This window comes from Columba livia, chromosome 23 (genome assembly GCF_036013475.1).
Source record: "Columba livia isolate bColLiv1 breed racing homer chromosome 23, bColLiv1.pat.W.v2, whole genome shotgun sequence".
Taxonomy (NCBI): domain Eukaryota; kingdom Metazoa; phylum Chordata; class Aves; order Columbiformes; family Columbidae; genus Columba; species Columba livia.
In genome coordinates this window covers 5,666,874-5,737,009 of record NC_088624.1, presented here as the reverse complement: position 1 = coordinate 5,737,009, position 70,136 = coordinate 5,666,874, and the positions used below count along the sequence as shown (strand labels likewise).

The 70,136-nt window shown below is 50.3% G+C and overlaps 1 protein-coding gene, 2 long non-coding RNA genes and 4 gene segments (V, D, J or C); 3 read left to right on the top strand and 4 right to left on the bottom strand.

The window, feature by feature from the left end:
* Positions 1–408: 408 nt before the first annotated feature.
* Positions 409–1,534, top strand: LOC135576218 (feather keratin Cos2-3-like). Its single transcript, XM_065039964.1, has 3 exons — positions 409–502; positions 593–624; positions 857–1,534. Exons 1-3 carry the CDS (start codon positions 424–426, stop codon positions 1,178–1,180), a joined length of 435 nt encoding a protein of 144 aa, XP_064896036.1. The 5' UTR covers positions 409–423; the 3' UTR covers positions 1,181–1,534.
* Positions 1,535–12,398: 10,864 nt separating this feature from the next.
* On the bottom strand, positions 12,399–14,863 carry LOC135576128 (T cell receptor alpha variable 4-like). The segment is given in 2 exon segments: positions 12,399–13,357; positions 13,848–14,863. Coding segments are annotated over 2 exon segments (564 nt in total).
* Positions 14,864–34,896: 20,033 nt separating this feature from the next.
* On the top strand, positions 34,897–35,327 carry LOC135576216 (uncharacterized). Its single transcript, XR_010467829.1, has 2 exons — positions 34,897–35,118; positions 35,246–35,327. It is a non-coding gene; the product is annotated as an uncharacterized LOC135576216 (long non-coding RNA).
* Positions 35,328–35,904: 577 nt separating this feature from the next.
* On the top strand, positions 35,905–37,311 carry LOC135576217 (uncharacterized). The gene is made up of 2 exons (XR_010467830.1): positions 35,905–36,003; positions 36,192–37,311. It is a non-coding gene; the product is annotated as an uncharacterized LOC135576217 (long non-coding RNA).
* Positions 37,312–47,909: 10,598 nt separating this feature from the next.
* LOC135576214 (T cell receptor alpha variable 4-like) lies at positions 47,910–50,103 on the bottom strand. The segment is given in 2 exon segments: positions 47,910–49,499; positions 49,993–50,103. Coding segments are annotated over 2 exon segments (561 nt in total).
* A 4,054-nt stretch (positions 50,104–54,157) lies between these two features.
* On the bottom strand, positions 54,158–58,694 carry LOC135576215 (T cell receptor alpha variable 4-like). The segment is given in 2 exon segments: positions 54,158–57,821; positions 58,520–58,694. Coding segments are annotated over 2 exon segments (537 nt in total).
* Positions 58,695–69,021: 10,327 nt separating this feature from the next.
* LOC110356622 (T cell receptor alpha variable 4-like) overlaps positions 69,022–70,136 on the bottom strand; it is a 1,733-nt gene continuing 618 nt past the window's right edge. Inside the window, 1 exon segment of the V gene segment in view lies at positions 69,022–69,866. Within this exon segment, the coding sequence occupies positions 69,376–69,866 (491 nt within the window).

Here is a 70,136-nt window from a genome sequence, read left to right as displayed (position 1 = left end):
CAAATTCAAGCAACACAACACTCACAAAAACCATCAGGGTGAGCTGAGAAGTTAAGGAAAGATGAGGACTTGTCACATCCTCATGCATGAGAGCCCCTGGGCATGCAGTCGATTATGGTTGCAGCTTCTTCCTGAGACTGGTATATCAGCAACAGAGAGTGACCCAGAATGACATCATTTGCCTTCTCTTACACCCATCCAGCACCTGAACTGAGTCTTCTGTCTGCATTCCTGCCTGAGAAATCCAGGGGCCTTTAATCCCATAGATCAGACAAAGCCTTCACTGGAGAATGAGCATGGCACAAGCCTGGAAATGAAAAGGCAGCACTGTTGGAAGCTAAAGCACAGCCCATATGTTTGCATTCAAGATGGGCTTGTCCGAAAATTATTACCTCTGCCAAGCGTGCCTCTGGTCCTGCGGCAATGAAGGGCAGGTATAAAAGGCAGCCCAAGTCCGTGCTCTCTCATCCACTTCTCTTGCCTTCTTCCTCCTGGGAACCAGGTAAGTATGAAGTCCCTTCTGATTGTCTTCCAACTTAACGTCTGTCACTGACGGACATCTCTGCTCATATTGGCTATGTCCTTTCCTCAGTTTGCAACTCCTTGTCGTGGGATATGGAAGGGGTGAGAAGTTCTGCTTGGAGAGAGGCTGGGAGGCTGCAGAGGGCTGTTTTGGTTTTTCACTAAGAGAGCCACCCTGTGCTGTGAGGCTCCTTGTAGGACAGTGAAGGTGGTGTGCCTCCTGGCATGTCTTCAAGCTCCCCACTCAGTAGTGGCCTTGGCTGCTTTTGGAGAGGGTAACCAGGCTACTTCTTATCCGCTTTTATGCCCTGCCTTCTCCTGCCCTCTCTCCCAGGTGAACCTCTGCTCTCAAGACATGTCCTGCTATGACCAGTGCCTGCCCTGCCAGCCCTGTGGCCCGACCCCACTGGCCAACAGCTGCAATGAGTCCTGTGTGAGACAGTGCCAGGACTCCAGAGTTGTCATTGAGCCCTCGCCTGTTGTGGTGACCCTGCCTGGCCCCATCCTCAGCTCCTTCCCACAGAACACTGTTGTGGGCTCCTCCACCTCTGCTGCTGTTGGCAGAATCCTCAGCTGTGATGGAGTGCCCATCAACTCTGGCTGCTGTGACCTGTCTGGCATTTCCAGCCGCTACTTTGGCAGAAGGTACCTACGCTGATAAAGACTCTGTGAAAGGCCCAGGGAGACACCTTGAGGAACTCAAAACATGGTGCTGGGCAAAGGACTGAGATATTGGCTGTGTTTTCAGTAGAGCTGAATGGCTTTACCTTTTTTACCTTTTTCTTTGTTTCCTCTGGTTCCTCTTGGCAACAAGGGTTCCCCAGGTCCAGCCTGGTGGGGATCAGCTGTCTTTTCTCCCTCTGTGGGGTAGGCAAATGAACATCATGCACAAACTTCTTCATGACCATGGACTGCAGACCTTGGGATTCCTCTTTGGATTCCTGCACTGCTGTCCTTCACTTGCAGTGACTTTGTTTCCCTCTTGTATGCATTAAAGTTCTGCTGCATTCAAGCCTGGTCTCTATGTGGTCCTTCCCCGTGTGGAAACTCCCCAAGCTGCCAAAGAAGAAGCATGTTACTTTGGAGTGGAAGCAGGTGAGGGCTCAAGATGATCCTTCTCCACTGACAAAAGAATGGGAAGTTGGGACACTCTGCAGTGGCTCCTAATTTGGGCACCATCCCTTGGAGTTGAGAAAGGGTATTTTTAAATGTACATCTCAGCCTCTTTGTTTGGTGGAAATGTCGCTTGGTAGCCACTACAGTCTCATATATTTTTTTTCCAGGTGGAATGATGGAAATCTGTACACTCATGTCCTCCAAGCAAAGGGCATTATGGCTGACGAAGCATATCTCAGAATGACTGAAAGCCAAAAGTTTCACAAGGGCACTTCACTTGCACGTCTGATATCTTTCCTCACTAGTTGTGCTCTTAATATATGTCTTTAAAAGCAGAATAGCTGCACTTCCTAACCTTGTTGCACTAAACCTTGCAACAACTGCAACGTACCTCAGGTCTGTCACATTGATGATACCATCTGTAATTGTCCTTGATGAAGAGGGAGGAATGACATTATTCCTGACAGACGAGCAAGCCCTTCTGCAAAGCACTGCTAGAGGGCTGCCACAGGCTCTTAGCATGACTCCCGGCTTGGCTGCACAACTGAGGAGGCGTTGGATCGGTAGGAAAGGGACACAGGATCCAGGCAGGTTTTACACTTCAAACTGTTGGCATTGTTGCCTGAGGTTGTTTTATTTAATGGTGATTTAAATTACTCTGTGGCTCTGCTTTTCAGAATTTAGGCACTGAGCTGTCTCATCCTGTGCTTCTCATTTCCTTGCTGTGGCCTGGTTCTATGGCCCATATTTCTTCACCTACATGGGAGCTGCCTTCAACCAGGCAGAGCAGTGGTCGTTCTTTACATGGTTCTTAATTCCCTGCCCAACCCCTTGATGTAGATCCCAAGAAACAAGGATGTGAAAGCTGCTCTGAGCAGGTTCAAGAGCTGGTATTCGTCCTCATGATGTAAACAAGTGGCAGGGTGCCATCACCCTCAGCCAAAGATCCCCATACATCAAGGAGTTAATGATCCATGTGACAGATTACTGAGGAGGCTTTGTCCTCTGCTGTGCTATATGCAGAGTTTGCTCTTCAGGGCAATGTTGCACTGCACAGATCCCTTGGCCAGAGGCAAAATTCATCCAGTTGATTGTAACTGATGAGCCTGGAGGCAGCTCCTGCTCGGTGCCTGTGGTTACATTCTCTGGGTGTCCTTCACTGTGTCTCAAATGCAGTAAGAAGTTCTCATGCAAACACTTTTCCTGTTTCATAGCAGAAATTATAAATAGTAATATTTTATTTTATAAAAATCTTCTAAAAGCTTGATGGACCAAAAGACACACTTCCATGAGCAGTGTATATGTGTTGTGGTGTGTCCTGATTGGAGCTGCCTGTTTGACAGTACATGTTATAGCTTGGGACTCCTGCATCTGAAGGATATCGGATCATCTCTACTCCCTCCTCTTTCTTCATAGGTGTGCTGATTTGACTGAAAATAAGTTAATTTTCTCCATGTAGTTAGAAAGCTTCATTTTTCATAGTTAGTACATTCATTATTTGGACTCCATTTGAGAACAAGAGATAACACCCCAGCACAGAGTTAACATTTTTAATTGCTCTTGTCTGAGAGCCAAGGACATTGTGAGTGCTCTGCCCACAGGTGTGAGGCATCAGGGAAGGGGGTCATAGATGGGACAGATCTTGACTGACATCCAAACTGATCAACAAGAGTATTCCATCCCATGAACATCGTGCTTCATATTTAAGGGGAGTCAGGGAATCTAAACAAAGCAGCAGCTCCTGGTGCAAAACACTTGGTGTAGTCAGCAGGTCCTAGTGGGAAATGCCTTTGTAGAGAAAGGATAGTGAAGAAGAGAGACACCAAATGCCTGCCTGGCCCCACACACAGGCATGGGGGGCTGTCATAGGACACTTGGCCAGGTGATTCTCCTGGTGAATTGAGAAAGTAAGGAGGAATTAGCTGAATGTCCCAGGCCACCTGAAGAATTAACTTATTTCAGGAAAGACAGGGTAGAACAAAAAAAAGTAAGGAAAACTCATGGTATGTTAATGCTGTTACTATTGTGTTTGTAGTGAACATGGGGATGTTTGGAGCTGAAGCATCCAGCCCTGTGTGAGATGCAGACTCAGCATCTCAAAGGGGTCTGGGCACAAAATGGTGAGGTGGAGCCGTGGGGCAGGGGGTGCACAGAGTGGCATCCTCCCTTCCCTGCAAACAAGCCCAGGGAAGGGTTGTCCCCTCTTCAGCATGGGGAGAGGGACGGGTACAGGCACAGGCATGGGTGGAAATAAACACGATCCTTATGTTCTGCTTGTAACCCTGTGGGCCCAGCACAATAAACAACAGGTTATGTCTCTGCTGGATACCAGGGCAGAAGTAACCCTAATTCATGGAAATCTGCCCCACTACCCCAAGAATAAAGTGATGAGTATCTACAAAGTAAGAGTGAGGGAAAGGTGAAAAAATTGTCTTCCTTGCAGCCAGGAAGGTACTAACTGCTTACAGATTGGGATGGGCTCCAAGAACACCCTGATATGCCACAGGCCATGATCTATTTGAGGAAAAGACTTAATATCCAGTTGGGGAAAATATTCCTCTCATATCTGCTCAGCTTGCAGTAGGGAGGATTGTGCCCGTAGGTTACTGGGTTTTGGAGATGTGTGTCCCCATGGGGCTGTGGTTGCGCCCCACAGTGTCACCCTGCTGCCACATTGCAGAGGACCATTCTTGTGCTCTGAAGAGGATGTTCTTGATGGGTATCCAGCTCTCCTGATGCCCTCTGCTCTACAGCACAGTTTCTCATGGCACCCTGCCAAGCAGGTAGGTCCCTGACAAGACTGACATGGGCTCTTCTATAGTCTGGGGCAGTAGTCATCCTGTTTGTCCTGGTCAGTCCTTTCAGGATCTGGAGCTCCACAGCCTTTTGGCCAATGCAGGCAAGGCTGCCCTTGAACTCTACATCATCCAACTGTTCTTCTTCATTTGTGAGTAGCATGTCCAATGCAGCCTCTCCTCTGTTCCATTAATGGATTGCCTGCATCATAAATTTGCCCTCCATACACCCCATCCATGTCCTGCTTTGCTCGTGCCCCTCCATTTTTGTCCTGCAGCAGAGAATGAGGTCAGAAAAGTTGCCCATGGGATCCTGCACCCTGCTAGTGTGGACACTGACTGACCAGGGCTGGGGTCTGGGATATACTCACTCCTGACTCCCGCTCTTCTTTTCTCGGTCTAGCCTATACAAGTTATACCTGAAATTTAGAAACTCAGGGGCTCCTGCCATGGTTTCAGGTCACCGGCTGCCTGGTGTTTCCTTCCTGGGGACTGGGGTGTGCAGCTCCCAAGAGGACTGAGAATGGTTACACGTTAAAAGCATAGAATGTCACAGCTGCTTTGGGCAATCTTGACACTTTTCAAAGCTGGTGTGACATTTGCTCCTGTTGGCCAATGGCAATGCAGCTTTTTTCTGGGCTGTGCTGTTGTGCTGGGGTAGGCCATGTGTTTGCCCAGGGGTGTGGGGCCCAGGCTGGTACAGGCATTCAGAGGTCACACATGTGACCAGGAGAAGCTTGGAGAGGTATTGTCTGTAAAGCAGCGGCTGTGCTGCATCTGTCCTCCCTGACCAAGCAGAGTGAGGGACACTGACTGGCCCTGTATGTGGAGTTTCTGCAGCAGCTGCTGTTTGTGGAGCTGTTTCTGTTGAGGAGCCACCTCTGTGCTCAGGAAAAACAAACAAACAAACAACAAACAAACAAACAAAAGATACAAACAATCAAACAAACAAAAACCAAACCAAACCAAAGACCCATTAGGGAAAGATAACTGTGAAGTTCATTCCTGATGAAGCAGACACAGGACACTTGCTGTCACAAGTGCCAGTTCATAGCACAATATGAGCAGAAGCAACTGACCAGCTCCCACTAGAAAACTGAATGTCTACATGGATTCCTTGGGGTGATGATCATAGAATCACAGAATGGCTGGGGTTGCAGGGATGCCTGGAGATCATCTAGTCCAACCCACCTGCTAAAGCATGGTCACCAGAGCAGACCACGCAGGATTGTGTCCAAACAGGTTTTGAATGTCTCCAGAGAAGGAGACTCCACACCCACTCTGGGCAGCCTGTTCCTGGGCTCTGTCACCCTCAAAGTAAAGAAGTTTCTGCATGTTTAGATGGAACCTCCTGTGTTTTAGTCTTTGCCCATTGCCTCTCATCATTGGGCACCACTGAAAAGTGTCTGGTCCAATCACCTTGACAACCAAGCTTGAGATATTTATAAGCATGAATAAGATCCCCTCTCAACCTTCTTTTCTCCAGGATGAACAGACACAGCTCTCTCAGTCTCTCCTCATAAGAAAGATGCTCCAGCCCCCTCATCATCTTTGTTCCCCTCCGCTGAACTTTCTCCAGTAATTCCTTGTCCTTCTTAAATTGGGGAACCCAGAACTGGACACATTACTCCAGGTGCGGACCCACCAGGGCAGAGTGAAGGGGGAGGAAACCTTCCCTCAACCTACTGTTCTGGTGGCAAAGACGAGACACCTGCTGAAATGAGGCTGAGCCTTTTGCTACCTCCCCAGGGAGAACAGGGGAATGAAGACCCATGGATGTCTCATGCTGGGAGCTGCACTTTTCTTTCTCTGTATTTGTTTTGGTTTATTATCATACCAATGGATAGATGTCACAGGGGAGTGATTTAGGGCTCTGCTTACTGCAGAACAATGTTAAAGTTTCTCAAAGAAAAGTGCGCCTTAAAAGATTTTGGTGACAGGTTCACTCTATTATTTACTGCATGGAGGAAATATGGCAAGCCGAATGCTGCTTCCCTTCTCCACAGGAGCCTGATACCCATTTGTGGAGCAAAATTTCAGGCATCTTTCCTCCCTGATAACCATTCGCTCCCCAGTCTGTGTTTTAGACATCCAGAGCCAGACTTTCAGGGGAGGCCTGATGTCAATTCATGGAGGAAACTTTCAGGAAACAAAATTCTAATAAATAAATAAATAGGTACATAAATAAATAAATAAATACATAAAAATTTTAAGAAAAGGAGTAGAATAGCAGGAGGGCTGACTCAATCTGGGTACCTGCTCAGAGTTCCAACCTGAACACAGAAAACCATAGACTTTCATATCTTTACGGACCATTCATACCATGATTCAGTCCAATTGCAATATTTTAGTTTGGGGTCTTCTTGCTTCTCATTGGATCTTTTTCACTGATCTCACATGTGCCTTTGTTTTCTTTAGTTATAAATATTGTTCATAGTCCATAGCATTGCAGGTACTCTTTTGTTTGAATAAATACTTTTCTTCTCAGTGGAGTGCAAAACAGGCCCCGTTTTACAGATGTCTGTAATGTCTTTGTGTTACTTTTGGGATCATTATTTTTTCCTCATTCAATTTAGTTCTTTCCAGCAAAGTGCAAACTAGACCTTGGAGGTGCTCAGTGTAGTTTGTAGTCGCTTTTGGTAAATATAAGCAGAACTATACAGCTTAGGAATAGCAGCAAATTCAGCTTACTAAGTAACATGAAGCAGGGAATGTATCAAAAATAACACAAGTGTATACTCCTAGTTGATTCATTATATTCAGTGTGCATTTACTTCAGGTAAATGATTAATCAGAAATTTAAATTGTGATCATCCACTGACCTGTGAGCAGTAAAACCTTTGCTGTACAGCCAGCTTGTTTAGCAGAGAGAGCTCAAAGTGGGCTCAGTCAGGCTGTCATATTTATAGAATGAGGTGGTTGACTCCTAGTCAAATTGCAGACAGTGGGAAAGGTCTGTATGAGATTCGTGCACCCACAATTTGTCAGTGTTCGTTTGCTATTCTGCTTCCTTGTGGGTTTCCTAAAAGGATTTATTGGCCTGGCTGCAGCTCAGGCCTTTACCTCCTTTGGAGCCTGGGCCAAAGTGCTGCTGGTTTGGCTGGGCGGGGGGTGGAGTGAATCTGGCACAAGAGGGGACAGAAAAGTTACAGCGCCTCTTAATATCAACTGCAATGGCTGAAGACCAAGAGGGGAATAATACAATGAAACCAGTTTGAAGGTGTCTCCATCTCAAGACAAGAGTAAACCAGATATTGTTGCAGATGACAGATGTTCCTGTGGTTATTACTATTGGTCAAGATGAACAAACTTAATATGTCAATAGAAATGTTCATGTGTGCTGCTTATACTTTATCAGAAACCGGAGCTTTCCATGCATTGACAAGAGGAGGATACTGCCTTCACCTACTGTGGTATGAGAATATTGAATACCATGTGTGCATAAATGGTGTCTGGAATGGGCAGAAAACATTATATTAGAGAATCTTCCCCTGCAGATCCCTGGGGGCACAGGGGAAGCAGCAGTGCCAGGGCACAGCTCAGGGCCCCATCCCACAAGCTCAGCCTTGCACAGACACATCCCCTCCCTCCCCGGGGTTCTTGCACAGCCAAGGAAGATCCCTGCACCAGGGTGTCTTGCACAGCACAGAGGTACAAGGCACTGTCAGACACCTCGACTTCCTCCACGTACAGGACGCTGTATTTCCCCGTGGTGTTCAGAGTTGTGCTGACACGGTTGCTGCGCTTGAGGCCAGATCTTGCATGATATGAGACCAGCTGGGGAGCCTGGCCTTTCCTCTGCTGGTACCAGAGCAAGCCATTAAAGTTGGAAGTCTGGTATGTGCAGGTAGTTTGGAAGGTGTCTTTCTGCTTCACTGTGACTTGTCCTTCTTGCTGGGTGACAGTGACCTGCCCCATGGTGCCTGGAAGACAGTGAAGGTCAGCAGCTCTGCAGGGAAGGGCCCTGGGAAGCAAAACAGGAATGGATGGAAAACCCTCCTGTAGAAGGTTCCTTGTACCTTGCCCTACAGGACAATTCTTATGCCTGATGACAGGGAGGTAGACAGTAGTTCTGGGCAGGCGGGTGGAGATCACAAGGAAATGTGGATTCTGAGGAGAGCTGTGCTGTGTCCCTGCTCCTGCTCCTAGTGCCCAGAGGACCAGGGAACAGCCTGTCATGCCTGACCTTCATGTCTGGGGACCAGCACCCCTCCAGCAGGCTGAGCCATCCATGGAGCTATAAAAAAAAAATAATATTTCTTCCCCATATTTCTCTGAGAGGGTTCGTGGCTCCCTGAGTGTACAGAATGCTGAGCCTGAAATAAGGGAACCCTGGCTATGACAACAACAAACAGGAGAAAACTGGAAGCCATGGCTGATGTGCCAGCCAGGAGGCAGAATGGAACGCCTATTAATGTCAATCGCATGAGAGCTTTATAGTCCCTGGGGCAGCTTTGACAAGCTCTGCTAATTTCTGTTGAAAAGGAAGAAATGTGAGAGTGTAGACACAGCTGGGATCTCCCATGAAGACAGCCTGTGGATCAGAGAAGAGAGACAGAGAAAGAAGGATTGAAGGCAAGAGAAAAGCAGGAGAAGAGGTCTGAGATGTCCTCTCCCCTTTTGAACAGTAAAAACACCTTGAGAGAGCCAAACGCAAAAACACAAATGTGAGCTAATCTTCCCAATGTTCTCCTACAATTCAATAATATTTTCCCATATGGACCTGATAAGGCTGGTGAGGGTTTCTACAGAGGAAGAAAGACTGTGTTGAGGAAAATCCAAGACTTACCCAGCAGTTGCCCCAGAAAGGCAGTGAGGACGAGATACTCGAGGTGCATGACAAGACCGACCTGCCTGTTGAGTGAGAGAGTCAGAAAAGCACCTCCCAGCCCTGAGATACCAGAGCTACAGGAAACCACTCTGGTGGGGGAGCAAATGTAGAAGTGGGGAAGACAACTGATCTGTTCTTCCTGTGCCTCAAATGCTCCTTCTGGGTTTCTCCCTCCTCCAGCAGCAACACCTGTGGCTCCCTCAGAATTTGGCAATGTTGCCACAAACACGTCCTTGTGTTGATCTGGGAGTGAAGCACTGGTCTTTCATATAAATGTCCTTTCACTCAACACTAGGAATTAGGAGTGGTGTATTTCCAAAAATGTCCCATGAAAACTGAAAAGATGACAATACCAGCAAATCTCTGCATGGCTGGGATTTGCACTATGTGCTAAAACCCAATTGGAGATCCACATCATGCTCCATAACTCAGGGTTCCCACGATTGAAAGGGCATCACATCACCTGTGCCATCCCCTTTTACACTCTTGTTTTATCTCCAGTATTTTAATCAACGTTCTGTGGAGTCAGAGTCTCATTCTAACTGAGATCCATCTCCACCCATGCTCCACCTTTATCATTAAAAAAACACAATTCCAAGTTTCCAGGAGGAATTTTTCCTTTCCGCAACCAGGTCCATTGCCTTTTGCAATGTGCTCAAGCAGAGTTTGGCTCCATCTGGCTCCTCAACCTGCAGTCAAGTGTTAGAAGCATCAAAAATCTTTCTCTTCACAGCTTCTCTTTGGGATACTGAAGAAGGCAAGTTCTCCAAGGATGGAGACTCCACAACCACTCTGGACATCCTGTGCCAGAGCTCACTCACCCTCACAGTGAAAGAGTGTTTCCTGGTGTTCAGAGAGGATCTCCACTGTTTCCGTTTGTGCCAAGTGCCTCTTGTCCTGTCACTGGACACCATGGGGAAGAGCCTGGCTTCATGTTCTTCACAACCTCCCTTCAGATAATTGCAGACACTTATGAGACCTCCCTAAGACTTCTCTGTGCTGAGCAGTCCCAGGCTTCTCGGTCTATCACAATGTCAGAGATGCTCCAGTCTCTTCATGATCTAAGTGTCCCTTTATTGGACTGTCTCCATTATGCCTGGGTCATACATTTCCATAGTGCAAACACACCCCACCTCACCCTCTGGAGTCACCAGCACACCCGCATTCCTGCACCCCTCAAATATCAGCATGGGTCCTCAGCCCATCTCATAGCCCTGCCTGGAGCCAGGGCCCTCTGACCCAGCACCTGGGGCTCCTCCTTCTCCCTGCCATGGCCAGTCTGATGTTGACTGACAAAGAGATGCACAAAATCACCTACTCGTCTCACACTTATCTCCAAACTCTTGGATCCCTCAAACATTACCACAGCTTGGTAGTATCAGTCTGTTGAGCAGTCATGTGCTGGCCTTGGGCCACCTTACCCACCACTGGCTTTGGCTTTAGATACAACTTTTCCATCCACTCACAGGGCAAGCAAGTTTGCAATATGCCAAAAAATTCCACAAACACACGTGAGCATCAACTTAAATTCAGAAAGAACACCAACAAACACTGATATCCCTCCAATGACTTCTCACACGTGCATGTGCGATGTTGTTCCTCCAGCTACTGACACAGAGACTGACAGACCCTGGGAGCAGACGTCTCTTCTCCAGATGCTGGCTGGAGGTCTTGCTGCACACAGCACAGTCCATCCAGTTACTGGCACCCCGTTCTCTCTTTCACACCACTCTCCCCAACTACTGGCACTCAAACATGGGACGTTACACAGAAGGATGGTTAAGAAAGGATTTAATAAGAAGGCTGGGGGGACTGTAGTGGTCAGGCATAGGGATCTTCCCAAGAAATGCACTGACCAGTCCTGCCTCAGCTGTCGGTACTGCCTTCTATTTTCTCCCTCCTTTCTGTTCAGTCCCCTTGCGCCTCCCCAGTCTCCCCTTTTCCCCGTTCCTTTGACCCCTCCCCTACACATGCCTTCAGAAGTGTTCTCTAGTCCTGCAAAAACCCCTCATACATCCAGAATCCTTATGTTGCTCCTCTCACTCCCTGTCACTTACACAGCTCAGCCTGTCCCACTTCAAATCTACACCTGCAGTTTACCAATGGCTCATCAATTAGAGGCTGCAGAGCTCTGGTCTCCTTCCCTGCATCCCTTATCACTTACTGAGAGACTGGTGTCATTGTATGCTTTGTTAATCACTTTCCCTTTTCCTTGTTCTTCCCTTTGAAAGGAAAAGGGACTTTATCAGCCAGCATTAGTGAACCAGCTGCTCTCACATTCCACACACCCTTACAGGGGCCTCTGCTGAACTTGCTCAGGTGAGTGAGTTCCTCAAAATGCTGAGTTTCCTGTTCCTGGACTAAACAAGATCCCAGAAAGACACATCCTAGAAGTACAGCCATCAGCATTTTTCTGTTGGGCAGAGAACCCACGGGGACACAGGGACTCCACCCCAGCCCCAGAAAAGCACTGGTCAGTCCCTAAGCTGGAGGCGACATGTGAGGAACAGGGAAACAATTCAAGGCGTTCAACAGAAACTCTTGTCCAGTACCTGGCTGACGGGTCTTGCTCACATGTTGAGGTCTGGCCATGTCTGTTGCTCTGCCTTATTTGTCCTGGGAACACAGTTAGAAAGTCCAGCTGTGACAGAGAGCAGGGCTGATCCTTCACTCTGTGCCTCTGTAACCTCTGACCATGGGCTGTGAAGAGCTCTGTCAGCTACTCGAGCCATACAGATGCCCCTGGGGACTGGCTGGAGCCCACAGTCTCTTCCCAGAGGCCTCCTGCCAGCTCTCACTCACCTCAGACCTACACTCGCTCAGGGCAACTTAGCGGATGTCTTTCTGTCTCACTCTTCAAGTAGAAACCTGGCATCACTTGGGGCTGCGGTCAGTGGGACCAGTGCAAGCTTTGTGCTGTCTCCTGGGCCTCAGCTGCCAAGCTTCTGACTCCTAACACACAAGCTCATGGTCTCAATAATGAGCCACTGTGGGGAGTGTTTGAAGGCGCCTGTGACCTTGACATCCGCTGTTCCTGGTTGATGTGGAGCTTGAGCTCCTAACTCCATGCAATGACTTTGTAACACTGACAGGAAGTGTATGAAATCTCCCTGAAAGTGTGTAGCTGGAGGACACAGTTTTAAATTGCATATCTGAGATTTAACAAAGTAGCAACACATGAAACCCCTTCTGGTTCTTGTTTTCTAAGTCAAGTTTTGCATTAGCACTTTAGCACAGGAGTCCCTGTGTTTACAAAGCAGAGGAAAGCACCTGCTCAGGGGTCCCTTGGCTGTGCTGCTGGGGAAAACCAAAAGCCCAAGAAGAGCTCCCGTGTGTTCCATGGGAGGGTCATTGCAGCAGGAGCAAGGGCTGTGCAGCTGCCCGTGGGCAGGAGGATCTCTCTGCCCGCCCCACTCTGCAGAGCAGAATGTCGCTGCTCCTCGCCGGGAGCCGGCGGGGCCGGCGACTGCAGTCGCTCTTTCCCGGCCACCACCGGACACCGACACTGCTCCGGTCACGATTCCACCGTGATGTGACGGGGTATGTCTGTCTCCGTCCCGCTGGGGGTGACAACGGAAATGTCAATGGCGATGCCGATGTTGATGCTGAAGCTGGTGCCGGTGCCGCTCGGGCAACGGAACCGCCCCGGAGCCCGCGGGACAAGGCGGCAGCGGCGGGTGGAGCGGCAGCGCCCCCTGGCGGATCCGACCGGTGTTGTTCACCCGCTCCCCCCCAAACACACCCGACCCCGCCCGCGGCGGTTCGTGTCCGGCCGCAGCCCCGGCTCCTCTCCCCGTGTCTCCCACGGCGCAGTAATACACCGCCGCGTCCCCGCGCCGGGGCCTTTCGAGCCGCAGGGCGCTGGACCGGCGGTCTGCCGCCACCGACAACCGTCCTGGCGGGTCCGACAGAGGTCTGGAGCCTTTAGTACCCCACAAGAGGAGTTCGGGACCTCGGTCCAGGAGCTGACGATACCAGTAGATGTAGTCGCTTGTCTTTATGTTGGGATGTGAGCAGTTGATGCTGATGGCGATGCCCTCGATGGTCTCTGCCGAAGGGTCCTGCTGCACCTGCGCTCTGCCCACAGCCACTGCTGGGGAGAAAAATAAGAAATAGACCTGATAAACTGCACAGTCCTGCCTGCTGTTTCCCAGGACAAATCCCACAGGAGAAGTCAGGAACATAGAGAGATTATGAGGAGAAGAGTTTACAGAAGCTGTCAACATGTGCTGTAACAGAAATGCCCTTTAATAGTTGGTGGAGAGATGAATGCATGAATGGTGGAAGAGCAGAATAATTTAAAAAGCAAAAAGGAGGGTCAAAGGAATGATAAAAATAAAGTGTCATGGTGAATGAATGACTTAATGAGTTATAAGGAAAGACTAGGAGGAAAGAGGGGAAACAGGGAGTGCTGGACAAAGAATATAGCAATTAGTTTTCTAGAGAGAATGTGGGATGGAAGAGAGGCTGGTTGGGGCCAGATATCCGTGAAAAAGCCAGAGGAGACGACAGCATCGAGGGACCTGCATGAGCCACCCCAGCCTCAGCCTCGGCCCCCTTTCAGCCCTGCCATCCCCACGCACCCAGGAGCACCGTGGCCAGTCCCGCCAGCCTTGCGCCCCGACACCGACACATCCCGTCACTCTGCAGCCCGCGCCTAGCCAGCACTGGCTCTCTGCTACGGCACCGCCTCCTCCTCTCCTTCTCCTTCTCCTTCTCCTTCTCCTTCTCCTTCTCCTTCTCCTTCTCCTTCTCCTTCTCCTTCTCCTTCTCCTTCTCCTTCTCCTTCTCCTTCTCCTTCTCCTTCTCCTTCTCCTTCTCCTTCTCCTTCTCCTTCTCCTTCTCCTTCTCCTTCTCCTTCTTTCTCCTTCTCCTTCTCCTTCTCCTTCTCCTTCTCCTTCTCCTTCTCCTTCTCCTTCTCCTTCTCCTTCTCCTTCTCCTTCTCCTTCTCCTTCCTCTCCCTCTCCTCTCTCTTCTCTCCCCTCCCCTCTACCTCCGACAGCTCCGCCCCGGACCTGAGTCCTGCCCCAGAGCCGCTCGGTGTGTCGCCCGGGCTCGCAGGTCTCCCAGGCTCTGCACAGCCACAACTGCGGCTCCTGGGAAAAGGACTTTGCCTGTCCTCCAGCAAGAAGAAACCCGCACGGCACTGCAGAGCCCTGACCCAGGTGACGGACCAGCTTCCCAGAGCTTTCCCCTAGCTCAGGGGTGCAAACAGCAGCCACTGATTTCCTGCGGTTGGCAGTGAGGAGGCTGAGAGCCTCCCTTCAGCTGCCTCTGTGTACTTCCAACACTATAAGTGAAAGTTGGTTTGTGGCAGAGGGGATGTGAGGTCCTGTATGCCCATGGTTGTGCAGACGTCAGGGAGGGCAGGACGGGGGGACCCAGATTCAGAATGTATGTGAGAAGTGACCTGCAGAGGTCATCTACAACACATCCCGTTACTGGATATTTCCCCTGCTTCCTGGACAGTTCCATGGACTAGGTTCATCTTCTTGTTTTCCTCTGAACAAGTCATTGTGGAAAGCAGGAAATTCGCCCCTGAGACATCACTAAGGTGAACAGATCCAATTCTCTCAGCTTCTCATGACCCCTAATTTATACGGTGGACTTTGTTGAACTCCCTTCAGGATGTCAACATTCCTCTTGGACCACAGACCACCAACCTGGACGCAGTACCCCAGATGTGACCTGTAATGGGACAGAGGGGCAGGATCATTTTCCAACACATGCTGTCAACAATTTGGATAATACAGCTCAGGATACAGTTGGTCCTAATTACTGCAAGGGCACACTGCTGTCTTATGTTCAGCTAAGTGTGTCCTAAAACCCCACCTCATTTTCTCTTGATCTGTTTCCTGTCAGCCAGCCCCAGCCTGCGTGACTGCAGGGACTGATCTCTCTGTCATATGCAAAGCCTTGCCCTTTCTCTTTTTGGCATTCATGAGGCTCCAGTCAGCCCATTTCTTCAGCCTGTCCAGGTTCTTTGAACAAAAGCCATGTCTCACAGTTACTTCCCATTCCCCTTGCTGGTTGTTATCCACAGACTTCCTGTCACTCATGGCATTCATGAAAACCTCAGACAGTATTGGTGTTACTACTGATCCCTAATATTAGACCTCACTGATGTGTGTCAGCCAGCTGGGCTTTGCGCTGTGGTCACACCTCTCTGAGCCTGGTAGTCCAGGCAATTTTTTACCCTACTTATCCTCCTTTCTCTGAACCCATTCATCTCATCTTTTGTAATGACAATAGAGAAGCTGCCAAAGGTCTTGTTGTGCTCTAGATACACACATCCACTCTCCTTCCTGTGTCCACAGAGCCTGTTACCTCATGAGAAAGCAGTGAGATTGGCCACCCTCAGATGCACTAGGGCATCAGCTCAGAAGAAGCTTCATGAAGAGGGGAATCAGCCCTGGCCGAGCACTCCCAGCAGAGCTCCCTGGCACTGATCTCACTGAGGTCACAGAAGGGAAGGGGGAAAGCCCTCAACTGCACTGCCTGCAAGTTGGATCTGAGCTCCAAATAACAGACGTTCAGTGTGGTTTTGCCTGTGAGTGTTCAGATCTCTGTGTGCTTATAGGTGTGCGTGTGTGTGCACCCATGAAGGTATGTCAAAAGTCTTGCGAAAGTCAAGGTATGCCACAGCTGGTGCCCCTCCCCTTCCATATAGCACCAGTCACCGCCTCATAGAAAGTATTGAGGGTGGTGAGGCATGATTTACCCTCAGAAATCCCATGTGAGCTGCTTCCAGTTCCCTTCTGGCCCTTAATGAGTATAGATGAGATTTCTGAGTGTATTTGCTCCATCTGCCTTTCAGGGACTGAGTCCAGTCAGCTCCTTGAACACACTTGGATGGCTCTGAAAGTGAGCCCTTGAACATGGGCATGTACGATTGGTAGTAAGAGCTTCTCTGTCCCTTCTTCTACTGTGGGTACTGCTTTATTCCCAGAGCATCTGTGGGAGGTTCAGGGGCGTGATAGGCCTGAGGAGATGCCATATGAGAAAAAACTGAGGGGAATAAGGCATTGAGGACATCAGCCTTTTTCCTACCATTTGTCACCAGGTGTCTTTCCGCACTAAGCAATGAGCCTTAATTGGCTGACCCTTCCTTTTTCTGCTAATAGGCTCAAAGATTCTTTTCTTGGTTCCCTTCACCCTCCTTGCAGCTTTCCCCTCCAGTTGTGCTTTTTCCTCCACATGGCAGAGGACCATCTTTGTGCTCTGCTGGGGCTCTGTCACGGAGGTACCCTGACGTTAGTTTAAGGGACAACAGGGTCCAAAACAACTTTTATTAAACCGGTGAGGAACAGGGTTTTAGCACTCCAAAGTGACTTAAATAAAGGTTCGGATATCAGTTGAGGAAAATTAATAAGGGGCAGCAAGTAATACAACAGGCAGTTCACAGTTTGCATGCACGTGGCTTCACTCAAAACAATGTCGGAGCCATCCCTGAGTCCCGGAGAAGTACACACTTGCCTAAACATGGTGTGGGATTATTTTTAAAGAGATACATGTACTAGTAGTAAGTACGGGAAGTGTACACTCGCGATTCTGCGAGGGTAAATTTATAATACACTCGCAGTCCTGCGAGGGTTAATTTACTTACACGTGCAAATGTACACGGAATATTACACGTGCTTATGTGGAAGCACGGTAGGAAAATACACTCGCGATTGTGTGAGGAAATAATTTATACACGTGCTAATGCATTGCACACGGAAAGTTACACGTGCAAATGTGCACGGAAAGTACACGTGCTCGTATTAAGCACAGAAAGTATGTGTGCAAATGTGTATGGAAGGAAAATACAACTGTGATTCTGCAAGGATTAATTTTAAATGTGCTCGTATTGAGCACAGAAAGTTACAAGTGCATATGTGCACGAAAAGTGTAAATATATTCGCAATCCTGCGAGAAGTTTTACTCACACTCGTGGCGGCAAGGCAAGCGCAGTCTCCATCCCAGGGAGGGGGGCTCTCGGCGGCAGCATCTTGCTCGTGCTCCGAGAGTCCCACGACAATGGGCGGAGTCTCGATGAGAATCCCGTTTTTATATTGGCTGATCAGATCTGACTGTAGGCATTCTAGAAGCTTTTCTGCACCCCCACATTGGCTGTGGGTGCCCCTGAAGCCTCCAAACATCCCCCACACTGGCCGCAGGTGCCCAGCGGCTCAGTGGCGCCTCGGCACTCCTCGGCACTCCCTTCTCCTAATGGCTGTAGCCAGGGTGCTCTGGGGCCAAACAAAAGAAGCTGTCAGCCTCAAGCAACAGAGAGAGAGGGAGATGTGCCTACTCCTTCCATACTGAAGGAGGGTGGGGGAGAGAGGGGGGTTTGCATTCTGCCACAGGCTGTCCTTGAAGGGCAGCCAGCTCTGCTGGGACCCTGTGAGCTCTGGGACAGTTTCTCATGGCACCCTGCCAAGCAGGTAGGGCCCTGATGAGACTAAGACGTGCTCCCCTGGAGTGGGGGAAGTAGTAGTACTGTTTGACTTGGTCAGTCCTCTGTAGATCTTGAGCTCCACAGTCTCCTGGTCACTGCAGGCAAGGCTACCCTTGAACTCTACATCATCCAATAGTTCTTCCTCATTTGTGAGTAGCAGGCCCAACAGAGCCTCTCCCCATGTCCATTCACGGAATGTCTGAATCAGAAAGTTGTCTTTGATACACCCCATCCATGTTCTGGTTTGCTCGTGCCCATCCATTTTGGTCCTGCAGCAGAGACAGAGAGAGTAATAGTCACCCATGGGCACCCGCACCCTTGCACCCTGCTAGTGTGGGCACTGTCTGACCTGGGCTGGAGTCTGGGGTCTGGCTCATCCTCACTCCTGCCTCCTGCTCTTGCTTTCTTGGTCTAGCCTACTCAGCTGCACCTGAAATTTAGAAATTCAGGGGCTCCTGCTATGGGTTCAGGTCACTGGCTGCCTGGTGTTTCCTTCCTGGTGACCGGGGTGTGCAGCTCCCAAGGGAACTGAGGATGGTTACACGTCAAGGGCACACAATTTAACAGCTGCTTTGGATAATCTTGACACTTTTCAAAGCTGGTGTGACATTTATTCCTTCTGGTCAATGGCAATGCAGCCTTTCTCTGGGCTGTGCTGTTGTGCTGGGGTAGGCTTTGTGTTTGCCCAGGGGACAGGGTGTGGGGCCCAGGCTGGTACAGGCATTCAGAGGTCACACATGTGACTATGTGAAGCTTGGAGAGGGACTGTCTGCAGAGCCGAGGCTGTGCTGCATGTGTCCCCCTGAGCCAGCAGAATCTGGGACAGTGCATGGTCCTGCACTGGGAGTTTCTGCAACCGCTGCTGTTCATGGAGATGTTTCTCTTGAGGAGACACCTGTGGGCCCAAAATAAAAAAAGGACAGAAAATCCCATTAGGGAAAGAGAGCAGTGCTCATCATTCCTGATCCAGCAGATATAGGACACTTGCAACCAGAATTGCCAGTTCGTAATACAACATGAGCAGAAGGAACTGACGAGCTCCCATGAGAATTTCTAATATCCCCAGAGACACCTTGGGTCCATGTTCCAGTGGCAGAGATGAGACATTTGCTGATATGTGGCTGAGCTTTTTGCTGCCTCCCCAGCGAGAACAAGGGAATGAAGATCCATGGATTCCCCAAGCTGGGAGCTGCTTGGGAGGAGCTTTTCTTTGTGTTTGTTTTGGTTTATTGTCATAGTAAGAGAGATTAGAAGGAAAAGGTAAAACACCTCAAAATCAACTGTCGTGGCTGAAGTTCAAGAGGGAAAGAACATAATGCAGTCAGGTTCAAGTTGTATCCATCTTGAGATAAGACAAAAGCAAATACTGCTGCAGGGAACAGGTGTGCCTGTGGGTATTGATAGTGGTCAAGATGAACAAATCACTAACATGTCAATGCAATGGCTTGTGTGCTGCTTGCACTTTGTCAAAAAGTGGAGCTTCCCATGCATTGGCAAGAAGAAGATACTGCCTTGACTTAGTATAGTAAGAGAATACTGAATACCATGTGTGCATAAATGGTGTCTGGAATGGACAGAAAATGTTACACCACAGGATCTTCCCCTGCAGATGCCTGGGGGCACAGGGGAAGCAGCGCTGCCAGGGCACAGCTCAGGGCCCCTTCCCACAAGCTCAGCCTTGCACAGACACATCCCCTCCCTCCCTGGGGTTCTTGCACAGCCAAGGAAGCTCCCTGCACCAGGGCGTCTTGCACAGCACAGAGGTACAAGGCACTGTCAGAGACCTCAACTTCCTCCACCTGCAGGACGCTGTATTTCCCCGTGGTGTTCAGAGTCGTGCTGAAACGGTCACTGCGCTTGAGGCCAGGTCCTGTGTGATATGAGACCAGCTGGGGAGCCTGGCCTTTCCTCTGCTGGTACCAGAGTAAGCTTTTGAAGTACGAGGTCTGGTATGTGCAGGTTGTTTGGAAGGTGTCTTTCTGCTTCACTGTGACTTGTTCTTCTTGCTGGGTGACAGTGACCTGCCCCATGGTGCCTGGAAGAAAGTGAAGGTCAGCAGCTCTGCAGGGAAGGGCTCTGGAAAGCAAACTAGGAATTAATGCAAAACTCTCCAGGAGAAGTCTCCTTGTCCCTTGCCCTGCAGGAGAATCGTGATGCTTGGGGACAGCAAGGTGGAGAGTAGTTCTGGCCAGGAGATTAGAGCTGAACTCTGAGGAGAGCTGTGCTGTGTCCCTGCTCCTGCTCCTACTGCCCAGAGGACCAGGGAACAGCCTGTCATACCTGACCTTCATGTGCTGGGGCCTGCAGCCCTTCAGGAGGTTGAGGGGCCTGCAGAGGTATGACAAAAAGATTCATCCTGCTTCCCTGTCATCTCATATGTTCCTGGCTCCCTGAGTCAACACACAGCTGAGTTGAATGTTGGAAAGAGGGAGCCCTGTCTGTGTCAACAACTAGGAGCAAACTGGAGGTCATGACAGACATGTACCAGCCCAGAGGTAGAATGGGACACCCTGTTAATGTCAATTGGATGAGAGCTTTAAATTCCATGTAATGATTTTGACAGGATCGCTGTTAATAATTGAGATGGTAAAGGGAGAAATGTGGGAGTGCAGAGAGATGTGAGATCGCCTGTGGGGACAGCATGTAGGTCAGCAGAGAAACGCGGAGAGAGATCGGTTAAAGGGCAGAGAAAAGGCAGAGAAAGGATCTGAGGTATCTTTCCCTTCTCATTTCCAACAGTAATAGAGAGAACCAGTGAACAAACAGAAATATGAGGTGATATTTCCCAGCAGTTTGCTTTTATTCGTGAGTAGTTGTCTGCATGACCTTGATAAGGTTCATGGGGGTTTCCTTGGGAAAAGAATAAGAATGATGCATTTATAGAAAACCAGGACTTACCCAACAGTTGTCCCAGGAAGGCAGTGAGGACGAGATACCCCAGGTGCATGCCAAGACCAATCTGCTTGTTTACTGAGTGAGAGTAGAAAAGCACCTCCCAGCCCTGAGATACCAGAGCTATGGGAAACCACTCTGGTGGGGGAGCAAATGTAGAAGTGGGGAAGGGGAGTGATGTGTTGTTCTTGTGCCTGAAATGCTCCTTCTGGGTTTCTCCGTCCTCCAGCAGCAACACCTGTGGCTCCCTCAGCATTCTGGACATTTCAAAAATGAGATGCCCTGTGCCCTCTGGGGGCCCCATCATGGGAAGGGGCTGCTCCTGGTCTGCTCCCAGTGGAGTCCTCAACTCAGGGATGTGCTGGACCTACTCATAACTTAAAGAAAGGTTCCCAGAGATGTAGAGGGTCTCCAGGCTGACACAGCCTTTCTCTTTCTTGCTTAAAAAGGATTTAATAAGAAGGCAGGGGGGGATTGTAGTGGTCAGGCACAGGGCTCACCCCTAGAAGTTCACTGACCAGTCCCTGCTTCAGTGCTAGCTCTCACCTCAGACATCCAGCCCCTTAGGGTAGCTTAACAATCTCTTTCTGTCTACTCTTCAAGTAGGAACCCGGCATCCCTTAGGGCTGTGGTCAGTGTGACCATTCCAAGCTTTTACCCTGTCTCCTGGGCCACAGCTACAGAGCTGCTGAATTCTGTCACACAAGCTCATGGTCTCAACACTCAGCCACAGTTGGGAGTGCTTGAAGGTGCCCGTGACCTTGACATCCCCTGTTCCTGGTTTGTGTGGAGTTTGAACTCCTAAACTGCATGCGTGCAGTGACTTTGGAACACTAGCAGGAACATTTTGAAATCTCCCTGAAAGCTTGTATCTGGAGGACACAGTTTTAAACTACATACCCAAGCTCCAACAAAGTAACAAAATGGGAAACCCCTTCTGGTTGTTGTTTTCTAAGTCAAATTTTGCATTAGCATCGTAGCATTGGGGTCCTTCTGTTTACAGACCAGTGGAAAACACCTGCTCAGGGATCTCTTGGCTGTGCTGGTGGGGAAAGGAAAAAGCCGGAGAACAGACCCCTTCTGTTCCATGGGAGCAGTGGCCGGTCGGTGCAGTGGGAGCAAGGGCTGTGTGGCTGCCCATGGGCAGAAGGATCACTGTTGCCTGCCTCCCTGTGCAGAGTAGAAACTTGCTGCTCCTCGCCATGAGCCAGCAGGGCAGCAGCTGCAATCACTCCTTCCTGGGCACCACAGGACACTGGCACCGCTCCGTCACAATTCCTCACCGCTGTCACTGGGTCTTTCTGTCTGTATCCTGGTGGGAGTGGGAGGGGGATGAGAGGTAAGAGAATTTTTTGCCCAGTACAAGAGTCTGGAGACTTGTCTGTGGACGACTCCCAGGCCTACGGGGCATGGGGGCAGCTGTGACACCCTGGCATTTCTGATGCTGGTGCTAGTCAGACAACTGATGAAGTTTAACATGGGTAAGTGTAGGGTCATGCCCCTGGGAAGGAATAACCCCAGGTACCAGTACAGCTTAGAGGTGAACCTGCTGGAAAGCAGCTGTGCAGAGAAGGACTTGGGAGTTCTAAATTACAACAGGTTGACCATGAGTCAACAATGTGCCCTTGAGGCTAAGAAAGCCAACAGTATCCTGGGGTACATAAAGAGTGTGACCAGCAGGTCAAGGGAGGTTGTCGTCCCCCTCTACTCTGCCACGGTGAGGTTGAATCTGCACTACTGCTTCCATTTCAGGGCTCCCCATTTGAAGAGGGATAAGGAATTACTGGAGGAAGTCCAGAAAGTCCATCTATGAAGATGATTAGGGGCCTAGAGCACCTTTCTTATGAAGAGAAACTGAGGGAGCGGTGTCTATTCAGCCTGGAGAGGAGAAGGTTGAGAGGGAATCTCATCAGTGTTTATGATTATCTCATGCATGCATGTCAAGAGGATGAAACCAGGCTCTTTTCAGAGGTGCCCAGAGACAGGATGAGGGGCAACGAGCACAGGCTGAAGCACAGGAGATTCCATCTGAATATGAGGAGAAACTTCTTTACTTTGAGGGTGACAGAGCCCAGGAACAGACTGCTCAGAGAGGTTGTGGAGTCTCCTTCTCCAGAGCCATTCAAGACCCACCTGGATGCATTCCTGTGTGATCTGCTCTGGTGAGCCTGCTTTAGCAGGTGGGTTGGACTAGATGATCTCCAGAGGTCCCTTCCAACTCCGACCATTCTGTGATTTTTGTGTGGCGAGGTGGCCCCGGCGGGCGGAGCGGCAGCGCCCCCTGGCGGGCTCATCAGGGACTGTCTCCCCGCCCCCGCCACACCCGCCCGCGGCGGTTCGTGTCCGGCCGTAGCCCCGGCTCCTCTCCCCGTGTCTCCCACGGCGCAGTAATACACCGCCGCGTCCCCGCGCCGGGGCCGTTCGAGCCACAGGGCGCTGGACCGGCGGTCTGCCGCCACCGACAACCAACCCGGCGGGTCCGACAGCGCTTTCATTCCTTTGTGACCGAGTGTGAGGAATGCGGGGCCTCGGCCTGGGAGCTGACGGTACCAGACGATGACCTCGCTTGACTGTATGTTGGGGTGTGAGCAGTTGATGCTGATGCCGGTGCCCTCGGTGGTCTCTGCCGACAGGTCTTGCTGCACCTGGGCTCTGCCTCTGGCCACTGCAGAGAAAGGAGAAGGAAAGACCAAAGATCACTGAAGATCACCCAGGTCTGATGGCACTTGCCCCTGAGAAATATTTAGGAACAGTGTCAGAAAGAGAGAGACGGGAACAATTGGGGAAATTGTACTCATTGATATGGTTGGCAGTTTATACTGGTATGGGTCTGTTGAGGAAGGGCAGAATGCTGGCATGGAATCTGAAAATGATGCATCGAGAGACAAAAAGAAAGTCAGGTGCAGAGATGGGTGAATGATGACAGAGGAAGGCAATGGGAGATTTTGGTGCATTGCAGTGAAACATCGAGGGCTGAATTCAGAAGAATAATTGCTGAATTAACAGAGGAATAACATGATGTGTGGTGCAGTGCAGGAAAGCAAACATGCCTACAGATACAAAGAAAGAAGAGGGAGAGATGAGAGAGGAATTTCAGAGAGTATGACGTCGGGTTAGAGATAGTGGATGCATGGAGAAAGGGGTCCAAAGATGAGTGGGTCAATGGATGAAGACAGGAAGAGTAGACAAGGAGAATAGGAAGAGGGGACATGGAGGGGTGGGAAAGGATCGTAAAAGATGTCAGGGATGTAGGGAGGGGGAAAGGAAGGACACGATGAAGGAGACGGAAGTGTTAGTGCTGAGGTCCCCTGGGAACTCTCCAGGCTGAGACTCGGCTCCCACCCAGCGCCGCCAGCCCTGCTCACCCAGGAGCACCGCGGCCAGTCCCGCCAGCCCTGCGCCCCGGCACCGCCACATCCCGCCGCTCCGCCGTCCGCGCCTCGCTGCCCCCGCCAGCCCCGGCTCTCTGCTCCAGCTGCGCCGCGTCCTCTCCCTCTCCCTCTCCCTCTCCCTCTCCCTCTCCCTCTCCCTCTCCCCTCTGCCACCAGCTCCGCCCCGGGGCTGAGTCCTGCACAGCGACGCTCGGGGTCTCGCCCGGGCTCACAGGGCTCTGGGCACGCCCGTAAGATTGGCTTCTGGGTAAAGGACTCTGCCCCTCCTCCAGCAAGAAAAAGCCCGCACAGCGCCAGCTGTAGCCTGGGGCAGCTGAGCCCTAACCCAACAAAAATGATCTGGGGGAAGAATCTTTTCCTAATACGCAACCTAAACCTCCTCTGGCACGTCTTCCTGCCATTCGCATGGGTCCAGTCGTTGGTCACCAGAGAGAAGAACTCAGCCTCTGTCCCTCGTCTTCCCCTTGTGAGGAAGCTATAGACCACCATGAATTCTCCCCTCAGTCTCCTCTTCTCCAGGATGAACAAACCAAGTGACTTTAGCCCCTTCTTATGCAGCTTCCCCTCCAAACCCATCATCAACTTTGTAGCCCTCTTCTGGACACTCTCCAGTAGCTTCATAACCTTTTTATCCTGTGGTGTCCAGAACTGTACCCACTGCCTCAGGTGAGCCTGCCCCAGCACAGAGCAGAGCTGGACAATGCCCTCCGTGCCTGACTGGCCATGCTGTGCTGGATGTACCCAGGACATGGGTCCTTCTTGGCTCCAGGGACACTGTTGGCTCATGTTCAATTTGCTGTCAACCAGAACCCCCAGAACCCTTCTCAGCAGAGCTGCTCTCCAGCATCTTGTCCCTCAGTCTGTACATACAGCCAGGGTTGCGGTGTCCCAGGTGCAAAATCCGGCACTTGCTCTTGTGGAACTTCATGTGGTTGGTGACTGTCCAGTTCTCCGATTCATCCAGATACCTCTGCAGGGCCTCTATGCCCTCAAGAGTGTCGACAGCTCCGCCTGACTTTGTGTCATCAGCAAACTTACTAAGAAATCCCTCAAGTCCTGAGTCGAAGTCGTTTCTAAAGACATGGAAGAGGACTGGCCCTAAGATGGATCCCTGCAGAACTCCACTAGTGGCTGGTCACCAGCCCAGCATAATTGCATTTACTAGAACCTTTTGAGCCCGGCCCATCATCCAATTGCTCACCCACTGCATTGTGTGATTATGTTGGACACTTTGTACAGGAGGATACTGTGAGAGACAGTATCAAAGGCTTTACTGTAACCCAAAAAGATCACATTAACAGGCTTCCCTTGGTCAACTAAGTGGGTAACCTTGTAGAAACAAAGTAAGCCAGTCAAGCAGGACTTTCCACCCAGGAACCCATGCTGGCTGTGACAAATGACTGCATTGTCATTCAGATGTTCTTCAATAAGTCCCAGAATAACCTTCTCCATAATTTTGCCAGGCACATAGATTTGCTGAAGTACAGAATGGCTACAGCTGGAAGGTATTTCTGGAGATCTAGTCCAAACCGCACGCTTAAGCAGTTTCACCTAAAAGAGATCGCACAAGATTGCATCCAGGGAAGTTTTGAAAGTCTTCAGAGAAGGAAACTCGACAATCTCTCTGGGCAGCCTGGTCCAGGGCTCTGTCACCCTCAAAGTAAAGAAGTTTCTCCTCATGTTTAGATGGAACCTCCTGTGTTGCAGTCTGTACCTACTGCCCCTCATGCTATCATTGGGCATGACTGAAAAGTGTCTGGACAATCCTCTTGACACCACCCTGAGATATTTATAAGCATAAATAAGATCCCCCCTCAGTCTTCTTTTCTGCAGAATGAACAGACACAGCTCTTACAGTGTTTCCTCATAAAAAGATGCTACAGACCCCTCACTATCTTTGTGTCCCTCTGCTGAAGTCTCTCCAGCAATTCCTTGTCCTTCTTAAACTGGGGAACCCAATACTGGACACATTACTCCAGGTGCGGCCTCACCAGGGTACAGTAAATGGGGAGAAAAACTTCCCGCAACCGACTGTTCCAGTGGCAGAGACCAGACACCTGCTGAAATGAGGCTGAGGCTTTTGCTGCCTCCCCAGGGAGAACAGGCGATCGATGGCCCATGGATGGCCCATGCTGGGACCTACCTCACTTGCACTTTCCTTTGTCAGTATGTGGCGTGGTTTATTGGCATATCAATAGGAGAAAGAAGAGGTCCAACACCTCTTAAAAACACCTGCCATGAACAATGGAAATAGTAATATGGTGTTTCCTCAAGACAAGACAAACCCTACTACTGCCAGGGAGGACAGATGTGCATGTGGCTATTGCTAGTGGTCAAGATGAACAAAGAACTAATATGTCAATGCAATGGCTATTGTGTGTGCTGCTTGCACTTTGTCAAAAAGTGGAGCTTCCCATGCATTGGCAAGAGGAAGATATTGCCTTGACTTAGAGTGGTATGGGAATATTGAAGATCATATCACCATAAATGGTGTCTGGAATGGACAGAAAACATTATATTAAAGGATTTTCCCCTGCAGATCCCTGGGGGCACAGGGGAAGCAGCACTGCCAGGGCACAGCTCAGGGCCCCTTCCCACAAGCTCAGCCTTGCACAGACACATCCCCTCCCTCCCCGGGGTTCTTGCACAGCCAAGGAAGCTCACTGCACCAGGGTGTCTTGCACAGCACAGAGGTACAAGGCACTGTCAGACACCTCGACTTCCTCCACCTGCAGGACGCTGTATTTCCCCGTGGTGTTCAGAGTTGTGCTGAGACGGTCACCAGAAAACTGGTGCAAATCCTCAAATGTGAGGTGACATTACCTTGTGTTTTCCCTTTAATCATGAGTAGTTCCCTGCATGGTCCTGAAAAGGTTGGTGGGAGTTTCCTTGGGAGAAGAAGAAGAAGGATGAATTTATAGAAAGCAAAGACTTACCCAGCAGTTGCCCCAGGAAGGCAGTGAGGACCAGATACCCAAGGTGCATGCCGAGAACAGCCTGCTTGTTTGTTGAGTGAGAGACTGACAAAAGCACCTCCCAGCCCCAAGATACCAGAGCTGCCGGAAACCACTCTGGTGGGGGAGCAAATGTACAAGTGGGGAAGAGAAGCGATCTGTTCTTCCTGTGCTGAAATTCTCACTCTGGGTTTCTCCCTCGTCCAGCAAGAACATGTGTGGCTCACTCAGCATTCTAAACAGTTACAAAATGAGATGCTCTGGTAACTGAGGAAACCTCATCATGGGAAGGGGCTGTTCCTGGTCTGCTCACAGTGGAGTCCTCACCTCATGTCCTCACAGATGATGTGCTGGACCTCATGATGTCAAAGGATGTTCCTAGAGATGTAGAGGATCTCCAGTTTGACACAGCCTTTCCCTTTCTTGCTTAAGAAAGGATTTAATAACAAGACAGGGGAGACTGTAGTGGTCAGACACAGGGAGCACCTCGACAATTGCACTGAGCAACTCCTGCTTAGGTGCGTGTACAACCTTTTATTCTTCCCCCTCTCTTTTGCCTCCCCTTGATCCTCCCCAGTCTCCTCTTTCCCCCCATCTTTGACCCTTCCCCTACACATGCCTTAAGAAGTGTTGTCTAGTCCCACAGGACCCATCTCAAACATGGGAATCCTCCTGTTCTTCTTGTCACTTCCTGTCACTTACAAAGCTCAGCTTGTCCCACTACAAAGCTACACCTGCAGTAGCCCAATGGCCCATCAATTAGAGGCTGCAGAGCTCTGGTCTTCCTCCTTGTCTCCCTTTTAGCACCTTTTGTGCCCCACTGTACCTGTCCCCATGTACACACATAAGGTGGTACTGAGGTACCTGGGGAAGGGTGACTTCACCTCCACCAGCTGAAGGCGCAGGAGTGTGAATCTCTGTTTATTGACAGGGTCCTTAACAGGACCCTGAGTCAATTGACAGGGTCGTTAGCAGAGGAGGTGCCCAGAGTGCACTGGACCATGTTGTAATGCCCACAGCCAGATCTGACCAGACTATAAAACAGGGTTCCTGTCAAAGGCCTCGTTTGGAGTGGCCTTCTCAGAGCATTGGGTCTGTGAACTGGAGGCCTCTCCTTAGACTGGGACACCATCTGTGGCAGGATGTAAACCCCGTCTCTCCTGCTCGCTTCTTCATCATGGAAGGAGTAGGCACATCTCTCCCTCTCTCTGCTACTTGAGGCTGACAGCTTCTTTTGTTTGGCCCCAGAGCACACTCGCCAGGGCTGTTAGGAGAACGGAGTGCCGAGGCGCTGGGCGCTGGCGGTAGGCGTGGGGGATGTTTGGAAGCTTCAGGGGCACCCCACAGCCAGGGTGGGAGTGCAGAGAATCTTCTGGAATGTCTACAGTCAGATCTGATCAGCCAACAAAAAACGTGACTCTTGACGAGACTCTGCCCATTGTCGCGGGACTCTTGGAGCAGAACGAGATGCTGCCGGCGAGAGCTCCCCCCGGGGATGGAGACTCTGCTTGCCTTGCTGCTGCCTGTGTGAGTAAAATTTCTCCTTGCAGGATTGCGAGTATATTTATACTTTCCGTGCACATATGCACAGGTACTTTCCATGCTCAATATGAGCACGTGTAAAATAAATCCTCGCATAATCGCAGGTGTATTTTCCACCAGTGCTTCCACATAAGTATGTGTAACTTTCCATGCTCATTTGCATGTGTGCTTTCTGTGCTTAATACAAGCACGTGTAAAATAAACCTTCGCAGGACTGCCAGTGTATCTACTTTCAGTGCACATTTGCATGTGTAACTTTCCGTGCTGAATACAAGCACATGTATTTCCTCACACAATCACAAGTGTATTTTCCTCCCATGCTCCCACATAAGCACGTGTAATATTCCGTGCATATTTGCACATGTATTTCTCCTCGCAGGACTGCGAGTGTATTATAAATTTACCCTCGCAGAATTGTGGGTGTACACTTTCCGTACTCAAGTACTTGTATCTCTTTAAAATAATTCCACACCATGTTCAGGCAAGTGTGGACTCTTCCAGGACTCAGGGATGGCTCTGGCATTGTTTTGGGTGAGGCCATGTGCATGCACTCTGTGGACCTCCTGTTGTATCAGTTGCTGCCCCTTAATAATTTTCATCAACTGATATCTGAACCTTTATTTAAGTCACTCTTGGAGTGCTAATACCCTGTTTCTCACTGATTTAATAAAAGTTGTTTTGGACCCTGTTGCCCCTTAAACTAACCTTGGGGTGCCTCCGTGACACCATCTAAGGAAACTTCCTGGGATTGAGAATGCCTCACCTCCTCATTTGGGTGAGTAATTATTTACTGGATTTATCCTTGAATGAGTCCTTGCCTAACCCAGGCAAGCGAATATTTCTAGTGGGTACCCTGGAGTCAGAGGGCTCTGGTTTTGTTTCTTTTGAGTGTGTGCATGCATGCTGTGGATCCTCATTATTCTTATTTTTGCTCTACCCGAGTAATGTCCTCAACTGATATCCAAACCGGTATTTTCTGTTGTCGGAGTGCTAACTAAGAGTATAAACCCTCTTTCTGGAAGGTTTATTGTCTGCACTTTTCTGGCTAGAATAAAGTCTGTTTTGGAACTTGTGATCCACCTAAAACTGACTTTGGGGTGCCTCTGTGACAGCCTACTTCTCTTTCCCTTTGGCCCATGACTCCTTTGCACGTATCACCCACTCTCTCTCTTCCACAAAAGCTGAGCTTTCTTTGTCACCTCAGAAGGCCTCATTGCAAACACCAGCCATCAGGGTTTACTGATGTGACATCAGTCCATTAAGCACAGTATATTGGCCTGTCACCATGGCTGCTTTTGTCAGCTTCCACCAAAGATGTTCTCCAGGTCCAGCTCTTTGCTTTCCAAAACAGATTGAGTATAATGAGACACATGCACAGAGGGGAAAAATAGACCCAGAAACACACACCCCAGAAATACAACCAGCAGCCATTTTCTGTCAGGCAAAGAACAACAGAGACACGGTGTACTCCTCCCAGCAAAGCACTGGTGAGCCCTCAGAGCCAGAAGAGAGACATGAAGAGCAAAGCAACAGGTCAAATACTTGAACAGAAACTCTTGTTCAGTGCCTGACAGACTGGTCTTGCTTGCATGTTGAGACTTTCACTGATCCTCAGATGCAGGGCTAGGACAACATTTACCTTCCCCTCAGTGTTCTGTTTTTTTGTTTTGTCTTGCTTTGTTTGTTTGTTTGTTTTGCAAGTAGGTAAAGACACAGGAGGCCACATCTCCTAACAAGAGTCCTGTTTTCCAACAGTGGACATTGCTGCATGCTGAGGGAAGAGTAAGAGTTGGACAAGCAGCTGGGATACTCCTCCTGAATACTCACTGCTGTGTCCTGCTCAGTTTCAGCAGCTCTGGGGAGTTCCTGTGTCTGCTGTGGCAATGGACCCTCATGGCAAGGAAGGCCAACAGCAGCCTGGGCTGCAGTAGGAAGAGAGTCAACCAGCAGGACAAAGGACCTGATCCTCTCCACTCAATACTGCTGAGGTGACCTCTGAAGCGCTCACTCCACTTCTGGGCTCCCCAATAAAAGAAAGATACTGGACTGTGATCAGTAGGGACTGGAGCATCTTTCCTATGAGGATACACTGAGAGGGCTGACAGTGTTCAGCCTGGGGAAGAGAGGGCTCAGGGGGGACATTGGCAATGTGTGTAAAAAGGTGACGGGAGGGAATTAAGAGAGTTATTTCAATCAGGTGTGCTTGGGACTGCCCATCTCTGCCATGAGGAGGCTCTGTGGAGAGATCAACTACACCTTTTGCCCCTCCTGGGGAGCACAACCAGCCCTCAGCAAGTGACAACTGTCCATGGGCAACTTCTCCTGTCATTCGGAAGGGTCAGGAGGAAGGATCAGCATGTAGACAAAGTGGTCTGAATCCTCCATGTGGGGGTGTGGCTGGTGGTAATGTCAATATTGATGCCGGTGCTGCACGGGCGGCGGAGCCGCCCCGGGGCCGGAGGGGGCGAGGCGGCTCCGGCGGGCGGAGCGGCAGCGCCCCCTGGCGGGCCCGACTTGGACTGTCTCCCTGAACCCGCCACACCCGCCCGGCCCCGCCCGCGGCGGTTCGTGTCCGGCCGCAGCCCCGGCTCCTCTCCCCGTGTCTCCCACGGCGCAGTAATACACCGCCGCGTCCCCGCGCCGGGGCCGTTCGAGCCACAGGGCGCTGGACCGGCGGTCTGCCGCGACCGACAGCCAACCCGGCGGGTCCGACAGCGCTTTGGAGCCTTTAATACCCCTCACGAGGAGTTCGGGACCCCGGCCCGGGAGGAGACGGTACCAGAGGATGAAATCACCGGTCTGTATGCTGGGGTGTGAGCAGTTGATGCTGATTTCGGTGCCCTCGGAGGTCTCTGCCGACGGCTCCTGCTGCACCTGGGCTCTGCCCGAAGCCACTGCCGGAGAGAAAAAGAAGAAAAATATGCTCAAACCCTCAAAATTCACCAAAACCTCAAAGTCCTGCCTGCTGCTTCCTGGAACAAATCCCACAGAAGCACTGAGGAACAAAAAGAGATGATGAGAAGGCGTTCCAGAAGACGTGCACACACGAGTAATGCAAGTGTCCATAGTATTTGGTGGAGACATGAATGCGTGCACGACAGGTGGAAGGGTGAAATAATTTAAGAAAATAAGTGGGATAAAATACTGATAAACACAAAGTAGCAAGGGGAAAGAATGACTGCATGAGTTATAGGGAAAGACACAGAGACAAGGAAGGAAACAGGGAGGACTGGACAAAGAATAGAGCGATGAGTTTTCTAGAGAGAATGTGAGACGGAGGGAGGGTGGTTTGGGGGCAGAAGTCTGTGAAAAAGCCAGAGGGGACGAGAGCTTCGAGGGACCTGCGGGGTCTACCCGAGGCTCAGCCCCGTCACCCACCCAGCCCCGCGCACCCAGGAGCACCGCGGCCAGTCCGGCCAGCCCTGCGCCCCGGCACCGCCGCATCCCGCCGCTCCGCCGCCCGCACTTCGATGCCCCTGCCAGCCCCGGCTCTCTGCTCCGATCCTCGTCCTCCCTCCTCTTTCCACCGCGAGCTCCGCCCAAGGGCTGAGTACTGCGCCTGCGCCGCTCGGATTTTCGCCCGGGCTCACAGGGCTCCGGGGCTCTTCACGGCCACAACTTTGGCTCCTGGGAAATGGACTCGCCCGTTCCTCCAGCAAGATGAAGCTCGCACAGCGCCAACTGCAGCCTGAGGAACAGCAGGGCCCTGACCCATGAGATGGACCAGCTTCCCAGAGCTGTCTCCGAGCTCTGGGGCTGGAAACAACAGCCACTGGTTTCCTGGACTTTGCAGTGAGGACACTGAGAGCCTCCCTTCAGCTGCCTCTGTGTAATCCCAGCACAATGCCTGAAAGTTGTGTTGTGACAGAGGAGCTGTGGGGACACATGTGCCCATGACCGTGCAGGTGTCAGTGTGAGTAGGTGAGAGGGGGAATTAGGGAGTCAGTATGTAGGGAAGAAGGGACCTTCAGAGATCACCTAGATCACTCCTCTGCTCAGAACAGATCCCTTTTGATTCTGTTACTCAAAGTCACATTCAGTCCATTCTTGAGCACCTCGCAGGACAGAAATTGCACCAAGTCTGTCTCCTGGGAACTTACACAGGCGATGTGCATCTTCTTGTGTTCCTCCAAACAAGCAATTATAGAAGGCAAAACTCTTCCTAGACATCTCTGGTTGAGGATGAAGACACCCATTTCTCTCAGTGTCTCCTTGCATGTCATGTTCATCAGCTGCCTAACATGTACAGTGGCCTTGTTGAACTCACTTCCATATGTTGATCCCCTTCCTTGAGCAGGGAGCCCCAGTCTGGCAGCAGTACTCCAGATAAGATCTCAAATGGGCCAGATGGGTGTTATGCACAGAGTCTCTCAGAGTGCCCCACTTCCCATGACTAATGGGATTCATTAAAACATCAAACAGTATTGGTTCTACTACTGGATCTCTACTACTACACCCCACCAATAAGTGTCGGGCAGCTGAGCTTTGCACTGTGGTCATAACTATCTGAGTCTGTTAGTCCAGGCAGTTTTCTCCAAACCTTATCATCCTTTCACTGCACCCATTCATCTCATACTTAGTCATGAATGAAGTAAGAGAGAAATTGCCAAAGGTCTTGCTAAGCTCCAGGTACAGATATTCCTGCCCTTTCCGTGTCCACAGTGCCTGTTACCTCATGAAAAAGCAATGGGTTTGGCCCATTGTCCTCAGCTCAAAGCAGCTTCATGGAGAGGGCAAATCAGCCCTGGCTGAGCTCTCCCAGCAGAGCTCCCTGGCATTGATCTCACTGAGGTCACTGAAGGGAAGGCAGAAAGCCCTCAACTGAGCTGCAGCTGACAAACACTCAGGAGTGGAGGCTTCAGTAAAGTCCTTGCTGGGAACAGTGCTTGTTAGAAAGAGGGACAACAGCTGCGTTTTGGGGATGTTTTCTTGAATTCCATGTTCCTTCCCTTCCATGGGCAGTTCCTGGGCACTAAGACTGAAACTGTAATGCAAGATGTGATGGTCAGTGCGTGCTGAAGTCCAAAGCCTGTTATTTGGCTTTCCCAGTGGAAGCTACACAGTCTGTCTTTCTACTCACAGCACAGCAACATCAGACTCCATGTTCCCTTCAGTCAGTAGCTCTCTGATTGAAGGCCATAATTCTTGCCTGATACAGGACCTGATCGATCTACTGCACATTGGCATTCACTTGTGCATGAGATGGGGCTCTATCTCATCTCAGACACATTCTAGGGTTCATTGGAAGGAGATCCCCTCAGGGATGGCCAGCACACGGTCAAGAAGTTAACTCAGCCTTCCTCCTTGCCCACAAAGCAAACCCCTCCTTTTGAACTCTCTAGTGCTGGGGAGAGCAGGCGTTTCCTGGTCTGGAGATGCAGGGAGGGGAGGCTGCCAGCCATGCTGAGACAAAACCAGTGTTGTTACACTGAATTAAACCAAGGATTCAAACTGGACTGAAATCATCCTTGTTGTGAGCTGAAATCAACAGCAGGGAAGTGACAGATTTGGATGGGCAGGAGAAGGAGGGCTCAGGAGACAGGGGCTGCATTTCTCTTCCCTGGGCAGATATCTGGCAGGCTGGTGCAAACATCACACAGCTGCACTCGGATTCCTTCAGGTCCTGGGAACCTGCTGCTCTGTGGTGCTCATGGAATGAGCAGTAGAGAGTGTCCCTGCAATGAACCGCACGTTTTGTTGTGATGGTTGACAGACAAGGACATACATACTTAGACTCGTGCACACCAGTGTGCAATTATACACAAATGTCCATCTGCATAAACTTGGCTGCTTGCAAGTACATACTGGAAAAGAACACACATAGCAACACCTTGAACCATCACATTAAGAGAAGTTCATGGACTCTGCTGATGACTCCTGGGGCAGTGTTAGGCAGGATGGTGTCAAATTCAAGCAACACAACACTCACAAAAACCATCAGGGTGAGCTGAGAAGTTAAGGAAAGATGAGGAGTTGTCACATCCTCATGCATGAGAGCCCATGGGCATGCAGTCGATTATGGTTGCAGCTTCTTCCTGAGACTGGTATATCAAGAACAGAGAGTGACCCAGAATGACATCATTTGCCTTCTCTCAGACCGATCCAGCACCTGAACTGAGTCTTCTGTCTGCATTCCTGCCTGGGAAATCCAGGGGCCTTTAATCCCATAGATCAGACAAAGCCTTCGCTGGAGAATGAGCATGGTACAAGCCTGGAAATGAAAAGGCAGCAGTGTTGGAAGCTAAAGCACAGCCCATATGTTTGCATTCAAGATGAGCTTGTCCGAAAATTATTACCTCTGCCAAGGGTGCCTCTGGTCCTGCGGCAATGAAGGGCAGGTATAAAAGGCAGCCCAAGTCCGTGCTCTCTCATCCACTTCTCTTGCCTTCTTCCTCCTGGGAACCAGGTAAGTATGAAGTCCCTTCTGATTCTCTTCCAACTTGACATCTGTCACTGACGGACATCTCTGCTCATATTGGCTATGTCCTTTCCTCAGTTTGCATCTCCTTGTCATGGGATATGGAAGGGGTGAGAAGTTCTGCTTGGAGAGAGGCTGGGAGGCTGCAGAGGGCTGTTTTGGTTTTTCACTAAGAGATCCACCCTGTGTTGTGAGGCTCCTTGTAGGACAGTGAAGGTTGTGCGCCTCCTGGCATGTCTTCAAGCTCCCCACTCAGTAGTGGCCTTGGCTGCTTTTGGAGAGGGTAACCAGGCTACTTCTTTTCTGCTTTTATGCCCTGCCTTCTCCCTGCCCTCTCTCCCAGGTGAACCTCTGCTCTCAAGACATGTCCTGCTGTGACCAGTGCCTGCCCTGCCAGCCCTGTGGCCCGACCCCGCTGGCCAACAGCTGCAATGAGCCCTGTGTCAGGCAGTGCCAGGACTCCAGAGTTGTCATTGAGCCCTCGCCTGTTGTGGTGACCCTGCCTGGCCCCATCCTCAGCTCCTTCCCACAGAACACCGTTGTGGGCTCCTCCACCTCTGCTGCTGTTGGCAGAATCCTCAGCTGTGATGGAGTGCCCATCAACTCTGGCTGCTGTGAACTGTCTGGCATTTCCAGCCGCTACTTTGGCAGAAGGTACCTGCGTTGATAAAGACTCTGGGAAAGGCCCAGGGAGACACCTTGAGGAACTCAAAACATGGTGTTGGGAAAGGACTGAGATATTGGCTGTTTTCAGTAGAGCTGAATGGCTTTACCTTTTTTACCTTTTTCTTTGTTTCCTCTGGTTCCTCTTGGCAACAAGGGTTCCCCAGGTCCAGCCTGGTGGGGATCAGCTGTCTTTTCTCCCTCTGTGGGGCAGGCAAATGAACATCATGCACAAACTTCTTCATGACCATGGACTGCAGACCTTGGGATTCCCCTTTGGATTCCTGCATTGCTGTCCTCCACTTGCAGTGACTTTGTTTCCCTCTTGTACGCATTAAAGTTCTGCTGCATTCAAGCCTGGTCTCTATGTGGTCCTTCCCCATGTGGAAACTCCCCAAGCTGCCAAAGAAGAAGCATGTTACTTTGGAGTGGAAGCAGGTGAGGGTTCAAGATGATCCTTCTCCATTGACAAAAGAATGGGAAGTTGGGACACTCTGCAGTGGCTCCTAATTTGGGCACCATCCCTTGGAGCTGAGAAAGGGTACTTTTAAATGTACATCTCAGCCTCTTTGTTTGGTGGAAATGTCGCTTGGTAGCCACTACAGCCTCATATATTTTTTTTCCAGGTGGAATGATGGAAATCTGTACACTCATGTCCTCCAAGTAAAGGGCATTGTGGCTGACGAAGCATATCTCAGAATGGCTGAAAGCCAAAAGTTTCACTTGCATGTTTGAAATCTTTCCTCCCTAGTTGCTCTCTTAATATGTGTCTTTAAAAGCAGAATAGCTGCACTTCCTAACCTTATTGCACTAAACCTTGCAACAACTGCAACGTACCTCAGGTCCTTCACATTGATGATACCATCTGTAATTGTCCTTGATGAAGAGGGAGGAATGACATTATTCCTGACAGATGAGCAAGCCCTTCTGCAAAGCACTGCTAGAGGGCTGCCACAGGCTCTTAGCATGATTCCCGGCTTTGCTGCACAAATGAGGAGACGTTGGATCGGTAGGAAAGGGACACAGGATCCAGGCAGGTTTTACACTTGAAACTGTTGGCATTGTTGCCTGAGGTTGTTTTATTTAATGGTGATTTAAATTACTCTGTGGCTCTGCTTTTCAGAATTTAGGCACTGAGCTGTCTCATCCTGTGCTTCTCATTTCCTTGCTGTGGCCTGTTTCTATGGCCCATATTTCTTCACCTACATGGGAGCTGCCTTCAACCAGGCAGAGCAGTGGTCGTTCTTTACATGATTCTTAATCCCCTGCCCAACCCGTTGATGTAGACCCCAAGAAACAAGGACGTGAAAGCTGCTCTGAGTAGGTCCAAGAGCTGGTATTTGTCCTCATGATGTAAACAAGTGGCAGGGTGCCGTCACCCTCAGCCAAAGATCCCTGTACATCAAGGAGTTAATGATCCATGTGACAGATTACTGAGGAGGCTTTGTCCTCTGCTGTGCTATATGCAGAGTTTGCCCTTCAGGGCAATGTTGCACTGCACAGATCCCTTGGCCAGAGGCAAAATTCATCCAGTCGATTGTAACTGATGAGCCTGGAGGCAGCTCCTGCTCGGTGCCCGTGGTTACATTCTCTGGGTGTACTTCCCTGTGTCTAAAATGCAGTAAGAAGTTCTCATGCAAACATTTTTCCTGTTTCATAGCAGAAATTATAAATAGAGATATTTTATTTTATAAAAATCTTCTAAAAGCTTGATGGACCAAAAGACACACTTCCATGAGCAGCATATATGTGTTGTGGTGTGTCCTGATTGGAGCTGCCTGTTTGACACTACATGTTACAGCTTGGGACTCCTGCATCTGAAGGATATAGGATCAACTCTACTGCCTTCTCTTTCTTCATAGGTGTGCTGATTTGACTGAAAATAAGTTAATTTTCTCCATGCAGTTAGAAAGCTTCCTTTTTCATAGTCAGTATATTCCTTTTTTGGATTCCATTTGAGAACAAGAGATAACACCCCAGCACAGAGTTAACATTTTTAATTGCTCTTGTCTGAGAGCCAAGGACATTGTGAGTGCTCTGCCCACAGGTGTGAGGCATCAGGGAAGGGGGTCACAGATGGGACAGATCTTGACTGACATCCAAACTGATCAACAAGAGTATTCCATCCCATGAACATCGTGCTTCATATTTAAGGGGAGTCAGGGAATCTAAACAAAGCAGCAGCTCCTGGTGCAAAACACTTGGTGTAGTCAGCAGGTCCTAGTGGGAAATGCCTTTTTAGAGAAAGGATAGTGAAGAAGAGAGACACCAAATGCCTGCCTGGCCCCACACACAGGCATGGGGGGCTGTCATAGGACACTTGGCCAGGTGATTCTCCTGGTGAATTGAGAAAGTGAGGAAGAATTAGCTGAATGTCCCAGCCCATCTGAAGAATTAACTTATTTCAGGAAAGACAGGGTAGAACAAAAAAAAGTAAGGAAAACTCATGGTATGCTAATGCTGTTACTATTGTGTTTGTAGTGAACATGGGGATGTTTGGAGCTGAAGCATCCAGCCCTGTGTGAGATGCAGACTCAGCATCTCAAAGGGGTCTGGGCACAAAATGGTGAGGTGGAGCCGTGGGGCAGGGGGTGCACAGAGTGGCATCCTCCCTTCCCTGCAAACAAGCCCAGGGAAGGGTTGTCCCCTCTTCAGCATGGGGAGAGGGACGGGTACAGGCACAGGCATGGGTGGAAATAAACATGGTCTTTATGTTCTGCTTGTAACCCTGTGGGCCCAGCACAATAAACAACAGGTTATGTCTCTGCTGGATACCAGGGCAGAAGTAACCCTAATTCATGGAAATCTGCCCCACTACCCCAAGAATAAAGTGATGAGTATCTACAAAGTAAGAGTGAGGGAAAGGTGAAAAAATTGTCTTCCTTGCAGCCAGGAAGGTACTAACTGCTTACAGATTGGGATGGGCTCCAAGAACACCCTGATATGCCACAGGCCATGATCTATTTGAGGAAAAGACTTAATATCCAGTTGGGGAAAATATTCCTCTCATATCTGCTCAGCTTGCAGTAGGGAGGATTGTGCCCGTAGGTTACTGGGTTTTGGAGATGTGTGTCCCCATGGGGCTGTGGTTGCGCCCCACAGTGTCACCCTGCTGCCACATTGCAGAGGACCATTCTTGTGCTCTGAAGAGGATGTTCTTGATGGGTATCCAGCTCTCCTGATGCCTTCTGCTCTACAGCACAGTTTCTCATGGCACCCTGCCAAGCAGGTAGGTCCCTGACAAGACTGACATGGGCTCTTCTATAGTCTGGGGCAGTAGTCATCCTGTTTGTCCTGGTCAGTCCTTTCAGGATCTGGAGCTCCACAGCCTTTTGGCCAATGCAGGCAAGGCTGCCCTTGAACTCTACATCATCCAACTGTTCTTCTTCATTTGTGAGTAGCATGTCCAATGCAGCCTCTCCTCTGTTCCATTAATGGATTGCCTGCATCAAAAATTTGCCCTCCATACACCCCATCCATGTCCTGCTTTGCTCGTGCCCCTCCATTTTTGTCCTGCAGCAGAGAATGAGGTCAGAAAAGTTGCCCATGGGATCCTGCACCCTGCTAGTGTGGACACTGACTGACCAGGGCTGGGGTCTGGGATATACTCACTCCTGACTCCCGCTCTTCTTTTCTCGGTCTAGCCTATACAAGTTATACCTGAAATTTAGAAACTCAGGGGCTCCTGCTATGGTTTCAGGTCACCGGCTGCCCGGTGTTTCCTTCCTGGGGACTGGGGTGTGCAGCTCCCAAGAAGACTGAGAATGGTTACACGTTAAAAGCATAGAATGTCACAGCTGCTTTGGGCAATCTTGACGCTTTTCAAAGCTGGTGTGACATTTGCTCCTGTTGGCCAATGGCAATGCAGCTTTTTTCTGGGCTGTGCTGTTGTGCTGGGGTAGGCCATGTGTTTGCCCAGGGGTGTGGGGCCCAGGCTGGTACAGGCATTCAGAGGTCACACATGTGACCAGGAGAAGCTTGGAGAGGTATTGTCTGTAAAGCAGCGGCTGTGCTGCATCTGTCCTCCCTGACCAAGCAGAGTGAGGGACACTGACTGGCCCTGTATGTGGAGTTTCTGCAGCAGCTGCTGTTTGTGGAGCTGTTTCTGTTGAGGAGCCACCTCTGTGCTCAGGAAAAACAAACAAACAAACAAACAACAAACAAACAAACAAAAGAAACAAACAATCAAACAAACAAAAACCAAACCAAACCAAAGACCCATTAGGGAAAGAGAACTGTGAAGTTCATTCCTGATGAAGCAGACACAGGACACTTGCTGTCACAACTGCCAGTTCATAGCACAATATGAGCAGAAGGAACTGACCAGCTCCCACTAGAAAACTGAACGTCTACATGGATTCCTTGGGGTGATGATCACAGAATCACAGAATGGCTGGGGTTGCAGGGATGCCTGGAGACCATCTAGTCCAACCCACCTGCTAAAGCATGGTCACCAGAGCAGACCACGCAGGATTGTGTCCAAACAGGTTTTGAATGTCTCCAGAGAAGGAGACTCCACAACCTCTCTGGGCAGCCTGTTCCTGGGCTCTGTCACCTGCAAAGTAAAGAAGTTTCTGCACGTTTAGATGGAATCTCCTGTGTTTCAGTCTTTGCCCATTGCCTCTCATCATTGGGCACCACTGAAAAGAGTCTGGTCCAATCACCTTGACAACCAAGCTTGAGGTATTTATAAGCATGAATAAGATCCCCTCTCAGCCTTCTTTTCTCCAGGATGAACAGACACAGCTCTCTCAGTCTCTCCTCATAAGAAAGATGCTCCAGCCCCCTCATCATCTTTGTGCCCCTCCGCTGAACTTTCTCCAGTAATTCCTTGTCCTTCTTAAATTGGGGAACCCAGAACTGGACACATTACTCCAGGTGCGGACCCACCAGGGCAGAGTAGAGGGGGAGGAAACCTTCCCTCAACCTACTGTTCTGGTGGCAAAGACGAGACACCTGCTGAAATGAGGTTGAGCCTTTTGCTGCCTCCCCAGGGAGAACAGGGGAATGAATACCCATGGATGTCTCATGCTGGGAGCTGCACTTTTGTCTGTATTTGTTTTGGTTTATTATCATACCAACGGATAGATGTCACAGGGGAGTGATTTAGGGCTCTGCTTACTGCAGAACAATGTTAAGGTTTCTCAAAGAAAAGTGCGCCTTAAAAGATTTTGGTGACAGGTTCACTCTATTATTGACTGCATGGAGGAAATATGCCAAGCCGAATGCTGCTTCCCTTCTCCACAGGAGCCTGATACCCATTTGTGGAGCAAAATTTCAGGCATTTTCCCTCCCTGATAACCATTCTCTCCCCAGTCTGTGTTTTAGACATCCAGAGCCAGACTTTCAGGGGAGGCCTGATGTCATTTCATGGAGGAAACTTTCAGGAAACAAAATTCTCAGAAATAAATATATGTATATATATATATATATATATATATATATATATTTTTTTTTTTTTAAGAAAAGGAGTAGAATAGCAGGAGGGCTGACTCAATCTGGGTACCTGCTCAGAGTTCCAACCTGAACACAGAAAACCATAGACTTTCGTATCTTTAAAGACCATTCATACCATGTTTCTGTCCAATAGCAATATCTTAGTTTGGGGTCTTCTTGCTTCTCATTGTATCTTTTTCACTGATCTCACATGTGCCTGTATTTTGTTCAGCTGTAAACACTGATTATAGTCCATAGCCTTGCAGGTACTGTTTTGTCTGAATAAATACTTTTCTTGTCAGCAAAGTGCAAATCAGGCCTCATTTTGCAGATGTCTGTAATGTCTTTGTGTTACCCTTGGGATCATTATTTTTTCCTCAATGAATTTAATTCTTTCCAGCAAAACGCGAACTAGACCTTATCTTGTACGTGTTCAGTGTAGTTTGTAGTTGTTTTTGGTAAATATGAGCAGAATTTGACAGCTTAACAATAGCAGCAAATTCAGCTCACTAAGTAACATGAAGCAGGGAGTGTATAAAAAAGAACACAGCTTTATGCTTCTAGATGATTCATTATTTTCAGTATGCATTTACTTCAGGTAAATGATTAATCAGAAATTTAAATTGTGATCATCCACTGACCTGTGAGCAGTAAAACCTTTGCTGTACAGCCAGCTTATTTAGCAGAGAGAGCTCAAAGTGGGCTCACTCAGGCTGTCATATTTATAGAATGAGGTGGTTGACTTCTAGTCAAATTGCAGACAGTGGGAAAGGTCTGTATGAGATTCGTGCACCCACAATTTGTCAGTGTTCGTTTGCTATCCTGCTTCCTTGTGGGTTTCCTAAAAGGAGTTATTGGCCTGGCTGCAGCTCAGGCCTTTACCTCCTTTGGAGCCTGGGCCAAAGTGCTGCTGGTTTGGCTGGGCCGGGGGTGCAGTGAATCTGGCACAAGAGGGGACAGAAAAGTTACAGCGCATCTTAACATCAACTTCAATGGCTGAAGATCAGGAGGGGAATAATACAATGAAACCAGTTTGAATGTGTGTCCACCTCAAGACAAGACTAAACCAGATATTGTTGCAGATGAGAGATGTTCTTGTGGTTATGACCAGTGCTCAAGATGAACAAATCGTTAATATGTCAATACAAATGTTCATGTGTGTGCTGCTTGCACTTTACCAGACAGTGGACCTTCCCATGCATTGACAAAAAGAGGATACTGCCTTCACCTACTGTGGTATGAGAATATTGAATATCATGTGTTCATAAATGGTGTCTGGAATGGGCAGAAAACATGACATCACAGGATCTTCCCCTGCAGATCCCTGGGGGCACAGGGGAAGCAGCGCTGCCAGGGCACAGCTCAGGGCCCCATCCCACAAGCTCAGCCTTGCACAGACACATCCCCTCCCTCCCCGGGGTTCTTGCACAGCCAAGGAAGCTCCCTGCACCAGGGTGTCTTGCACAGCACAAAGGTACAAGGCACTGTCAGAGACCTCGACTTCCTTCACCTGCAGGACGCTGTATTTCCCCGTGGTGTTCAGAGTTGTGCTGAGACGGTCACTGCGCTTCAGGCCAGATCCTGCGTGATATGAGACCAGCTGGGGAGCTTGGCCTTTCCTCTGCTGGTACCAGAGCAATCCTTGAAAGTACGAGGTCTGGTATGTGCAGGTAGTTTGGAAGGTGTCTTTCTGCTTCACTGTGACTTGTCCTTCTTGCTGGGTGACAGTGACCTGCCCCATGGTGCCTGGAAGAAAGTGAAGGTCAGCAGCTCTGCAGGGAAGGGCCCTGGGAAGCAAATCAGGAACGGATGCAAAACCCTGCTAGAGAAGGTTGCTTGTCCCCTAGCCTTGTCTTCTTGCCTGGGGACAAGGAGGCAGACAGTAGTTCTGGGCAGGAGGGCGGAGATCACAGGTCAGTGTGGATTCTGAGGAGAGCTGTGCTGTGTCCATGCTCCTGCTCCTACTGCCCAGAGGACCAGGGAACAGCCTGTCTTGCCTGACCTTCATGTCTGGGGACCAGCACCCCTCCAGCAGGCTGAGCCATCCATGGAGCTATAGAAAAAAATCATCTTTCTTCCCCATACTTCTCATTTACAGGTCTCCTGACTCCCTGAGTGTACAGAATGCTGAGCTTGAAATAAGGGCACCCAGGCTGGGACAACAACAAAAAGGAGAAAACTGGAAGCCGTGGCTGATGTGCCAGCCAGGAGGCAGAATGGAACCCCTATTAATGTCAATCGCATGAGAGCTTTATAGTCCCTGGGGCAGCTTTGACAAGCTCTGCTAATTTCTGTTGAAAACGGAGAAATGTGAGAGTGTAGAGACAGCTGGGATCTCCCATGAAGACAGCCTGTGGATCAGAGAAGAGAGACAGAGAGAGAAGGATTGAAGGCAATAGAAAAGCAGGAGAAGAGGTCTGAGATGTCCTCTCCCCTTTTGAACAGTAAAAACACCTTGAGAGAGCCAATGCAAAAACACAAATGTGAGCTAATGTGTCCCAGTGTTCTCCTGTAATTCAAGAATATTTTCCCAAATGAACCTGATAAGGCTGGTGGGGGTTTCTACAGAAGAAGAAAGACTGTGTTGAGGAAAATCCAAGACTTACCCAGCAGTTGCTCCAGAAAGGCAGTGAGGACAAGATACCCGAGGTGCATGACAAGACCGACCTGCTTGTTGAGTGAGAGAGTCAGAAAAGCACCTCCCAGCCCCGAGATACCAGAGCTACCGGAAACCACTCTGGTGGGGGAGCAAATGTAGAAGTGGGGAAGACAACTGATCTGTTCTTCCTGTGCCTCAAATGCTCCTTCTGGGTTTCTCCCTCCTCCAGCAGCAACACCTGTGGCTCCCTCAGCCAAAGGCTTTGTCAGCATTTCCACAATGAGGGGTCCTGGGCACTCTGAGAGCCCCAGTCATGGGAAGGGGCTGTTCCCAGTCAGCTCACAGTGGAATTCTCAAAGCCTGAACTGGAATCGCCTGCTATTCTGCACAGCCACTTCTGGGCCATTTAGGACATCCGAGGGTTCTTTCCCCATGGAGGTTTCACATCTTCCTCTGGGGTCCTGAGCTTTCTGGTGACACTGTTATTTCCTTTGGGAACAGAAGTCTCTTCTGTTTCTCTCTTTTTCCCTTTCTTTCCTCAGCTGCCTGGGAACAACATCTCTCCCTCAAATCCTCCAAATCAGGAGTTTATTTTGCTGTGGACCTGCTCAGGGGTTCTGTCCGTGTCCTGTTCCTGCTGGGAAAATCAACAGTGTGAGAGAGGAACCTGGCTCTAGTGGGGTTGCTGGGTTCCGCAAACCCAGATGTGACAATGACAATGTACTCCTAGTCTAGGAAAAAGGGTGAGGGGTCATCAGGGAACAGGGTGATGGACCAGAAGGTCACCCCCTACTCCCAGGAGGCACATGGGGCACCCATTGGAGTGCTGCACTGTGAAGGGTGGGGATGGGGTAGCCTTGCACCTCAGAGCTGAAAGGGCATGTGAAGGGGTGGGGGTACTGCAGGTGGGGACCCCTACTCCCATTCACTTTCCAGAATGATACCAGGCACCAGTAATGGCAGAGGTAACAAACTGTTCATTATCGTTAAGTTAACCTGACCCGATCAGGCACAGGCCTGTGTTGTGCTGAGCTGTGTAGATCACCTGACAAATTGGGCAATGTTGCCACAAACACATCCTTGTGTTGATCTGGGAGTGAAGCACTGGTCTTTCATATAAACGTCCTTTCACTCAACACTAGAAATTAGGAGTGGTGTATTTCTAAGAATGTCCCATGAAAACTGAAAAGATGACAATACCAGAAATCTCTGCATGGCTGGGATTTGCACTATGTGCTAAAACCCAATTTGAGCTCCACATCATGCTCCATAACTCAGGGTTCCCACGATTGAAAGGGCATCACATTACCTGTACCATCATCTTTTACACTCTTGTTTTACCTCCAGTATTTTAATCAACATTCTGCGGAGTCAGAGTCTCATTCTAACTGAGATCCATCTCCACCCATGCTCCACCTTTATCATTAAAAAAACACAATTCCAAGTTTCCAGGAGGAATTTTTCCTTTTCCCAACCAGGTCCATTGCCTTTTGCAATGTGCTCAAGCAGAGTTTGGCTCCATCTGGCTCCTCAACCTGCAGTCAAGTGCTAGAAGCATCTAAAATCTTTCTCTTCACAGCTTCTCTTTGGGATACTGAAGAAGGCAAGTTCTCCAAGGATGGAGACTCCACAACCACTCTGGACATCCTGTGCCAGAGCTCACTCACCCTCACAGTGAAAGAGTGTTTCCTGGTGTTCAGAGAGGGTCTCCACTGTTTTCCTTTGTGCCAAGTGCCTCTTGTCCTGTCACTGGACACCATGGGGAAGAGCCTGGCTTCATGTTCTTCACAACCTCCCTTCAGATAATTGCAGACACTGATGAGATCTCCCTGAGATTTCTCTGCGCTGAGCAGTCCCAGGCTTCTTGGTCTATCACAATGTCAGAGATGCTCCAGTCTCTTCATCATCTAAGTGTCCCTTTATTGGACTGTCTCCATTATGCCTGGGTCACACATTTCCATAGTGCAAACACACCCCCTCTCACCCTCTGGAGTCACCAGTACACCCGCATTCCTGCACCCCTCAAACAGCAGCATGGGCCCCCAACCCATCTCATAGCCCTGCCTGGAGCCAGGGCCCTCTGACCCAGCACCTGGGGCTCCTCCTTCTCCCTGCCATGGCCAGTCTGGTGTTCACTGACAAAGAGATGGACACAATCACCTACTCGTCTCACACTTATCTCCAAACTCTTGGATCCCTCAAACACTACCACGGCTTGTTAGTATCAGTCTGTTGAGCAGTCATGTGCTGGCCTTAGGCCACCTTACCCAACATTGTCTTGGCTTTAGATACAACTTTTCCTCCCACTCACAGGGCAAGCAAGTTTGCAATATGCCACAAAATTCCACAAACACACGTGAGCATCAACTTAAATTCAGAAAGAACACCAAAAAACCCTGAGATCCCTCTAATGACTTCTCACACGTGCATGTGCGATGTTGTTCCTCCAGCTACTGACACAGAGACTGACAGACCCTGGGAGCAGACGTCTCTTCTCCAGCTGCTGGCTGGAGGTCTTGCTGCACACAGCACAGTCCATCCAGTTACTGGCACCCAGTTCTCTCTTTCACACCATTCTCCCCAACTACTGGCACTCAAACATGGGATGTTACACAGAAGGATGGTTAAGAAATGATTTAATAAGAAAGCAGGAGGACTGTAGTGGTCAGGCATAGGGATCATCCCAACAAATGCACTGACCAGTCCTGCCTCAGCTGTCGGTACAGCCTTCTATTTTCTTCCTCCTTTCTGTTCCGTCCCCTTGCTCCTCTCCAGTCTTCTCTTTCCCCCTTCCTTTGACCCTTCCCCTACACATGCTTTCAGAAGTGTTCTCTAGTCCTTCACAACCCTCTCAAACATCCAGAATCCTTATGTTGCTCTTGTCACTTCCCGTCACTTACACAGCTCAGCCTGTCCCACTTCAAATCTACACCTGCAGTTTCCCAATGGCCCATCAGTTAGAGGCTGCAGAGCTCTGGTTTCCTTCCCTGCATCCCTTATCACTTATTGAGAGACTGGTGTCATTGTATGCTTTGTTTATCGCTTTCCCTTTTCCTTTTGTTCTTCCCTTTGAAAGGAAAAGGGACTTGATCAACCAGCCTTAGTGAACCAGCTGCTCTCACATTCCACACACCCTTACAGGGGCCTCTGCTGAACTTGCTCAGGTGAGTGAGCTCCTCAAAATGCTGAAAGTTTCCTGTTCCTGGGGTAAATAAGATCCCAGAAAGACACATCCCAGAAGTACAGCCATCAGCATTTTTCTGTTGGGCAGAGAACCCACGGGGACACAGGGACTCCACCCCAGCCCCAGGAAAGCACTGGTCAGTCCCTAAGCTGGAGGAGACACAGGAAGAGCAGGGAGACAATTCAAGGTGTTCAACAGAAACTCTTGTCCAGTGCCTGGCTGACGGGTCTTGCTCACATGTTGAGGCTTTCACTTATCCCCAGACGCAGGGCTAGGAGGACACTTTATATCTTTAGGGATTTTTTTGGAAAGGAGGTAAAACCACGGGAGGAGTCACATCTTCTATCAAGAGTCCTCTTTTCCAACAGTGGACATTGCTGCATGCTGAGGGAAGAGTGAGAGCTGGACAAGCAGCTGGGATACTTCTCCTGAATACTCACTGCTGTGTCCTGCTCAGTTTTAGCAGCTCTGAGGTGTTCCTGTGTCTGCTGTGGCAATGGACCCTCATGGCAAGGAAGGCCAACAGCAGCCTGGGCTGCAGTAGGAAGTGCATCTCCAGCAGAACAAGGGACCTGACCCTTCCTCTCTGCTCACTGCTGGTGAGGCCAACTCTGGAGCTCTGGCTCCAGTTCTGGGCCTCCTGGTACAACAAAGATACTGGAGCAAGACTAGCAAAATGGTGCAGGGACTGGAGGATCTTTCCTATGAGGATACACTGAGAGGGCTGACAGTGCCCAGCTTGGGGAAGAGAGGGTTCAGGGGGGATCTTGGAATGGGTGTACAGAGCTGATGGGAGGGAATGAAGAAGCGAGTCTTCTCAGTTGGATGTCCTTGAGAGTCCCCACTTCTGCCATGAAGAGGCCCTATGAAGAGATCAACTACAGCTTTTTCCTTCTTCTGGAGATCACAGAAAGTCCAACCACCCCCAAGCAAGGGAGAACAGTCCATAGTGATCTTCTCCTGCCATTCAGAAGGGTGAGAATACCATCATAGACTCATCAATGTTTCTGAATACAGCAGTATCAAACCTCATTATGGGATGCAATGGAAAAGCATTTGGTGATTTTGCAAGCCTGGAGATATTTAGAGGAAGAAGCTGAGACCAGGAAAGGTAGTTTGGCCGGGAGCAAGCGTGGCAAGGCAGAAGAAGGCAATGAGAAGAGGGGTCAATAAATACCATGTGAGCATGTGGCAGATCTGTGTGCTGGACTGGCCATGTCTGTTGCTCTGCCTTATTTGTCCTGGAAACACAGTTAGAAAGTCCAGCTGTGACAGAGAGGAGGGCTGATCCTTCACACTGTACCTCTGTAACCTCTGACCATGGGCTGTGAACAGCTCTGTCAGCTACTTGAGCCATACAGATGCCCCTGGGGACTGGCTGGAGCCCACAGTCTCTTCTCAGAGGCCTCCTGCCAGCTCTCACTCACCTCAGATCTCCAGTTGCTCAGGGCACCTTAGCCGATGTCTTTCTGTCTCACTCTTCAAGTAGAAACCTGGCATCACTTGGGGCTGCGGTCAGTGGGACCAGTGCAAGCTTTGTGCTGTCTCCTGGGCCTCAGCTGCCAAGCTTCTGACTCCTGACACACAAGCTTGTGGTCTCAATAATGAGCCACTGTGGGGAGTGTTTGAAGGTGCCTGTGACCTTGACATCCCCTGTTCCTGGTTGATGTGGAGCTTGAGCTCCTAACTCCATGCAATGACTTTGTAACACTAACAGGAAATGTATGAAATCTCCCTGAAAGTGTGTAGCTGGAGGACACAGTTTTAAATTGCATATCTGAGCTTTAACAAAGTAGCAACACATGAAACCCCTTCTGCTTGTTGTTTTCTAAGTCAAGTTTTGCATTAGCACTTTAGCACAGGAGTCCCTGTGTTTACAGAGCAGAGGAAAGCACCTGCTCAGGGGTCCCTTGGCTGTGCTGCTGGGGAAAACCAAAAGCCCAAGAAGAGCTCCCGTGTGTTCCATGGGAGTGTCATTGCAACAGGAGCAAGGGCTGTGCAGTTGCCCGTGGGCAGGAGGATCTCTCTGCCCACCTCCCTCTGCAGAGCAGAATGTCGCTGCTCCTCGCCGGGAGCCGGCGGGGCCGGCGGCTGCAGTCGCTCTTTCCCGGCCACCACCGGACACCGACACTGCTCCGATCACGATTCCACCGTGATGTGACGGGGTATGTCTGTCTCCGTCCCGCGGGGGGTGACAACGGAAATGTCAATGGCGATGCCGATGTTGATGCTGAAGCTGGTGCCGGTGCCGCTCGGGCAACGGAACCGCCCCGGAGCCCGCGGGACAAGGCAGCACCGGCGGGTGGAGCGGCAGCGCTCCCTGGCGGATCCGACCGGTGTTGTTCACCCGCTCCCCCCCAAACCCACCCGACCCCGCCCGCGGCGGTTCGTGTCCGGCCGCAGCCCCGGCTCCTCTCCCCGTGTCTCCCACGGCGCAGTAATACACCGCCGCGTCCCCGCGCCGGGGCCGTTCGAGCCACAGGGCGCTGGACCGGCGGTCTGCCGCCACCGACAACCGTCCTGGCGGGTCCGACAGAGGTCTGGAGCCTTTAGTACCCCACACGAGGAGTTCGGGACCTCGGTCCAGGAGCTGACGATACCAGTAGATGTAGTCGTTTGTCTTTATGTTGGGATGTGAGCAGTTGATGCTGATGGCGATGGCCTCGATGGTCTCTGCCGAAGGGTCCTGCTGCACCTGCGCTCTGCCCACAGCCACTGCCGGGGAGAAAAATAAGAAATATACCTGATAAACTGCACAGCCCCGCCTGCCGTTTCCCAGGACAAATCCCACAGGAGAAGTCAGGAACATAGAGAGATTATGAGGAGAAGAGTTTACAGAAGCTGTCAACATGTGCTGTAACAGAAATGCCCATTAATAGTTGGTGGAGAGATGAATGCATGAATGGTGGAAGAGCAGAATAATTTAAAAAGCAAAAAGGAGGGTCAAAGGAATGATAAAAATAAAGTGTCATGGTGAAGGAATGACTTAATGAGTTATAAGGAAAGACTAGGAGGAAAGAGGGGAAACAGGGAGTGCTGGACAAAGAATATAGCAATTAGTTTTCTAGAGAGAATGTGGGATGGAAGAGAGGCTGGTCAGGGCCATATATCCGTGAAAAAGCCAGAGGAGACGACAGCATCGAGGGACCTGCATGAGCCACCCCAGCCTCAGCCTCGGCCCCCATTCAGCCCTGCCATCCCCACGCACCCAGGAGCACCGTGGCCAGTCCCGCCAGCCTTGCGCCCCGACACCGACACATCCCGTCACTCTGCAGCCCGCGCCTAGCCAGCACTGGCTCTCTGCTCCGGCACCGCCTCCTCCTCTCCCTCTCCCTCTCCCTCTCCCTCTCCCTCTCCCTCTCCCTCTCCCTCTCCCTCTCCCTCTCCCTCTCCCTCTCCCTCTCCCTCTCCCTCTCCCTCTCCCTCTCCCTCTCCTCTCTCTCCTCTCCCCTCCCCTCTACCTCCGACAGCTCCGCCCCGGACCTGAGTCCTGCCCCAGAGCCGCTCGGTGTGTCGCCCGGGCTCTCAGGTATCCGAGGCTCTGCACAGCCACAACTTCAGCTCCTGGGAAAAGGAATTTGCCTGTCCTCCAGCAAGAAGAAACCCGCACGGCACTGCAGAGCCCTGACCCAGGTGACGGACCAGCTTCCCAGAGCTTTCCCCTAGCTCAGGGGTGCAAACAGCAGCCACTGATTTCCTGCGGTTGGCAGTGAGGAGGCTGAGAGCCTCCCTTCAGCTGCCTCTGTGTACTTCCAATACTATGACTGAAAGTTGGTTTGTGGCAGAGGGGATGTGAGGTCCTATGTGTCCATGGTTGTGCAGACGTCAGGGAGGGCAGGAAGGGGTGACCCAGATTCAGAATGTATGTGAGCTCCTTGAACACACTTGGATGGCTCTGAAAGTCAGCCCTTGAACATGGGCATGTACAATTGGTAGTAAGAGCTTCTCTGTTCCTTCTTCTACTGTGGGTACTGCTTTATTCCCAGAGCATCTGTGGGAGGTTCAGGGGCGTGATAGGCCTGAGGAGATGTCATATGAGAAAAAACTGAGAATAAGGCATTGAGTACATCAGCCTTTTTCCTACCATTTGTCACCAGGTGTCTTTCCACACTAAGCAATGAGCCTTAATTGGCTGATCCTTCCTTTTTCTGCTAATAGGCTCAAAGGTTCTTTTCTTGGTTCCCTTCACCCTCCTTGCAGCTTTCCCCTCCAGTTGTGCTTTTTCCTCCACATGGCAGAGGACCATCTTTGTGCTCTGCTGGGGCTCTGTCACGGAGGTACCCTGACGTTAGTTTAAGGGACAACAGGGTCCAAAACAACTTTTATTAAACCGGTGAGGGACAGGGTTTTAGCACTCCAAAGTGACTTAAATAAAGGTTCGGATATCAGTTGAGGAAAATTAATAAGGGGCAGCAAGTAATACAACAGGCAGTTCACAGTTTGCATGCACGTGGCTTCACTCAAAACAATGTCGGAGCCATCCCTGAGTCCCGGAGAAGTACACACTTGCCTAAACATGGTGTGGGATTATTTTTAAAGAGATACACGTACTAGTAGTAAGTACGGGAAGTGTACACTCGCGATTCTGCGAGGGTAAATTTATAATACACTCGCAGTCCTGCGAGGGTTAATTTACTTACACGTGCAAATGTACACGGAATATTACACGTGCTTATGTGGAAGCACGGTAGGAAAATACACTCGCGATTGTGTGAGGAAATAATTTATACATGTGCTAATGTATTGCGCATGGAAAGTTACACGTGCAAATGTGCATGGAAAGTACACGTGCTCGTATTAAGCACAGAAAGTATGTGTGCAAATGTGTATGGAAGGAAAATACAACTGCGATTCTGCAAGGATTAATTTTAAATGTGCTTGTATTGAGCACGGAAAGTTACAAGTGCATATGTGCACGAAAAGTGTAAATATATTCTCAGTCCTTGCAGAAGTTTTACTCACACCCGTGGCAGCAAGGCAAGCGCAGTCTCCATCCAGGGGAGGGGGGCTCTCGGCGGCAGCATCTTGCTCGTGCTCCGAGAGACCCACGACAATGGTCGGAGTCTCGACAAGAATCCCGTTTTTATATTGGCTGATCAGATCTGACTGTAGGCATTCTAGAAGCTTTTCTGCACCCCCACATTGGCTGTGGGTGCCCCTGAAGCCTCCAAACATCCCCCACACTGGCCGCAGGTGCCCAGCAGCTCAGTGGTGCCTCGGCACTCCCTTCTCCTAATGGCCGTAGCCAGGGTGCTCTGGGGCCAAACAAAAGAAGCTGTCAGCCTCAAGCAACAGAGAGAGAGGGAGATGTGCCTACTCCTTCCATACTGAAGGAGGGAGGGGGAGAGAGGGGGGTTTGCATTCTGCCACAGGCTGTCCTTGAAGGGCAGCCAGCTCTGCTGGGACCCTGTGAGCTCTGGGACAGTTTCTCATGGCACCCTGCCAAGCAGGTAGGGCCCTGATGAGAATAAGACGTGCTCTCCTGGAGTGGGAGAAGTAGTAGTCGTGTTTGACTTGGTCAGTCCTCTTTAGATCTTGAGCTCCACAGTCTCCTGGTCACTGCAGGCAAGGCTACCCTTGAACTCTACATCATCCAATAGTTCTTCCTCATTTGTGAGTAGCAGGTCCAACAGAGCCTCTCCCCATGTCCATTCACGAAATGTCTGAATCAGAAAGTTGTCTTTGATACACCCCATCCATGTCCTGGTTTGCTCGTGCCCATCCATTTTGGTCCTGCAGCAGAGATAGAGAGAGTAATAGTCACCCATGGGCACCCGCATCCTGGCACCCTGCTAGTGTGGGCACTGTCTGACCTGGGCTGGAGTCTGGGGTCTGGCTCATCCTCACTCCTGCCTCCTGCTCTTTCTTTCTTGGTCTAGCCTACTCAGCTGCACCTGAAATTTAGAAATTCAGGGGCTCCTGCTATGGGTTCAGGTCACTGGCTGCCTGGTGTTTCCTTCCTGGTGACCGGGGTGTGCAGCTCCCAAGGGAACTGAGGATGGTTACACGTCAAGGGCACACAATTTAACAGCTGCTTTGGATAATCTTGACACTTTTCAAAGCTGGTGTGACATTTACTCCTTCTGGTCAATGGCAATGCAGCCTTTCTCTGGGCTGTGCTGTTGTGCTGGGGTAGGCTTTGTGTTTGCCCAGGGGACAGGGTGTGGGGCCCAGGCTGGTACAGGCATTCAGAGGTCACACATGTGACTATGTGAAGCTTGGAGAGGGACTGTCTGTACAGCCGAGGCTGTGCTGCATGTGTCCTCCTGAGCCAGCAGAATCTGGGACAGTGCATGGTCCTGCACTGGGAGTTTCTGCAACCGCTGCTGTTCATGGAGATGTTTCTCTTGAGGAGACACCTGTGGGCCCAAAATAAAAAAAGGACAGAAAATCCCATTAGGGAAAGAGAGCAGTGCTCATCATTCCTGATCCAGCAGATACGGGACACTTGCAACCAGAAGTGCCAGTTCATAATACAACATGAGCAGAAGGAACTGACGAGCTCCCATGAGAATTTCTAATATCCCCAGAGACACCTTGGGGCCATTTTCCAGTGGCAGAGATGAGACATTTGCTGATATGTGGCTGAGCTTTTTGCTGCCTCCCCAGCGAGAACAAGGGAATGAAGATCCATGGATTCCCCAAGCTGGGAGCTGCTTGGGAGGAGCTATTCTTTGTGTTTGTTTTGGTTTATTGTCATAGTAAGAGAGATTAGAAGGAAAAGGTAAAACACCTCAAAATCAACTGTCGTGGCTGAAGTTCAAGAGGGAAAGAACATAATGCAGTCAGGTTCAAGTTGTCTCCATCTTGAGATAAGACAAAAACAAATACTGCTGCAGGGAACAGATGTGCCTGTGGGTATTGATAGTGGTCAAGATGAACAAATCACTAACATGTCAATGCAATGGCTTGTGTGCTGCTTGCACTTTGTCAAACAGTGGACCTTCCCATGCATTGGCAAGAAGAAGATACTGCCTTGACTTAGTATAGTAAGAGAATACTGAATACCATGTGTGCATAAATGGTGTCTGGAATGGACAGAAAATGTTACACCACAGGATCTTCTCCTGCAGATGCCTGGGGGCACAGGGGAAGCAGCGCTGCCAGGACACAGCTCAGGGCCCCTTCCCACAAGCTCAGCCTTGCACAGACACATCCCCTCCCTCCCTGGGGTTCTTGCACAGCCAAGGAAGCTCCCTGCACCAGGGTGTCTTGCACAGCACAAAGGTACAAGGCACTGTCAGACACCTCGACTTCCTCCACCTGCAGGACATTGTATTTCCCCGTGGTGTTCAGAGTTGTGCTGAAACGGTCACTGCGCTTGAGGCCAGGTCCTGTGTGATATGAGACCAGCTGGGGAGCCTGGCCTTTCCTCTGCTGGTACCAGAGTAAGCCTTTGAAGTACGAGGTCTGGTATGTACAGGTTGTTTGGAAGGTGTCTTTCTGCTTCACTGTGACTTGTTCTTCTTGCTGGGTGACAGTGACCTGCCCCATGGTGCCTGGAAGAAAGTGAAGGTCAGCAGCTCTGCAGGGAAGGGCTCTGGAAAGCAAACTAGGAATTAATGCAAAACTCTCCAGGAGAAGTCTCCTTGTCCCTTGCCCTGCAGGAGAATCCTGATGCTTGGGGACAGCAAGGTGGAGAGTAGTTCTGGCCAGGAGATTAGAGCTGGACTCTGAGGAGAGCTGTGCTGTGTCCCTGCTCCTGCCCCTACTGCCCAGAGGACCAGGGAACAGCCTGTCATACCTGACCTTCATGTGCTGGGGCCTGCAGCCCTTCAGCAGGTTGAGGGGCCTGCAGAGGTATGACAAGAAGATTCATCCTGATTCCCTGTCATCTCATATGTTCCTGGCTCCCTGAGTCAACACACAGCTGAGTTGAATGTTGGAAAGAGGGAGCCCTGTCTGTGTCAACAACTAGGAGCAAACTGGAGGTCATGACAGACATGTACCAGCCCAGAGGTAGAATGCGACACCCTGTTAATGTCAATTGGATGAGAGCTTTAAATTCCGTGTAATGATTTTGACAGGATCGGCTGTTAATAATTGAGATGGTAAAGGGAGAAATGTGGGAGTGCAGAGAGATGTGAGATCGCCTGTGGGGACAGCATGTAGGTCAGCAGAGAGAGGCAGAGAGAGATCGGTTAAAGGGCAGAGAAAAGGCAGAGAAAGGATCTGAGGTATCTTTCCCTTCTCATTTCCAACAGTAATAGAGAGAACCAGTGAACAAACAGAAATAAGAGGTGATATTTCCCAGCATTTTGCTGTTATTCATGAGTAGTTGTCTGCATCACCTTGATAAGGTTCATGGGGGTTTCCTTGGGAGAAGAATAAGAATGATGCATTTATAGAAAACCAGGACTTACCCAACAGTTGTCCCAGGAAGGCAGTGAGGACGAGATACCCGAGGTGCATGCCGAGACCAATCTGCTTGTTCAGTGAGTGAGAGTCAGAAAAGCACCTCCCAGCCCTGAGATACCAGAGCTATGGGAAACCACTCTCGTGGGGGAGCAAATGTAGAAGTGGGGAAGGGAAGTGATGTGTTGTTCTTGTGCCTGAAATGCTCCTTCTGGGTTTCTCCGTCCTCCAGCAGCAACACCTGTGGCTTCCTCAACATTCTGGACATTTCAAAAATGAGATGCCCTGTGCCCTCTGGGGGCCCCATCATGGGAAGGGGCTGCTCCTGGTCTGCTCCCGGTGGAGTCCTCAACTCAGGGATGTGCTGTACCTACTCATAACTTAAAGAAAGGTTCCCAGAGATGTAGAGGGTCTCCAGGCTGACACAGCCTTTCTCTTTCTTGCTTAAAAAGGATTTAATAAGAAGGCAGGGGGGACTGTAGTGGTCAGCCACAGGGCTCACCCCTAGAAGTTCACTGACCAGTCCCTGCTTCAGTGCCAGCTCTCACCTCAGACATCCAGCCCCTTAGGGTAGTTTAACAATCTTTTTCTGTCTCACTCTTCAAGCAGGCATCCCTGGCATCCCTTAGGGCTGTGGTCAGTGTGACCATCCCAAGCTTTTACCCTGTCTCCTGGGCCTCAACTACAGAGCTGCTGAATTCTGTCACGCAAGCTCCTGGTCTCAACACTCAGCCACAGTTGGGAGTGCTTGAAGGTGCCCGTGACCTTGACATGCCCTGTTCCTGGTTTGTGTGGAGCTTGAACTCCTGAACTGCATGCATGCAGTGACTTTGGAACACTAGCAGGAACATTTTGAAATCTCCCTGAAAGCTTGTATCTGGAGGACACAGTTTTAAACTACATACCCAAGCTCCAACAAAGTAACAAAATGGGAAACCCCTTCTGGTTTTTGTTTTCTAAGTCAAATTTTGCATTAGCATCGTAGCATTGGGGTCCTTCTGTTTACAGACCAGCGGAAAACACCTGCTCAGGGATCTCTTGGCTGTGCTGGTGGGGAAAGGAAAAAACCCGAGAACAGACCCCTTCTGTTCCATGGGAGCAGTGGCCGGTCAGTGCAGTGGGAGCAAGGGCTGTGTGGCTGCCCATGGGCAGAAGGATCTCTGTTGCCTGCCTCCCTGTGCAGAGTGGAAACTTGCTGCTCCTCGCCATGAGCCAGCGGGGCAGCAGCTGCAATCACTCCTTCCTGGGCACCACAGGACACTGGCACCGCTCCGGTCATAATTCCTCACCGCTGTCACTGGGTCTTTCTGTCTGTATCCTGGTGGGAGTGAGAGGGGGATGAGAGGTAAGAGAATGTTTTTGCCCAGTACAAGAGTCTGGAGACTTGTCTGTGGATGACTCCCAGGCCTACGGGGCATGGGGGCAGCTGTGACACCCTGGCATTTCTGATGCTGGTGCTAGTCAGACAACTGATGAAGTTTAACATGGGTAAGTGTAGGGTCCTGCCCCTGGGAAGGAATAACCCCAGGTACCAGTACAGCTTAGAGGTGGACCTGCTGGAAAGCAGCTGTGCAGAGAAGGACTTGGGAGTTCTAAATTACAACAGGTTGACCATGAGTCAACAATGTGCCCTTGAGGCTAAGAAAGCCAACGGTATCCTGGGGTACATAAAGAGTGTGACCAGCAGGTCAAGGGAGGTTGTCGTCCCCCTCTACTCTGCCACGGTGAGGTTGAATCTGCACTACTGCTTCCATTTCAGGGCTCCCCATTTGAAGAGGGATAAGGAATTACTGGAGGAAGTCCAGAAAGTCCATCTATGAAGATGATTAGGGGCCTAGAGCACCTTTCTTATGAAGAGAAACTGAGGGAGCTGTGTCTATTCAGCCTGGAGAGGAGAAGGTTGAGAGGGAATCTCATCAGTGTTTATGATTATCTCATGCATGCATGTCAAGAGGATGAAACCAGGCTCTTTTCAGAGGTGCCCAGAGACAGGATGAGGGGCAACGAGCACAGGCTGAAGCACAGGAGATTCCATCTGAATATGAGGAGAAACTTCTTTACTTTGATGGTGACAGAGCCCAGGAACAGACTGCCCAGAGAGGTTGTGGAGTCTCCTTCTCCAGAGCCATTCAAGACCCACCTGGATGCATTCCTGTGTGATCTGCTCTGGTGAACCTGCTTTAGCAGGTGGGTTGGACTAGATGATCTCCAGAGGTCCCTTCCAACTCCGACCATTCTGTGATTTTTGTGTGGCGAGGTGGCCCCGGCGGGGGGAGCGGCAGCGCTCCCTGGCGGTCCCGGCTTGGACTGTCTCCCCGTCCCCGCCACACCCGCCCGGCCCCGCCCGCGGCGGTTCGTGTCCGGCCGCAGCCCCGGCTCCTCTCCCCGTGTCTCCCACGGCGCAGTAATACACCGCCGCGTCCCCGCGCCGGGGCCGTTCGAGCCACAGGGCGCTGGACCGGCGGTCTGCCGCCACCGACAGCCAACCCGGCGGGTCCGACAGCACTTTCATTCCTTTGTGAGCGAGTGTGAGGAATGCGGGGCCTCGGCCCCGGAGCTGACTGTACCAGACGATGAACTCGTTTGACTGTATGTTGGGGTGTGAGCAGTTGATGCTGATGCCGGTGCCCTCGGTGGTCTCTGCCGACAGGTCCTGCTGCACCTGGGCTCTGCCTCTGGCCACTGCAGAGAAAGGAGAAGGAAAGACCAAAGATCACTGAAGATCACCCAGGTCTGATGGCACTTGCCCCGGACAAATATTTAGGAACAGTGTCAGCAAGAGAGAGATGGGAACAACTGGGGAAAATGTACTCATTGACATGGTTGGCAGTTTATACTGGTATGGGTCTGTTGAGGAAGGGCAGAATGCTGGCATGGAATCTGAAAATGATGCATCGAGAGACAAAAAGAAAGTCAGGTGCAGAGATGGGTGTATGGTGACAGAGGAAGGCGATGGGAGATTTTGGTGCAATGCAGTGAAACATCGAGGGCTGAATTCAGAAATAATTGCTGAATTGACAGAGGAATAACATGATGTATGGTGCAGTGCAGAAAGTAAACATGCCTACAGATGTAAAGAAAGAAGAGGGAGAGATGAGAGAGGAATTTCAGAGAGTATGAAGTGGGGTGTAGAGATAGTAGATGCATGGAGATTTGGGTCCAAAGATGTGTGGGTCAATGGATGAAGACAGGAAGAGTAGACAGGGAGAATAGGAAGAGGGGACATGGAGGGGTGGGAAAGGATGATAAAAGATGTCAGGGATGCAGGGAGGGGGAAAGGAAGGACACGATGAAGGAGACGGAAGTGTTAGTGCTGAGGTCCCCTGGGAACTCTCCAGGCTGAAACTCGGCTCCCACCCAGCCCCACCAGCCCTGCTCACCCAGGAGCACCGCGGCCAGTCCCACCAGCCCTGCGCCCCAACACCGCCGCATCCCGCCGCTCCGCCGTCCGCGCCTCGCTGCCCCCGCCAGCCCCGGCTCTCTGCTCCAGCTGCGCCGCGCCCTCTCCCTCTCCCTCTCCCTCTCCTTCTCCCTCTCCTCTCTGCCACCAGCTCCGCCCCGGGGCTGAGTCCTGCACAGCGACGCTCGGGGTCTCGCCCGGGCTCACAGGGCTCTGGGCACGCCCATCAGATTGGCTTCTGGGAAATGGACTCTGCCCCTCCTCCAGCAAGAAAAAGCCCGCACAGCGCCAGCTGCAGCCTGGGGCAGCTGAGCCCTGACCCAGGAGATGGACCAGCTTCCCGAGCTCAGGGGCTGGAAACAGCAGCCACTGATTTCCTGCGGTTGGCAGTGAGGAGGCTGAGAGTCTCCCTTCAGCTGCCTCTGTGTAGTCCCAGCACAATGACTGAAAGCTGGTTTGTGGCAGAGGGTGTGTGGGGACACATGTGTCCATGGCCGTGCAGGTGTCAGTGTGACTAGGTGAGGGGAGGAATTACAGAGTCAGTATGTAGGTTAGAAGGGACCTTCAGAGGTCATCTAGATCACTCCTCTGCTCAGAACAGATTCCATTAGATGCTGTTGCTCAGAGTCACATTCAGTCCATTCTCTAATGCTTCTCATGAGAGAAATTGCACAAACTCCTTTGTGCTTTCCCTCTATCTTCTGGGCACTTCCAGAGACTGCTCCCATGTTCTTGTTTTCCTCTGCAAATGTAGTCATTAAAAGTAAGAAATTCTCCCCTGTGACATCTCCAAGAAAAGCAGACCCAGTTCTCTCATTCTCCTTTGATATGCATATTCATCACCACCCAAAGATAAATGGTTGCCTTTATTGTACTCACTCCCTTCGTGGATCAGGCAATCCCAAACTGGCACCAGTACTTCACATGAGACCTCAAATGGGACAGGGTCATATTTCTGCACCTGATGGCAACACTTCACTAATACAGCACAGGATGCAGTTGCTCCTTTTTGCTGCAAGGGCACACTGCTGTCTCATGCTCCTCTGGGTCTCTCTTAAAACTCCACATCCTTCATGAGAAAGCATCGGGGTTCACCCTCAGAATCACTAGAGCCACAGCTCAGAAGCAGCTTCATGGAGAGGGGAATCAGCCCTGGCTGAGTTCTCCCAATAGAGCTCCCTGTCACTGATCTCGCTGAGGTCAATAAAGGGAAGGGGGAAACTCCACAATTGCACGCTCTACAAGTCAGATCCGAGATCCAGCTGATGAACATTCATGAAGGGAGGCTTAGAAAATGCACCCACTGAAACACAAACCTGGTTAGAAAGAGGGACAGTGTCTGGCTTTTGGGGATTCGTTCCCAAATCTAATGTGGTGGGTTGTGTTCCATCTCAGACACATTTAAGAGTGCATTGGAAGCAGATTCACTCAGGAATGGCCAGCACATGGTGTGCAGGATCCCTCAGCCTTCTTCCTTGCCCACAAGTCAAACCTGCTCCTTTTGAACTCTCTAGCACTGAGGAAAGCAGCTGTGTCCTGGCCTGGAGATGCAGGGAGGGGAGACTGCCAGCCATGCTGAGACACACCCAGTGTTGTTAAATTGAGTTAAACCAAGGATTCAAACTGGACTGAAACCACCCTTGTTGTGGCCTGAAATAAGCAACAGAGGAGCAAGAACTTTGGAGTGGCAGGAAAATAATGGCTCTGGAGACAGGGACTGTATTTCAGAGCCTCTTCCCCAGACAGATCTCCAGCAGGCTGGTGCCATCACCACTCAGCTGCACTCAGGCTCCTTCCGACCCTGGGACCCTGCTGCTCTGTGGTGTTTCTCAGACAGAGGGGTGGAGAATATCCCAGCCATGAGCAGAACATTCCCTTGTGACGTGTAAGACTCAAGGACACACACACACAAAGATTTATGCTCATTAGCATGGAATTATAGAGAAATCTGCGCTCCCACATGCATCTGCACAAACCTGGCAGCTTGCAAGTACACACAAGAAAAGAACACGCATAGCAACAGCATGAACTGTGGTGCTAGAGAAATTAACGGACTCTGCTGAGGACCCCAGCGACTGGGCGGTGTTAGTGAAGACGGGGTCTGGGGTCATAACCAAACAGCACAGCACACAGACCTGGGAAGGAAAAAAAATGAACCATAATGGTGATCTGAGGAGGCCAGGAAAGACAAAGACTGGGCACGTCCTCATGCATGTGAACCCATGGGCATCCAGCTGAGGAGGATTAAATTTTCCTGAGAATGGCAGATCAAAGAAACTCAAGAGTGTATCCCAGGATGATCTCATGTGTTTGCTCCAGACCCATCAAACTCTTCAGTTGTGTCTCCTGCCTGCATTGCTTCGTTACTGCCTGAGAAATCCTCGGGCCTTTCATCCCAGGGATCATAAGAAAGCTTAATTGAGGAATGGGCATGGAACAAATCTGGAAATGAAAAGGCAGCACTGTTGGAAACTAAAGCACAGCCCATCTCATTCAGCTCTGGAAGATGATTTGCTTTGCAAAAAGAAAAGAGCAGTAAAGCTGGGAGCAGCCCGTGGGATGGCCCATAGTTGCTGCTGCACCTTCATCTCCCCTCCATCACCCAATGTAGGGGTCATGGCCCATGGTCATGGGCAGGAGTAGCAGGGAAAATTCACACCCGCTGCTGAATGGGTCAAGGCTGAAATTGTAATTAAACATGTGGGAGGTGAGGACATCCAGCACAGAAATGGGGACAGTGAAAGGGTGCATTTCTGAGGGAGATCAAATTGCTCTGACCACAGCATAAAGGAGAATATGAAGATCAGCAGGCGCGGGAGTACTGGTTGCACATGCCAAGAGAGCTGCAGGTGGGCTGAGTTTGTGCTCAGGAATTGGCTGCCATTCTGGGAGAAAATGTTTCTTTTACATTTTAATCTCAGCCCTTTTGATCAGTGGAAATGTCTCTTGACAGCCACTACGGACTCATATCCTGTTTCCTGCATGAACCACCAGTTGTCCTCCCGAAGGTGTACAAGTGGGAGGGCAGATAACCCCATAGCACTGTCCTCCACCAGGGAATTATGCCAAATGAAGCAGATCTCAGAATGACTGAATGCCAAAGGCTTCGTAAGCACATTTCAATTGAATGTCAAATGTCTTTGCCTTAGTCATACTTTAATAACTATCATCAATGGCAGGACAGATGCACTTCCTGACCCTACTGCGCATAACCTTGCAATGAGCACCAGGTACCTCAGGTCCTTTGCAATGATGATACCATCTATATTTGTCTTGTAGAAGAGGGAGGGATGGCATTTCTCCTGACATGTGAGAGACACCTTTGGCTAAAGTGCTGCCAGAGGGCTGCTACTGGCTCTTGGTGTGATTCCTGCTTTGCCTGCCCAACTAAAATGTCTGGGGGAAGAATCTTTTCCTAATACGCAACCTAAACCTCCTCTGGCACATCTTCCTGCCATTCCCATGGGTCCAGTCATTGGTCACCAGAGAGAAGAACTCAGCCTCTGTCCCTCGTCTTCCCCTTGTGAGGAAGCTGTAGACCACCAGCTGTAGACCTCCCCTCAGTCTCCTCTTCTCCAGGATGAACAAACCAAGTGACTTTAGCCCCTTCTTATGCAGCTTCCCCTCCAAACCCATCATCAACTTTGTAGCCCTCTTCTGGACACTCTCCAGTAGCTTCATAACCTTTTTATCCTGTGGTGTCCAGAACTGTCCCCAGTGCCTCAGGTGAGCCCACCCTAGTGCAGAGCAGAGCTGGACAATGCCCTCCGTGCCTGACTGGCCATGCTGTGCTGGATGTACCCAGGACATGGGTCCTTCTTGGCTCCAGGGACACTGTTGGCTCATGTTCAATTTGCTGTCAACCAGAACCCCCAGAACCCTTCTCAGCAGAGCTGAGCTCCAGCATCTTGTCCCTCAGTCTGTACGTACAGCCAGGGTTGCGGTGTCCCAGGTGCAAAGTCCGGCACTTGCTCTTGTGGAACTTCATGTGGTTGGTGACTGTCAAGTCCTCCAATTCATCCAGATACCTCTGCAGGGCCTCTCTGCCCTCAAGAGTGTCGACAGCTCCCCCTGATTTTGTGTCATCAACAAACTTACTAAGAAATCCCTTAAGTCCTGAGTCGAAGTCATTTCTAAAGACATGAAAGAGGACTGGCCCTAAGATGGATCCCTGCAGAACTCCACTAGTGACTGGTCACCAGCCCAGCATAACTGCATTTACTAGAACCTTTTGAGCCCAGCCCATCATCCAATTGTTCACCCACTGCATTGTGTGATTATCCATCTGTATGTTGGACACCTTCTGCAGGAGGATACTGTGAGAGACAGTATCAAAGGCTTTACTGTAACCCAAAAAGATCACATTAACAGGCTTCCCTTGGTCAACTAAGTGGGTAACCTTGTAGAAACAAAGTAAGCCAGTCAAGCAGGACTTTCCACCCAGGAACCCATGCTGGCTGTGACAAATGACTGCATTGTCATTCAGATGTTCTTCAATAAGTCCCAGAATAACCTTCTCCATAATTTTGCCAGGCACATAGATTTGCTGAAGTACAGAATGGCTACAGCTGGAAGGTATTTCTGGAGATCATCTAGTCCAAACCGCACACTTAAGCAGTTTCACCTAAAAGAGATCACACAAGATTGCATCCAGGGAAGTTTTGAAAGTCTTCAGAGAAGGAAACTCGACAATCTCTCTGGGCAGCCTGGTCCAGGGCTCTGTCACCCTCAAAGTAAAGAAGTTTCTCCTCATGTTTAGATGGAACCTCCTGTGTTGCAGTCTGTACCTACTGCCCCTCATGCTATCATTGGGCACGACTGAAAAGTGTCTGGACAATCCTCTTGACACCACCCTGAGATATTTATAAGCATAAATAAGATCCCCCCTCAGTCTTCTTTTCTGCAGAATGAACAGACACAGCTCTTACAGTGTTTCCTCATAAAAAGATGCTACAGACCCCTCACTATCTTTGTGTCCCTCTGCTGAAGTCTCTCCAGCAATTCCTTGTCCTTCTTAAACTGGAGAACCTAATACTGGACACATTACTCCAGGTGCAGCCTCACCAGGGTACAGTAAATGGGGAGAAAAACTTCCCGCAACCGACTGTTCCAGTGGCAGAGACCAGACACCTGCTGAAATGAGGCTGAGGCTTTTGCTGCCTCCCCAGGGAGAACAGGCGATCGATGGCCCATGGATGGCCCATGCTGGGACCTACCTCACTTGCACTTTCCTTTGTCTGTATGTGGCGTGGTTTATTGGCATATCAATAGGAGAAAGAAGAGGTCCAACACCTCTTAAAAACACCTGCCATGAACAATGGAAATAGTAATAAGGTGTTTCCTCAAGACAAGACAAACCCTACTACAGCCAGAGAGGACAGATGTGCATGTGGCTATTGCTAGTGGTTAAGATGAACAAAGGACTAATATGTCAATGCAATGGCTATTGTGTGTGCTGCTTGCACTTTGTCAAAAAGTGGAGCTTCCCATGCATTGGCAAGAGGAAGATATTGCCTTGACTTAGTGTGGTATGGGAATATTGAAGATCATGTCTCCATAAATGGTGCCTGGAATGGACAGAAAACATGACATCACAGGATCTTCCCCTGCAGATGCCTGGGGGCACAGGGGAAGCAGCACTGCCAGGACACAGCTCAGGGCCCCTTCCCACAAGCTCAGCCTTGCACAGACACATCCCCTCCCTCCCCGGGGTTCTTGCACAGCCAAGGAAGCTCCCTGCACCAGGGTGTCTTGCACAGCACAGAGGTACAAGGCACTGTCAGAGACCTCGACTTCCTCCACCTGCAGGACGCTGTATTTCCCCGTGGTGTTCAGAGTTGTGCTGAAACGGTCACTGCGCTTCAGGCCAGGTCCTGCGTGATATGAGACCAGCTGGGGAGCCTGGCCTTTCCTCTGCTGGTACCAGAGCAAGCCATAAAAGTCGGGTGTCTGGTATGTGCAGGTTGTTTGGAAGGTGTCTTTCTGCTTCACTGTGACTTGTCCTTCTTGCTGGGTGACAGTGACCTGTCCCATGGTGCCTGGAAGAAAGTGAAGGTCAGGAATTTTGCAGGGAAAGGCTCTGGAAAGCAAACCAGGAATGAATACAATGCCCTCCAGGGGAAGGCTTCTCATCCCTCATCGTGCAGCAAAATCCTGATGCCTGGGGACAGTGGAGAGTAGTTCCGGGCAGGAACTCAGTGCTGGAATCTGAGGAAACCTGTGCTGTGTCCTTGTTCCTCCTCTCTGCTCCTGCTCCTACTGCCCAGAGGACAAGGGAACAGCCTGTCATGCCTGACCTTCATGTGTTGGAACCAGCACCCCTCCAGCAGATTGAGAAACGTGCAGAGGTATGACAAAAAGATTCATCCTTATTCTCAAACACTGTCAATTGTGAGGGCTCCTGAGTCAACACACAGCTGAGCTGAATATTGGAAAGAGGGAGCTCTGGCAGTGCTGACAAACAGGAGAAAAGTGGAGGCCATGTCAGACATGTACCAGCTGGAAGCAGAACAGGACACCATTTGTGTTGGAAAGTGAGAAAAGTGGGAGTGCAGAGACAGCTGTGATCTCCTATGGTGACAATAGGTTGGTCAGAAGAGAAAGGCAGAGAGATTTATCAAGCAGGAGAGAATAGGGAAAGAAGAGATCAGAGGTATCTCTCCCTCTCCCTCTCCCCCTCTTACAACATTAAGAGGATCTTTAGAAAACTGGTGCAAATCCTCAAATGTGAGGTGACATTACCTTGTGTTTTCCCTTTAATCATGAGTAGTTCTCTGCATGGTCCTGAAAAGGTTGGTGGGAGTTTCCTTGGGAGAAGAAGAAGAAGGATGAATTTATGGAAAGCAAAGACTTACGCAGCAGTTGCCCCAGGAAGGCAGTGAGGACCAGATACCCAAGGTGCATGCTGAGAACAGCCTGCTTGTTTGTTGAGTGAGAGACTGACAAAAGCACCTCCCAGCCCCAAGATACCAGAGCTGCCGGAAACCACTCTGGTGGGGGAGCAAATGTAGAAGTGGGGAAGAGAAGAGATCTATACTTCCTGTGCTGAAATTCTCATTCTGGGTTTCTCCCTCCTCCAGCAAGAACATGTGTGGCTCACTCGGCATTCTAAACAGTTACAAAATGAGATGCTCTGGTAACTGAGGAAACCTCATCATGGGAAGGGGCTGTTCCTGGTCTGCTCACAGTGGAGTCCTCACCTCATGTCCTCACAGATGATGTGCTGGACCTCATGATGTCAAAGGATGTTCCTAGAGATGTAGAGGATCTCCAGGTTTACACAGCCTTTCCCTTTCTTGCTTAAGAAAGGATTTAATAACAAGACAGGGGGGTCTGTAGTGGTCAGGCACAGGGAGCACCTCGACAATTGCACTGAGCAACTCCTGCTTAGGTGCGTGTACAACCTTTTATTCTTCCCCCTCTCTTTTGCCTCCCCTTGATCCTCCCCAGTCTCCTCTTTCCCCCCATCTTTGATCCTTCCCCTACACATGCCTTAAGAAGTGTTGTCTAGTCCCATAGGACCCATCTCAAACATGGGAATCCTCCTGTTCTTCTTGTCGCTTCCTGTCACTTACAAAGCTCAGCCTGTCCCACTACAAAGCTACACCTGCAGTAGCCCAATGGCCCATCAATTAGAGGCTGCAGAGCTCTGGTCTTCCTCCTTGTCTCCCTTTTAGCACCTTTTGTGCCCCACTGTACCTCTCCCCATGTACACACATAGGGTGGTACTGAGGTACCTGGGGCAGGGTGACTTCACCTCCACCAGCTGAAGGGGCAGGAGGGGTGTGAATCTCTGTTTATTGACAGGGTCCTTGACAGGACCCTAAGTCAATTGACAGGGTCGTTAGCAGAGGAGGTGCCCAGAGTGCACTGGACCATGTTGTAATGCCCACAGCCAGATCTGACCAGACTATAAAACAGGATTCCTGTCAAAGGCCTCGTTTGGAGTGGCCTTCTCAGAGCATTGGCTCTGTGAACTGGAGGCCTCTCCTTAGACTGGGACACCATCTGTGGCAGGATGCAAACCCCGTCTCTCCCGCTCGCTTCTTCATCATGGAAGGAGTAGACACATCTCTTCCTCTCTCTGCTACTTGAGGCTGACAGCTTCTTTTGTTTGGCCCCAGAGCACACTCGCCAGGGCCGTTAGGAGAAGGGAGTGCCGAGGCGCTGGGCGCTGGCGGCCCTTGTGGGGGATGTTTGGAAGCTTCAGGGACACCCCACAGCCAGGGTGGGAGTGCAGAGAATCTTCTGGAATGTCTACAGTCAGATCTGATCAGCCAATAAAAAACGTGACTCTCGACGAGACTCTGCCCATTGTCGCGGGACTCTTGGAGCAGAACGAGATGCTGCCAGCAAAAGCTCCCCCCGGGATGGAGACTCTGCTTGCCTTGCTGCTGCCTGTGTGAGTAAAATTTCTCCTTGCAGGATTGCGAGTATATTTATACTTTCCATGCACATATGCACAGGTACTTTCCATGCTCAATATGAGCACGTGTAAAATAAATCCTCGCATAATTGCAGGTGTATTTTCCTCCAGTGCTTCCACATAAGTATGTGTAACTTTCCATGCTCATTTGCACGCGTACTTTCCGTGCTTAATACAAGCACGTGTAAAATAAACCTTCGCAGGACTGCCAGTGCATCTACTTTCAGTGCACATTTGCATGTGTAACTTTCCGTGCTGAATACAAGCACATGTATAAATTATTTCCTCACACAATCACAAGTGTATTTTCCTCCCATGCTCCCACATAAGCACGTGTAATATTACGTGCACATTTGCATGTGTAAGTAAATTAACCCTCGCAGGATTATGAGTGTATTATAAATTTACCCTCGCAGAATTGTGGGTGTACACTTTCCGTACTCAACACAAGTACTTGTATCTCTTTAAAATAATTCCACACCATGTTCAGGCAAGTGTGGACTCTTCCAGGACTCAGGGATGGCTCTGGCATTGTTTTGGGTGAAGCCATGTGCATGCACTCTGTGGACCTCCTGTTGTATCAGTTGCTGCCCCTTAATAATTTTCATCAACTGATATCCAAACCTGTATTTAAGTCACTCTTGGAGTGCTAAAACCCTGTTTCTCACTGATTTAATAAAAGTTGTTTTGGACCCTGTTGCCCCTTAAACTAACCTTGGGGTGCCTCCGTGACACCATCTAAGGAAACTTCCTGGGACTGAGAATGCCTCACCTCCTCATTTGGGTGAGTAGTTATTTACTGGATTTATCCTTGAATGAGTCCTTGCCTAACCCAGGCAAGCGAATATTTCTAGTGGGTACCCTGGAGTCAGAGGGCTCTGGTTTTGTTTCTTTTGAGTGTGTGCATGCATGCTGTGGATCCTCATTATTCTTATTTTGCTCTACCCGAGTAATGTCCTCAACTGATATCCGAACCGGTATTTTCTGTTGTCGGAGTGCTAACTAAGAGTATAAACCCTGTTTCTGGAAGGTTTATTGTCTGCACTTTTCTGGCTAGAATAAAGTCTGTTTTGGAACTTGTGATCCACCTAAAACTGACTTTGGGGTGCCTCTGTGACAGCCTACTTCTCTTTCCCTTTGGCCCATGACTCCTTTGCACGTATCACCCACTCTCTCTCTTCCACAAAAGCTGAGCTTTCTTTGTCACCTCAGAAGGCCTCATTGCAAACACCAGCCATCAGGGTTTACTGATGTGACATCACTCCATTAAGCACAGTATATTGGCCTGTCACCATGGCTGCTTTTGTCAACTTCCACCAAAGATGTTCTCCAGGTCCAGCTCTTTGCTTTCCAAAACGGATTGAGTATAATGAGACACATGCACAGAGGGGAAAAATAGACCCAGAAACACACACCCCAGAAATACAACCAGCAGCCATTTTCTGTCAGGCAAAGAACAACAGAGACACGGTGTACTCCTCCCAGACAAAGCACCGGTGAGCCCTCAGAGCCAGAGGAGAGACGAAGAGCAGAGCAACAGGTCAAATATTTGAACAGAAACTCTTGTCCAGTGCCTGACTGACTGGTCTTGCTTGCATGTTGAGACTTTCACTGATCCCCAGATGCAGGGCTAGGACAACATTTACCTTCCCCTCAGTGTTCTGCTTTTTTGTTTTGTCTTGCTTTGTTTGTTTGTTTGTTTTGCAAGTAGGTAAAGACACAGGAGGCCACATCTCCTAACAAGACTCCTGTTTTCCAACAGTGGACATTGCTGCATGCTGAGGGAAGAGTAAGAGTTGGACAAGCAGCTGGGATACTCCTCCTGAATACTCACTGCTGTGTCCTGCTCAGTTTCAGCAGCTCTGGGGAGTTCCTGTGTCTGCTGTGGCAATGGACCCTCATGGCAAGGAAGGCCAACAGCAGCCTGGGCTGCAGTAGGAAGAGTCAACCAGCAGGACAAAGGACCTGATCCTCTCCACTCAATACTGCTGAGGTGACCTCTGAAGTGCTCACTCCACTTCTGGGCTCCCCAATAAAAGAAAGATACTGGACTGTGATCAGCAGGGACTGGAGCGTCTTTCCGATGAGGATATTCTGAGAGGGCTGACAGTGTTCAGCCTGGGGAAGAGAGGGCTCAGGGTTACATTATCAATGTGTGTAAAAAGGTGACGGCAGGGAATGAAGAAAGTCTTTTCCATCAGGTGTGCTTGGCACTGCCCATCTCTGCCATGAGGAGGCTCTGTGGAGATGTCAACTACAGCATTTTGCCCCTCCTGGGAAGCACAACCAGCCCTCAGCAAGGGACAACTGTGGATGGGTAACTTCTCCTGTCATTCGGAAGGGTCAGAAGGAAGGATCAGCATGTAGACTCAGTGGTCTGAGTCCATGTGGGGGTGCGGCTGGTGGTAATGTCAATATCGATGCAGGTGCCGGTGCTGCTCGGGCGGGGGAATCGCCCCGGTGCCGGAGGGGGCGAGGCGGCTCCTGCGGGTGGAGCTGCAGCGCCCCCTGGCGGGCTCATCAGGGACTGTCTCCCCGCCCCCGCCACACCCGCCCGGCCCCGCCCGCGGCGGTTCGTGTCCGGCCGCAGCCCCGGCTCCTCTCCCCGTGTCTCCCACGGCGCAGTAATACACCGCCGCGTCCCCGCGCCGGGGCCGTTCGAGCCACAGGGCGCTGGACCGGCGGTCTGCCGCCACCGACAACCGTCCTGGCGGGTCCGACAGAGGTCTGGAGCCTTTAGTACCCCACAAGAGGAGTTCGGGACCTCGACCCGGGAGTAGACGGTACCAGAAGATGTAATCACCGGTCTGTATGTTGGGGTGTGAGCAGTTGATGCTGATTTCGGTGCCCTCGGTGGTCTCTGCCGACGGCTCCTGCTGCACCTGGGCTCTGCCCGAAGCCACTGCCGGGGAGAAAGAGAAGAAAAAAAATCCTCACACCCTCAAAATTCTTCAAAACCTCAAAGCCCTGCCTGCTGCTTCCTTGAACAAATACTACAAAAGCAGTGAGGAACAAAAAGAGATGATGAGAAGGGTTTCCAGAAGATGTGCACACACGAGTAATGGAAGTGTCCGTAATATTTGGTGGAGACATGAATGCATAGACGATAGGTGGAAGGGTGGAATCATTTAAGAAAATAAGTTGGATAAAAGACTGATAAACACAAAGTAGC

Excerpts from the sequence above, each read along its gene's own strand:
- LOC135576218 (XM_065039964.1), top strand. The coding sequence starts at position 424 with ATGAAGGGCAGGTATAAAAGGCAGCCCAAGTCCGTGCTCTCTCATCCA. Across the intron at positions 503-592 it reads TTCTTCCTCCTGGGAACCAG|TTTGCAACTCCTTGTCGTGG; the intron begins GTAAGTATGAAG and ends TCCTTTCCTCAG. Across the intron at positions 625-856 it reads TGTCGTGGGATATGGAAGGG|GTGAACCTCTGCTCTCAAGA; the intron begins GTGAGAAGTTCT and ends CCTCTCTCCCAG.